The 72,089-nt window shown below is 40.0% G+C and overlaps 1 long non-coding RNA gene and 1 pseudogene across 2 annotated transcripts; one reads left to right on the top strand and one right to left on the bottom strand.

Moving 5' to 3' along the window:
* Positions 1 to 37,827: 37,827 nt before the first annotated feature.
* On the bottom strand, positions 37,828 to 58,749 carry LOC120749622 (uncharacterized). 2 transcript variants are annotated; one of them, XR_005699700.2, is made up of 3 exons: positions 58,619 to 58,749; positions 38,493 to 38,601; positions 37,828 to 38,121 (listed from the first exon to the last, which is right to left on the bottom strand). It is a non-coding gene; the product is annotated as an uncharacterized LOC120749622 (long non-coding RNA). The 2 variants fall into 2 exon arrangements; XR_005699699.2 differs by having other exon boundaries at positions 38,493 to 38,614; positions 58,619 to 58,746.
* Positions 45,718 to 55,312, top strand: LOC120749621 (choline/ethanolaminephosphotransferase 1-like; annotated as a pseudogene).
* Positions 58,750 to 72,089: the final 13,340 nt, after the last annotated feature.

Genomic DNA, 72,089 nt, shown 5'->3' with positions numbered 1-72,089 from the left:
CATGATAAATAGATTTTTAGAAATGGAATTCCAGTATCTCTTGACACAGATTCCCAAAGTACAGAGAAAGGTATACAAATAGTGCTTGATGAAAGTGTACATAAGGCAAGTTTTATCTGAATACGCCAGTAGAAGTTCTCTCCTCTCTTTGCAAAGGTCTTTAAACTCAGAGAACAAATTTTTGCTGCTCACTTGTTGTAACTGTTTTATCACACTTATATTCAGAAGCAGGCATATTTAATAACAGGGGTTTTTGTTGCCACAGAAACATACGATGTTCTAGAAGCTGTAAAAAATATAAGTAGATAAAGCAGATAAGCCAAGCCTCAAAATATTCTCAATTTATGCAAATCAGCAGTAAAATTGCTTTTTAAAACTAAATGCATGTTCTGAAACCATGCAAAAGTGAGGAAATACTATTTTACAGGTTGAAAAATTAGGAAATAACATATATAGTTCTAAACTAGTCAAATATGTGCCATAAAGAGCATTATATAATATTTACTGAAGGAGAACTAGGTCACTAAATTATCAAGCAAGCACAGGAATGGTTGCCTTGAAACAGACATCATGTAAAATAGCAGGCTGTCAGTAGAAAATCTATGAAAGCATTTAGGGACATGGAAATAAAATGGGCAATGCTGATTTATAATTGCAAAATTAAGTTATTCAATTATTGATGCAACAATGGTCACTGTCAGATTGTTTTTCCCCAATCTGTCTGTCTCTTAACAGAAGGATCAGGGAGGTTGACCTCTCCATCTTTTTGACTCTCCATGTAGTAGGAAGATATTAGTAACGAATAACTACATCATTTTGCACAAATCATTCAAATAAGGAATCAAATATTTCTGTTTGTTCTCTGTAGAAAACCATACATACAGGAAAATTTTGCTGAGGAATTTACTTACAGCACCTTTCCTTACTGAGACATAAATTAATGCTACACTTTTAAACCTTTTAATATATTTCTGTTTTCTAAGATCAAATAATTTGTTAGGTATTATAGGTTTATATATTGTTTATGGTATTGGTTCCATAAAATATTATTTAACATCAATACAATTATACTTCTGCAGGCTTCAATTTGAAGCACCAAGTTTATGCTAAGTGTCGGTAAAAAAAATAACTTGATCAGAAACCAAGTGTTTGTTGTTTTTCTCATTTTTTAACACTGTGGTGTCCACATTTCAGATATTCAATGGAAAAAAGGGAGCAGCAGAGGCAAAATGTTCCCATTTATTTAAAATAGATATCTACCTCACTCTCTGTAACTCCTCATTTTTGTCAATATTTAAAACTTACAATCTTCATATGTTATTTAAATTAACATTAAGTAGATAATTCTGTCTTTTTCAGGTGAACATATCTTTGCACCAATAAGACTCAGGTCACTGTTCTGGACATTTTCTCATAAAGCTTTTGAAATGAAGACTTTAAAAATGAAACACTGGTTTCAATGACTTATGTTCAGAATAGAAATGATCAATGACCCAATCAGGGTAGAAAGGATGCAGCAGAAGAACCAATACCTATGACATTCACAGCCTTGCTCTATCAATATTTGAACTACCTGTAAAAGTCCAGTCCTGGTAGGTAGAAATGGCAAGTTATTTCAATCTGAAAGCTATTTGATGAATGACATGGAGCTAATAGAAAATCTCAGTAGAGCCCAGTAGTTCTGTTACAAGAAACTAGTAACATGTAGCTAGACTCATCATCACAATTGGAATTTCTATGTCTATTCCAAGACAGACACCTAAGAATGAAATATATGGATGATGGAGGCTTTTAGCTCAGTGAATAGCTTTTCATTTAAAAGTCGTATGTCACTGTGATTAACATGGTTTCTTCCCTGATCAATCTGGTATGAAATTATTGATGATACATTAGCTACAAAAAAGATTTTTACATGAACAGAAAGAAAAATCATTAAGATAGCATGGAAAGTCACTAGGCATTTCTATCCATGATGTAATGTCCCAGGGAGATGCAAACCCTCTAACTTTAAGAGTAATTTCTGAACATGAATATCTCACATATAAGTTATATCGTGCTCCTTCCTTATGAAGGATTTTAAGAAGAACATATGGAACTGAACCTAACACCAATTATTGACTGTAACAGTACAGAGTGCACATCTCTTTTGTCACATAAAAATATTTATGCCATGTGATTTTATTGCACAGTAAATCATTGCCTGATTTCCATAAAATTAAAATATTCAAGGAGAAAAGCATTCACACTTTACCCTACCTATATAGGGAAAGGATTACAGTAATGACAACCAACATGGCCAACATCCTGTTATTTACCTGGACTAAAGACTAGAATTTACAGGCATTTGATATTTAGTACATTAAAAAAAATATGAGGATATACATATAATTGTATTAAACAGTCCATATTCCAGTATGTGAGAAACTATGTTACTACTATGACCTGTGGTAGTATATACTACCTGACGCTCAGATTTTCTTAAGGCTGTAAATTTCTACAGTAGCTGCAGTAAAACTGGCTGTTTATGAGCTGATATGTTTCATGTCACCATAGAAAACAGTGAGACTGACACTTATAGGCTGGGTTACAAAGATTATAGCTGTGTACAGAGGAGAATAGAGTTCTTATTGTGTGATATGTAACCAGATGAAATATTGTTGGAAATACCAAATAAAGTCACAGAGTAATGGAACTGCAGAATTGATAAGGTTGGAAAAGATCATTGAGCCCAGCCAATTAACCTAGCACTGCTGTGTTCACCAGTAATACATATCCCCAAGGGCCACATCCACATATCTTTTTAATGCTTCCAAGGATGGCGATTCCACCACTTCCCTGTGCAGCCTATTCCAGCACCTGACTATCCTTTCAGTGAAGAAATTTTTCCTAATAGTCAGTCTAAACCTCCCCTGGTGCAGCATGAAGGCATCTCCTCTTGTCTTGTCACTTATTCCTGGGGAAAAGAACCTGACCTCCACCTAAACTATAACCTCCTTTCAGGTAGTTGTAGAAAGCAAGAAGGTTCCCCCTGAGCCTCCTTTTCTTTGGCATAAACACCCCCAGCTCCCTCAGCCATTCCTCATCAGACGTGTGCTCCAGCTCTGTTCCTTTTTCTGGACCCAATCCAGCCCCTCAATATCTTTCTTGTAGAGAGGGGCCCAGAACTGATCCCAGGATTGGTGGTGTGGCCTCACTGATGCCCAGTGCAAGGGGACGATCACTGCCCTGGTCCTGCTGCCACACTATTGTTGATAGGTGCCATTGGTCTTCTTCTCCTCTTGGGCACACCTGAGCTCATGCTTAGCTGCTATGATCAGAATCCTCGTGTCCTTTTCCGGCTTTCCAGCCTCTCTGTTCCCAGTCTGTAGCACTGCCTGGGGTTGTTCTGACCCAAAACAGGACCTGGCACCTGGTCTCATTGAACCTCATACAATTGGCCTCAACCCATCATTTCAGTCTGTCCTGATCCCTCTTCAGAGCCTTCCTACACGCCAGCAGATCAGCACTCCCACCCAACTTGATGTCGTCTGCAAATTTACTGAAGGTGAATAAAAATGTTGAATTTGTCAAATCTGCAAGACATCCTTGTGGATCTTCAAATTCAGAAACCATTTAGCACAAGGTTGACACTTCCAAGGAGTGAGTGGTATGCAGAACAGCTTTGTATTAGTTTTCTGTTCAGATTCTCAATCCAATTCAGAAACTTAAAAAAAGAAACAAGAAACCAAACCCAAACCACTAAAACAGACTTGAGAAGAAGAACACAGTTGAAGAACTATCATGAGATCTGCAATAATAGATATGAATTCTGATTTTTTTAGTAGTTTAAAAAGGAAGGGAAATAAAAGTGGACCAAGAACACATGGCATTGAGAAAGAAATAAAGGAAAATGTGAATAACAATAATATATAGCTGTTATCAGTTAAGTAGTTAGTATTTTGTCATGTAATACAGTTTGGATGGTGAGTTTTGTTAAAAAATGTACATATGTCTGTAAGACACATTCATGTTTGTTTGTATGATGTTAGATGGATTTGAGTGTACAACACAGCCCTAGTAATACCAACATGCACAGCTAAACTGAGATTATAAAGTGAGGTAACACAGAGGAAAAGCTTTTAAATTGAAGAGTACTGAAGATATATGGACATCTAATATATTGCACTCTAATTGTCAGAAGTGGCAAGTAAACAGCCTATTATGTATATTGAAAACCTTTGGAGATATGTTCTTTATTATTTTAGATTTCAGAATCAGACATGATTCGCATATGATCTTAATAAACCATGTAGTTGTAGTGTTAATTCTGGACCTAAAAAAGGAAACCACACAGGAAAGTCTCCATTTTGTCCTTGTAAATCTCAGCCATAATGAACATCTCAATCTGGAAGTACCCCAACTAGGGGCCCTAGTGAGAAAATTAAGAAAAGACAACTAAGGAAAATATTACATGTGTTTTATTGTTATTAGCCACCTTTTTCTGAAAGCTGAAGAAGCTAGAAAATATTATAGATGAGCTTGTAAACATCAGCGTAGCAAATTTTGCAATCTTCTTTTTTTTTTTTTTTTTTTTTTTTTTTTGCAATTAATTGTGTTTTCTGATTATACTAGTAATTGTGTCCACACTTTACCAAAGTGTCTAGAAACTTTCTATGGCAAGTGTTGTTTCTTGAAAACAAAAACAAAGCAAAACAAACAAACACCTACCAATCCCCCCCAACAACAACAACAAAAACAACCAGAGGAAAAAACAATGAAACAACAGCAACAACAAAGGAAACAAGAAACAAGAAACAAGAAACAAGAAACAAGAAACAAGAAACAAGAAACAAGAGACATCACAATGCATATAATTCTGAAACAAAACATCACAGCACATACAATTCTGAAGAACCAGTCCTAGCAGAGCTTCCATATGACATTTTGGCACAAAAGTGATTATTATACTACTACTAAAATTTTATTATTTTGGAATATATCAAATGGAATCTTTTCCTGAAGAGACAGAATATTATCAGCTATTTTGTCCTGCTTCTTCACCTACCATTAAATCTACATATAAGTGGAAAAAAATTTTAAAACTCCCAAAGAAAACTCCCCAAAAACCAAACCAAGAATTAAAAGTTCTGAACATGCAAGTCAATCTATAATCTACCTGGTAGAACAGTAATTAGTGTAAGAGTCTAATCTATACATCACTTGAAGCTGGAAGTTGAGACAGAGTTGAAGATGTGGGAAAATCACAAATAGCACAGTTTATAATCAGTTAAAATCAAATATGGAAGAGACATAGAAGTGTGGAATGTGAAAAGAACAAGCATGAGTAAACATGAAAAGGCACTTCTAAATGCAGTTGGAGAACATACTTTTGGGTAGCCAAAAGGGCAAGTTAGGTGAGAGAAATGCAAAAATGAAATCAAATGCCAATTAGAAGGAAACGATGTATCAAAACAGATTAAACTTCAGAAGACAAAATTACACTCCTCTCCAATAATTTTTCCATCATTACAAACTGGAAATACAATACATAAGAAGGCAAATTCACCTTCAAAGAATTCCAGAATCCGGGTCTTCTTTTGCCTATTAAACCACAACAAGAAATTGATTCTGATGATTAACCTTCAAATATTCAAAAATATGGGATGCTACAACAAGTGCAATTACAATGTATATAAAGAGGAGTGCAAAAAAATGCAGAATGCTCATGAATTCTAGGTACTGAAATACCTAAAGCACTGTGTATGCTAACATAGATACATATGCAAACACTGACTTTTTAGACAGTAAGTTCACTAGGAATTCTTTTTTCTATAAAGCTGAGGCTGTCAGGGATAACAAATTATTAAATTACTTCCAGAGCATATAGTGTCTTGGTGTTGTTTCTATCAGTCACTGAAGGGGACTGAGTTAAACTATCTTTTAAAATTTCTCTCTATGCAGTGAAACCAAATCACACTTCATTTTCCAAATTTTGTCAGTGATTTTTTATATATGCTATAATAATTTCAGATTTCATTTTATAATTATTATAGAAAAATGGGGTTTTTTTCCCTTCATCAGGACTATGTGCTTTAAAGTATGATTTCTGGAAAGAGTGGTAGTTTTTTCCTAGTTCTAACTGCAAAGTTATTGTTGTTGCATTAGGTTCTGCAGTGCAACTCATTAAAAAATGCAGTTCTAAGTCTGTTAAGTTGTAAACAAAGTTGAATTTGAAGGACAAGGATATATGAATATGCATGGGCTTTAGTGCTGCCATCACATATGGTCAACAATTTTCATTGGGAAAAAAGAAATTTATAAAGAGAAAAACTATGCCCAAAAAGATTAGTTAAAATTTTTTCATTAACAATGGGTTAATCTATTGCAATAATTCATAATTAGACACTTTCACCTTATTTATATCTTTTATGAAGCATGTAACATATTTTCTTCCAATTTAATAAAAATAATTAAATATTATTTTATTTTGTTACAATTTCTATAATATAATTTGAATTTTCAAATTGTAGACCTTTAATAAATACCTTGAAAAAAAAATCTCTTGTTGTGATTATCTATTATTTATTCCACTCTTCATACCAGAGGATACTGTCCCTGGACCTGTTGGTGAAGGCTGTAGTAATTTGAAAACTGAAATTACTCTTGCAGTTCAGAAATTAAAGACTAAGACCAACTATTTTTATAGGAGGAATTTATACATAGAGAAAAACAAGAGCCTTGTTGAGATAAAGGAACTCTAAGCAAAAAAAAAAAAAAAAAAAAAGGCCTTGCATATATGTACACAGTTGGGGGTTACGTTTGTTCCTTTTTTTTCCTTTTTTTCCTATAGAATTTTTTCCCCATAAGTTGCTAAGAGACTAAGTACTGGTGCTTAGAGGATGCTTGACCAACACAAAAGATGGTGGACAAAAGTCAGGAGGGGGAAGATCACCTGAGTTTTGGGGAGGGAAAAGGACAGGGCTGGGGAAGCTGCTGCTGCTGCTTGTTGCAGGAGGAGTCCACTGTCAACAGAAAGTCCAGTCCTGGGAAATCTACCATCATCTGCTCGTGTGCCAAGGAATTCTGAGCTCCTTCACCTGTCCTGCTGGAGCTGGACCAGCCATGCCCAGCCATCGCGGCTTCTCCAGTGTGATAAATGACCTAAAGTTAATTCGTGTTGCGATGTGTAATTAATCCATGATAAAATGTAATAATATGCCATGTAAAATTGATCTGCATTTGGTCCAAGTTGAGATCAGTAAACCAAAAAGCATGTTTAGGGTTAACCAGAATTAAAAACAGCACGGAGGGACACGAGGGTCGAGGACAGAAGGAATCCCTGCCGGGAACTGCTTCGGGACAATCTTACAGAAAGGCACAAAGAACGGTAAATGGGAGATGGGCGCACTAACGACCGAATGATTAGATCAGATTGATATCTTATCTGTTCCGGCCTGATTTAACATATCCAAAACCTTCTCCGGACATGGCAATCACGGCATTGTTCCACCTTGAGAATCCATTCAACGGACCCTGGACCTGAACATGAATACATATTGAAGCTACCACGGAGCGGGGAGTCCTACGATCTCGGTCCTCTCTCAGCGAAAGACTGTATAAAACCCAGTGGTATTGGACTCAATTTGTGAACAGAGGAGGTGACAGGCTGACAGAGTCTGTTACCGCGTTCACCCAGTGCCGAAACCCCAGGATTCGATCCTGTCCCTTTTAATTGTGGCTACCGGAGACTGTGTTTAAGTCTCAAAATAAAATTCTAAATTTTGATTTACTGAATTTGGCTTGGCCATTTATTACATCCAGCACTGCTCTTTTTGCTATGCTGTAGCCCCACAGCCCCCTGCCTGCCGGGACATCCTCCCTGCCTGCTAGGACATCCTGCCATTCCAGCCACCAGCCCAGGAGTTTCTGCCGTTTGAGCTTGGTGTTCTCACTTGGTGCTCTCGACTGCCCCAGGCTTTGTGAAACAAAGCCCCTCAAGGTTCCTGGTTCTGTTTATTGCTAATGCTATAGTTGTGGTTTGTTTGCCTTGTTATACTTACTAGTAAAGAACTGTTATTCCTTTCTCCATACTTCTGCCTGAAAAGCCCCTTTAATTTTCTAAATTATAATGACTTGGAGGGAGGAAATTGGAATTCCCCATTCCTAGAGAGGCCCTGCACCTCCCTAGCAGATACCTGTCTTTCAAACTAAGACATAGACCCACAAAAATTTCTTTGTCCCAAAATAAATATTTTAGTCTGTAGAATTCTTCTAAAATACCTAAGAGAGTCATTTTAAACCCAGATAAATTAGGAAATAGCAATCTACATGACATTTTCATTTGAAGTTAAACTAATGATATACTTAGTAACTCACTATTTGCAATTATTTTGAAAGAAAAAACAATTCACTATCAGTTTTTATTCCTCTTTTTTTTTTTTTTTTTTTTTTGTGGTAGATTTTGTATGTTTCTTTTAAATTTTATTTAAATATACAGTTCCCTGAGTAACCAACAGACTTTTGTATTTTGTTTATAACAGTAATTCCACAATTTTTCTTCTACTTCCTTTCTTCTGCTTAATTTTGTAAAGAAATATATCAAGTACCATGATTTTGTGCCTAGAAAATATTTTAAAAAAAGTTAAACTGGTAATATTTTTTGTATATACTCAGTGCCTGAGTACACATAGGATTAATCTGAATTAATCATGATTTTAAAATATCCACCTAATGTGTCTTGTCTCCCTCATGGAGCCCTCCAGCTCCGTTCTCACCCTGGCTAGCTAGAGAGACAAACCACAGTTAGAAGGAATTTTCCTCAGGGTCCCAAAACCCAGGAGTGGCCAGGAACCTTTCCCTTAGCAGAAAGTCCCCCATCAATGGCAAAGGAAGGTCGACACTTGACTCGAGGGTGAAACCAGGTCTTTATTCAGTCTTTCTTCTGTGGTCCTGCCCCAACCTGGGTCAGGAGCCCCTTCTCACTCCCCGAGCCAAGAGAACTGGCCACATGTGGCTTCAGCTTATATCCAGGGAAGGGGCTAAAGGCAGGGACAAGCCACCACCCAATCAGGGATAGGGCAGAGTGGAATAGGGTTGGATTACATTCCGGGAAGGGAACAATGTGGGAGATGGGCCGGGACAAACTTTGAGATGTTACATTTTCCAGGGGAACAGTGGGGTATGGAACAAACTATTATAAAACCCAATATAAAAATGAAATCGAATAATACACTGCAACAATCTAAAGAACTAAAAATATTTTTAGTCTGTTGTAGTGGTTTTACGTTCACTAAATTTTGGTCTTAGTACTTACTCTTTCTGTGGGAGAGAGACTAGGAGAAAAACGAAGCAGGCTTAACCTTAAAATTAATAAATAGGTTTATTACTATGCACTAAAAGAATAGAAAAAAAGAAAGTTGGAAAAAACCTAAAACAGAATGAAACTTCAAAAACATTCTTCCCTCCCCTTACAAACTATTTACTTTCTTACAAAACAACATACAGAGACAAAACTTGTAATTTTCAGTCAGTTTTACTATCTGATAATAGTCTTCCATTAATTCTTCAGGGGAAGAGTATCTTTTAGAGTCATGGATCATACTGACAACTTAGAACAGTTCTCTTGTGGGTTTTAAACTGTTACAAAAACAACTGCCTGGAGAAACCTGCCTTTGTGACCATCCCAGGAGCAGTTTCTCAAGCTGCTAATGGGTCATGGGCCTTAGACTTTTGCATATTTGGGTGTCACCTTTTAAAGATGAATACCTCTGAAGCAAATGATTTTTCATTTTAAGGTACAGAGATATCTTCTCACTTCTTCACTGGGGCAGGGGGCTTCTCATCTTTATCTCTGTTCAAGCATCTTATAGGATATTACTTAGTTCATTACAAACATCTTTGCTCAAATCTACACACAAATTAAAACAATCATCTCCCCAAATGCATATCTTTCTCATGATTTACAGGAATGACCTAAATATAGGGTTCATTTCCATGGCTCAAGTTAGAATAGAACAACTAGCTCTTCAACCCTTTGTCTCAACAATTTGTTCAGTCTTGCTCTACTGACTTCATGCTGTTGTAGTTTATGTTCACTCTGTCCTTTCTTACTCTCTCAGAGAAGGGCTAAGCTCTGGAAGCTTCATGTTGCTAAGAAAGAGTTAAATCTGCTCAGACTCTTTGTCTCCCTCTCTCTGTAGCTTTTGGTATTAGATGCTCAAGACCGCGTTGGTGTGGGAGGAAGAACTCACAGAAACATCAGAGATGGGAGCACTCAGGCAGTCCGGAATCACAAAAAAATAGGCAGGATCATAAATGCCTTCTCAGCCCACCCCTCAGTGTAAATCGGGGTGGCCTCGTCCTAAATGGTGCCCATAGATCTTATCAGGGGCCCGACAGAGATCTCTCTCTGCTCTAGAAAAGTCTGAAGAAAGTAGCTGTTGCAAAACAGCAACCTCTCCTTCCCATCCCCCCTCACTGTCACCCTGGTTTTTCTGAGTTTTTTTAAGCCTTTTGATTGTTCATAAAATGGAGTCAGACTTTTTAGCTACTGTACAATATTAGGAGCAGTTTTCACTTTTTCTCACACATGTAACATAAACAAATCCTTTGTTTTTCATTCTCTGTCCTTTGTTTGCATATTTCTAACCTGAAAACAATTGTAACAGACGGTTGGTCTGGCCATTCGGCTAAGGGGTGAAAACTCCAGAAGCCAATCTTCAGCCAGAGCCACAAATGTATAAAAAGTAAGAAAGAAACAGGCAGAGGGCTCTCCGCCTTGTTGTCCGCCTTGAGCTGGCTCGGAGGAACTCTCCGCCCTGCAAAAATCTCTTGACTCCATGTGATTGCTTTGCGTATCCCAGTCACACTTCACCTGGGAGCAGCAGGCCTAACTCAATGTTACCCGTCTCCCTCTGGCCAAAGGCAAGAAGAAAAAGGACCCACCTCCAGGAAATTAAGGGGTTTTATATGGTACTTCCCAAAGTCGTAGCTACCAATTTTCTGTGGTCAGAACAGATGCCAATATTCCAACTAACTCTCTGATAGGTTGCTGTCTTTTCTAAAGCAATTCCCAGGTTCTGACCTGGAGAATTATTCTACATTCTTCTATAACTAAAAAACCAAACTCTACTAACCCATGGCATCTGTAAAGCCACGCATGAGAAAATTAAGAAAAGCAGATTCACAGGTTTTATCTAGCTTGATGCCTTTCTTACATCCCTTCATCTACAGTGAGGAATCAAACATTCAAATCACTGTTTTCCACATAATTCCCCATTATGATGTAGACATAATCATGCAACTACATAAAGACACAGACAGATGGGCAGCCAAAGCAAAACTTGTCATTTTCTAAGTTTCAAGTGCTTCATTTTGTGATTCCCATTATAAACACTGAATTAATTCTTTGTATGCTACGTCTTTCATTATGTCCGTAAGGAAAATATAAGCACAAGACCTTTCACAACAACAAGAAGACCTGTTGAGAGCTTATCAGAGCAGTGGCTTGCAGAAAAGGGACATGACATGATTAAACTAGTAAGAATTTAGGCCTCAAGGATATGCTATCCTTGAAGGAAGGCTTATGTGAAGAACAGGATGTAAGCCGGATGTGAAATTAGTCAAATATGGGGAAACTAAAGATATGATGTACTGACTTTAGCTGTTTCGCAAATGTTAAGGTCGTCTCTAAGTAATGCTTGCGTTAATTAGTTATGTCCAATGATGAGCTTGGCTTTTGCAATATGTATGAGCTAATTATGAAAAGTATAAAAATGTAAAGCAACCTTAATAAAGTGAGATCTGCTGACCATGACAGCATGAGGCATTTCTCCCGCGGCTCCGGTAACCCGACCCCGACATCTGGCACCCGAACAGGCTTCTCCCCCTCCCTCCTCAGAGCTGCGTTGGGCTCGGGTCCTCTGCGACGGTGACTTTTTCACCCGGGGTGAGCACATAGGTGTGCCCTGCTGACACGCGCTGCCGACGCCTGGAGGGTTGCGACGGTACCGGTAAGCATGGACAGGCAAGCAGCGTATGATCTCTTCGCTTCCCTTTTAAAAAGGCGGGGTGTGAAGGGTTTTGATTTAGATAAGGATCTTCCTTCTCTCCTGGGGCATGCTGCCTCTTATGGGTTCTTTGCTAACCCTCATGCTGTGCATGAATTAGCGGAATGGCGTAAATATGGGGACAAGTTGTGGGAATTAGTTTTAGATGATGATAAACCTGCCAAGAAAATGAGCAAGTTTTGGAAGATTGTACAGAATAAACTGCTTAAATGTGAGGCTGAGAAGCAGGCGGTTGTAGCTGCTAAGGAAGCACAGGGGAAAAATAAGATTTATTATGGTCACCCTTCTGATCCTAATCCCCCGGGGGTGGCTTTTGTTGACTTGCCCCCACCGCAGCCGCCGCCGACGGCCCCGCCACTGCCCTCTAATGCCGATCCCCTGTCTCCCACGCCTCCTGACCCCCCCGCCACGGAGCCGTTCCCCGGAGCCCTTTCGGACCTCGCGGAGGCTATGGCACAGGGCAGGAGAGAGACATGGGCGCTCTGGCGCAACAGGGGTGGCAAAGGGAAGACCCTGAGCTTGCGGCGGCTGCCCAAGAACAGATTGATACTTGCGCTTTTCCTGTTATTTTTCAACCCAATCCGCAAGGGGGCCAAAGAGCTGAGCTTGTAAATCTTGACTGGAAGCTGCTTTCTCAGCTTAGAGCTACTGTAGCCAGCTACGGAGTCACGAGTGAGCCTGCTAAACAAATGTTAGAGTTTTTGTTTAATGCCAACCTCCTTTTGCCATCGGACATTAGAGGGATCTCTAAACTTATTTATACGCCACATCAGCGGCTACTATTTGAGGCTCGCTGGCGAGAAGAGGCAGCCATGAGTGCTGCCTTGCCGCGACCTCAGGGTGATCCCTTAACAGGACTTACAATGGATGAACTTATGGGGCAAGGACCATTTCATCGAATCGAGGCACAGGTAGCTTTAGGACAGGAGAAGTTAAGAGAGGCTATGGCAGTAGCAAGAAGAGCGATGGGCAAAATAAGAGCTCCAGGCGGTACCCCCATATATATGGGAATCAAACAAGGTAGAGATGAACCCCTAGGATCTTTTGTTGATAAAATAATTGAAGCATTAAGCAAGGCAGGCATTGCTGATCATATGCAGGATGCTTTAGTTAAGCAATGTATTTTACAAAATGGGAATGCTAATACCCGTTCCCTTATAGCTGCAGCCCCAGGTCATTGGAATGTGCAGGATTTGTTAGACAAAGCTGAATCCATGCCTTCAGGCACTCAAGTTTTTATGGTAGAAGCTTTACAGAAAATAGGGGAGGGACTGCAGCAACAAGCGCAGGCTTTTAGGGAGCAAACCGCCTCAGCACATACTCAGGTTTTAGCTGCCCTCGCACCCCTCCAAGCGGCGACGGCGCGTCAGCGCTCTAATACAGGAGGAAGAATGAAATGTTTTCGCTGCGGAAAATTGGGGCATATCCGTCGTGAGTGCAACACTACCGGTATCTGGTGCGAGAAATGCCGCTCTAACACCCATAACAGCATCGCCTGTGCCCGGTCCGGATCGGGAAACTGCAAAACCAGCGCGAAGTTGGGCCGCGCCAAGACACAAGTAGCTCCAGCTGCTCTGCCGACAACCAGCTCGTGCCAGCAACCTCCGGCAGCCTCGGATTGGACCTAGCAGCAGCAGTAACTGTTACCTTGTTTAACAACAGCCCGCATGTCGTTTCTACCGGAGTTTTTGGCCCCATTATTGTTAATGGACAGCCTACAGGAGGACTTATTTTAGGTCGCTCATCGGGATCGGTGCTAGGCCTGTTTATTGAACCAGGAGTTGTAGACGCTGACTCCGAAGGAGAAATTTTTGTTATTGCCAGTACTCCTCATCCACCAATAAAAATTCTAAAGGGTCAGAGGATTGCTCAATTTGTACCTCTGCCACAATTGACTGCGAACATTTTGCCACGATCCAAGGAGCCACGCGGTACCGGATGCCTTGGCTCCTCAGGAGCCATTACTCTTCCCGTCATAGACTTATCTACAAGACCTAAGAGAACCTGCCATTTACATTATGAAGGACAAACAGCCACCTTGCATAAGGCGCTGCTCGATACTGGGGCGGATACTTGTATTGTTGATTTGACTAAATACCCAAAGATGTGGCCTCTCCTTTCATCTAATACTACAGTTTCAGGCATTAGAGGCATTAGATTGGCACAACGCTCCCCTCTCCTCACTGTGGAAGTTGACGATAAACTGGCCAAAGCAGTGTTTTCGTTAACACCATTGCCAGCGGAGGTTGATTGCATTTTGGGACGAGATGTTTTGACACAGCTTGGGTACGTGCTTACTGATCGCCCTTTATCATGACGGCCATTGCTTGGACATTCCCTCTACCGCTGACCTGGACAACTGATGATCCTGTGGTAGTTAAGCAATGGCCGCTAAAAAGGGAAAATCTTGAACAGGCACACCGTTTAGTAGCAGAGCAATTACAACTTGGACACCTTAAACCATCTACCAGCCCATGGAACACACCTGTTTTTATCATCAAGAAGAAATCAGGAAGTTACCGTCTTTTGCAGGACTTAAGAGCAGTTAACCAACAAATGGAACCCATGGGAGCTTTACAACCAGGACTTCCTAATCCAGCTATGTTACCGCAAGATTGGCCTATTTTAGTCATTGTTTTGAAGGACTGTTTTTTCACAATTCCCCTACACCCTACGGATACTAAGAGGTTTGCATTTACTCTCCCCTCTTTGAATAGAGGTGAGCCTGACAAACGCTTTGAATGGACAGTTTTGCCGCAAGGCATGCGTAATTCACCTACATTGTGTCAACTATATGTTGATACAGCCTTACAGCCTGTCAGGAGAGCCTTACCTGACACAATCATTTATCATTACATGGACGATATTTTGTTTGCTCAGAGTAACCCATTTGATGTATCCCAAGTACAATTTATTGTTGCTACATTGACTGACTATGGTTTAACTGTGGCCAGAGAAAAAATTCAACTACAAGCCCCATGGAAATATTTGGGATGGACCATCACGCAAAAACAAGTGCGCCCACAAAAACTTACCATTCAGACTGAACCGACTACCCTACATGAAGCGCAGCAATTGTTAGGGGATTTACAGTGGCTCAAGCCCGTAGTAGGCATCCCAAATACACTTTTAGAGGAACTGCGTCCCCTGCTAAAAGGTACTAACCCATCTACTCCTATTACACTGACACCTCAACAGAAAACTGCACTTCAAAACATTTTATGGTGTGTTGCCAACGGTTTCGTTACACGCTATAACCCCTCCAGCCCCATTTCTTTAACAATCTGGAATAGCAAAAATCATTTGCTAGGGGCGATCACGCAGGAAAAGAAAACGGTGGAGAGCGCAGAAAAGGGGAAAGACTTAGGAATAATAGAATGGTTAAGCCCTCCTTTGCAGCAAAGAAAAACAATAACACAAAAAAATTGAAAAATTAGCTGGCTTAATTGTCAAAGGCCGTCTTCGAGCAATCGAACTTAGTGGGAAAGAGCCCGACGCAATACAACTACCAATGGAAAAAGCATCTTTGGACTGGTTCTTGCTCAACTCTAATAACCTTGCTGAAGCATTATTGCAATCACCCAGTTTGATTACTACAGGCCCCCTCAAACCAAAATTGTTGCATTGGTTCGGAGAATGGCAGCTGATAACTAAGCTGTTAAGAGAAGATCACCCCATTCTTGGAGCAACTACAGTGTTTACTGATGCCGGGAAGCGTTCCCGCCGAGCAGCGGCGACATGGAATGAAAATGGACAATGGCACGATCACATTATCCTGGCAACACCACAAGATAACCTTCAAACATTGGAACTCCTAGCTGTCCTATGGGTGTTCCAAACCTTTTGGGGACCCGTTAATGTTGTTTCTGATTCTCTTTATGTGGTTGGAGTTGCTTCCAGGATTGAAGACGCTAGCCTAAAGGAAGTAAATAATCCTCGATTGGGTGAACTGTTCGTACAGCTCCAACGAACTTTACAAATGAGAGAATGTCCGTATGCTATTATGCATGTCAGAAGCCACAAATGGACAGAAGGTTTAGGAGAAGGGAACGCTCGAGCTGACCGATTAGTGGCTATTAGTCAGCAAACTGTTTTGCCCCGCACCTTACAAGCCAAAGAGAGCCATAATATTTTTCATCAGAATGCAAAAGGGCTAGCACGAGAATTCAATATTTCAGTTAATGAAGCAAGGGCGATTATTAGAACATGTTCTGTGTGCAGCCATCATAACGGAGGGGTGGGATTAGGATTAGGGGTAAATCCGAAAGGATTGTCTCCAAATGAACTATGGCAAATGGATGTCACGCATGTTCCTGCTTTTGGGAGGCTTAAGTATGTGCATGTCACCATTGATACATTTAGTCACTATTTGTGGGCTACAGCACAAACAGGGGAACAAGCCAAACATGTTGAAAAGCACCTTAACAGCTGTATTGCAGTAATGGGTGTACCTCAGAACATTAAAACAGATAATGGGTCGGCATACTGTAGCCAGCGCATACAACAATACATGCAGTTTTGGAATATTAAGCACACACGGGGAATCCCGCATGTATCCACAGGACAGGCCGTAGTAGAGAGGGCTAATGGGACTTTGAAACGCTATTTGCTCAAATTCTCAGACATTACAGAGCCAAAAGAGAAGTTATTGAGATGCTTATTTGTGTTAAACCATTTGTGTCTTTTTGGAGATAGGACAGTCCCTCCTGTTATTACCCACTTCCAGACAGCGTCCCCTCCCACACCGCCTATTTTTGTCCAGTATAGGGACCCAAAAACAGGAATATGGCAGGGCCCCGCACAAGTGCTTTACTGGGGCCGAGGATATGTTTGTGTTTCGTCCCCAACAGGTCCCGCCTGGATTCCTGCTAGATGGACGCGAGCCGCAGTAAATGAACAGCCCCGAAGGGAGGAGGCTTCATCGCTTAAGAAAGACGCTCCAACCACTGCTGATACAGGCTGACAGCCTGCCGGGACTGACTGGGACTCAGTTCGTGATTAACTCTGAAGAGGACGTGCGGCTTGGACTTCTTCCAGCTTTAAATGCTTGTTTGCGCTATTTGCCACGGTGCTGTTTGAACTGTAATCAAATTAATCATAGTGCTTGGCTTAAGCTTTTATGTGGCAATTGTAGAAAAATTTATTGGATTTCACAGGGAGCTTTGGGAAGAGGACTGTGGTGTTTGACTTGTTCATTTGAGTGGCAGAGAGATTCCCCTCAAAAAGCGTTAATAGAACTGACAGGGCAACCCTTCCCGACTGCGGTTCAGAGAGTAGAAAATAGGGAGGATTTAGAACTCAGGTGGATCCTGTGGGAAGTGCAACACACTTTGAAGCGTGTGGTAAGTGACAATAAGTCAGTTATTTTAGACACTAAGTGTGGAAAGGATGTCAGGATTCCAACAAGGTGGCAAGTATCCCCTGGTCAATGGGATTATTTGTGTCGCCGGTTTGCTGATTATAATGCCCGGCGGCGTCAATACAATTACAAGCATCAATCCTAGACAGAATATGTGGATTACATGGGCTAATGCAATAGGGCAGGAATCCTTTTGTTTGTCCATGGCTACCCCTTCAGATCCATTTCGAACGTGTCTTATTGGAGTTCCTTTGGAAGATTTATCTGTGTTTCAGACACGGACGAGAGAATGGAACGCAACGCAATGGAACATATCTGCCTTAGGATCATTTGCAGCCAATTATAGCTCAGCAGGTTTACAGGCCCAATACATATTAAGAAATTTGAATGTTACCGGAGACGAACCACAAGAGCTGGATCTTTTAGGCTCTGCACCCTCTAATTATTGTGTTACCTTTACTGCTAGCGGGAGGTCGTGTGGAAACTATACCTTTCTTTATTCAAAAATAGCTGCTTATATGGATGATAGTCTATATTGCAACAATGAGACAAGGGTAGTCACTCATAATAACACAGCTTTTTGCATACCTCCAGGAGTCTTTTTAATTTGTGGAGATAGAGCATGGCCCAGAATTCCAAAAAATCCTGTAAGGGGCAGATGCTATTTTGGTAAGCTTACCCTGTTTGCACCTACAATCCATCAGGCAATAAGGGCAAATGGAACCTGGAATATGCGTCCCTTAAGACAGCGTAGGAGCACTCATCAATTAGATAGTAGTTGCAATGATAACGTGAACCTATGGGACAAGCCTTCTAATATTTTGGCATCAATTCTTGCTCCAGGAGTAGCCGCTGCACAAGCCCTTGCACAATTAGCGAAGGCGGCTTGTTGGGCAGGAAAGCAGTTAAATCGCACCACTGATATTCTTACACAACTTGCTGTAGATGTGGATTCAGTACGACATGCAGTGCTCCAAAACAGGGCTGCCATAGATTTTTTGCTTTTGGCTCAGGGTCATGGGTGCGAAGATTTCGAAGGTATGTGTTGCATGAATATATCGGATCACTCTGAGTCTATTCATAAAAAATTACAGGATTTAAGAGATAATATGAAGAAGACAACTGTCACATCAAATCCCTTAGACAAGTGGTTGAATTCCTTAGGAATATCAGGATGGCTTGAAGGATTGATTAAAATGTTTGCCGGCCCTGTGCTTTTGTTATTGTTAGTGTTGCTTTTAGGACCATGCATTTTTCAATGTATACAACGCATGATGATGTCAATGGTAGAGAATGTAAAAATGTCGATGTTTGCCATAAAAGAAAACGGGGGAAGTGTTGAGAGCTTATCAGAGCAGTGGCTTGCAGAAAAGGGACATGACATGATTAAACTAGTAAGAATTTAGGCCTCAAGGATATGCTATCCTTGAAGGAAGGCTTATGTGAAGAACAGGATGTAAGCCGGATGTGAAATTAGTCAAATATGGGGAAACTAAAGATATGATGTACTGACTTTAGCTGTTTCGCAAATGTTAAGGTCGTCTCTAAGTAATGCTTGCGTTAATTAGTTATGTCCAATGATGAGCTTGGCTTTTGCAATATGTATGAGCTAATTATGAAAAGTATAAAAATGTAAAGCAACCTTAATAAAGTGAGATCTGCTGACCATGACAGCATGAGGCATTTCTCCCGCGGCTCCGGTAACCCGACCCCGACAAAGACCCATTTCACGACTGGGTCACAAAGATCCATCCTTTACATACAAGAATGCCTTACAGAATCAGCGACAGATAATCCCATAGCAAGCAATTGCTTAGATCAGGAGATACTACCCTAAGATATATAGGATGATCACAAGAATGTAGTTCTGTTTGGGCGATAAAGTAGAGGAAAGGGTGTTTTTCTTGACCTCATAGAGAAAAATAAATAAATAAATAAATAAATAAATAAATAAATAAATAAATAAATAAATACTTATGGAAGACATTTATTGCTAAAATGGAAACCAGGAATAGAAGTCCTAGCCGAGTCTTTCTCAGTTCTACTAAATCAAATTATATAGCTCTTTCAAGGCAGCATTTCTTTCTTGTGGTGCAGAATACACACTGAAATGCAAAACTGCTCATGCAATCTATTTAATTTTCAGCAAAAATCATTGAGACTAAGAATGGAAAAAAAAAAATTTGGCAACTTCAATGCCTTTTTTGCTGGAGAGAAACTAGAAAGTATTTTTTGAAAGCACTGAATTCAGGTTAGCTGATTTTTAATTCTGTGGCACAAAAAAATTATAATTTCATGTCCAAGATGCATTTCTGATATCTATGCACTAATAAAAAACAAGGTGGTAACATTTCTTTAACAGCACAATTCAAATCATTCTGAAGAAGTGAATTAGTAAAATTATCCCTGTACTGCGTAGATGAATGTTTGTAGTAAATATGAAATATTTGAAAGTAATTACTAATTCTTTCTACATTATTTTGCCTCCACAATTGATTAAACACAGATTTATTTCAGATATAAAATACTAATTCACATCAGTATGTTATGTAAACCTATTATGTTGGTTTGAAATTTCTTTGCCAGTTATCTACAAATGTCTAACAACTACAGATTAAAGTTATGCAGGTATAATAATTTGCTATCATATTCATGCAGAAGATAATTATTAGTGACAGCCATTACTGAAGTTAAAATTCAGTTAAAACAGTTAATCTTATTTATGAATTTGAATATATTTATTTTCCATGTTTATCACATATAAAAGTGAGGAGCGATTTGGAATTTGCTAACAGAAAAAATGCTTAGGAGTATTAATATTTAAAATTGCAAGAGGATTATAGCATTACGGAGACAATAGATGCTTTCTAAACACCTCATTATATTTTTATCAATTAAACCAAATATGGGAGCATAGTGGCTTATGTTTTGTTGGGGTTTTTTTATATACTGCTCAGTTACTTTATGAGACTTTTCCAAGTTCTTCATCTTGAGCATCATGTCTATTACCTGAATATATTTTTCTGTATTTCATCAGAAACATCTACATATTCTACCACCACTCTAAGAGCACACGAGAAGCATATTTTTTCCAAATACAGGAAAACAGTATATAGCATTCCCAGTTTAACTCCATCCAATTTCAGTGGAACTGTTCTTTTAAAATATGAAAGACAACCTTGCTGACTCTCTGATGTCAAGCAGCCCTTTTTTCATTTTGCAGTGTGTCACAAAGACAATTGATTTGCTCAGTATTTGTCTGTGACTGATTTTAATGTTGATTTTTATGGGTCAATGTTGTTTCCAAGCAGCCCTCAGATTCTTGGATTACTGAATTTTGGATCACTGGACTTTGGGCTCCAATATTTAGGTCATGCTAGATAATTTATATCTAGAGGTGGTGCAAAATTAACAAGAATAATCTGGCATGTTTTCTTTGACAGCTCTATAATTTAGGTATTTCAATAAATATTGTGAGAAGAATTGACACATTTCTACACAACATGGAAACTGAAATCAAAATTAACACTGATAAAGGGGTTTTTTCTCATTAAAAAGATTGATTTTTTTTTTTTTTTAATTGTGAAAATAAGGACTTTTCTAAGACTGATATAATGGCTATTATGAATGCATATTCATGGTGCCTAGGAAAAGTGAAGAAAGAGTTTATAATTCAATCTACTTTCAGAAAGTAATATAACACTGCTATTTTAAGTTTTGATTGTCCCAGGGTACCTAAGAATTCATTGCAATCAAATAGATAGTTCAATCCCCATATGTAAAGTGGATTCAGTCCTGTGTGTGAAACATGACAAATACATAGCAGATTTTTTTATATTTTCTTCCAAGTATGACCTTATAGTATTTAGTATATATGACTATTTTTAACCTAAATTTTAAAAATGTTTTTTTGAGAAATGTTCTATGTGAATGTTATCAATACACTTAAAATTATCACTTAGTCCTATTTAGTGCTGACCACCAAATAACCTCAGACATAAGTCATTGTGGAGCTCAGATCTCCACTTATTTCTCATTAGAAATTGTTTTTCTCACAGTGTAAAACCAGAACATACACAGTGGCAAATATTGCATAGAACATTTTCCTTGTATTTAGCAGCCTGCTGCATGTTTTGAACATAAAAACCTGTGCTTTTAGAGAGATTTTGTCAAAATTTCTTTCTGTGAGTATTTTGGCATTTTTTTCATTTCACTTACAAATAATTATGTCTGGGAAAAAATCAAGTCAGTAGTTTAAAAGAGCACCTTAAATCTATATTGATATAGATTAATATAATATAATATAATATAATATAATATAATATATATTAGTAAGTAAAAGTTATTTAATATATATTAATAAATAATAAATAACATATAATATATAACATATAATATATAATATATAATATATAATATATAATATATAATATATAATATATAATATATAATATATAATATATAATATATAATATATAATATATAATATATAATATATAATATTATCTATCAATAAAAGAAAACTAGAGTCAAATGTGTTACAAAAATTATTATTTCAATGGACATTTTTACTTAAGAACTCTATTACATGCATTTTATTGCTATGTATGTTTATCAAGGTTATTTGAAAATGACTAGTTATCATAGCAAGTGAACATTCAATAACTGTCCTAATTTTACATTTAGGAGTATTAGTAATCAAGCATGGAATTTGAGCAAGCTAAGAAGTGTATCAGGGAATGTCTCAGGCTCCAATTTCCAAACACAAAGTTCTGGATGCTCAGCAAACCTTTGACAAAATTCAAAATACGAGGCAAAGGTAGCATTGCATTGCCTTGTCTTTTGATGTTGGTGCTATCACAAGCTGTTTGGAATCTTATTTCAGGAAGTATGTTGTTTTCTGCAACTAAAACATTGAATCAAGAACCCAAATCTTGAAAGGAAAGAACATTGACAAATTGAAGAAGGTTGTATCCAAAGAAAACATGCATGTGTTTAACATTTTAGGGGACTAAAACCAATACTGCAACATTTAATACAGAGGAAACCACAGTTGGTTATAACATCAGGGGTTGTGATACACTTGAATACATATCAGTATCTCTCTTTAGAGAAAATAACAATTAAAAATATTAGATAATGCCTCTTCTGCTGCCTGTATCTTCTCCCTCTGTATTTATTGCCAGAGGGCCACTTTTCAAGGAAAGTTTGTAATGGAGGTATTTCATTACCTGGAATTTATATAGGAAAAGATTTTCATCAGAAGAGCAGACAGTTGCTTATGAACGACAGAATTTTGCCTTTTCATAACACAATGGTATTTCTTGTAAAACCTAGCTTGGTTTCCATTATCTTCATCTATATACTTTTAAACATCTCATTTTCTCTCTTACATTCTCTTTTCTTGTGCAAGTCATCAAGGTTTTGGGATGAACTCCTAAATGAGTTATTGTTTGATTTTACATTTGAACAGTTTGGTACAATTTTCCTGTCCCAAAGAACATTCAAGGAGCCACCTTTTAAGCTCAACCCAGAACAACAAAGAAATAAAGGAATTAGATCAATATTTTAATAAGTAATATAATGCTGTGCTAAACCAGAAAAAATCTTAAAAGCAATGAACAGAAGTCACAAGAAGTTTAAGTTCACAAAGATTAATGAATTTGTTTATGTGTTTCCTGTCTTTATGAGGAGCACTGAACGAGTGGCTGCATTGTACAGCTAATATCATAACTGGCTCTCCTCAGGGTGTGGAATTGCTGGAGCAAGTCCAGAGGACGCTACCAAATTGATAAGAGGACTGGAGCACCTCCCCTAGGGAGACAGGCTGAGCGAGTTAGGGCTGTTCTGCCTGGACAAAAGAAAAGAGGTCTAGTGGAAAGTTCAGAGCAACCTTCCAGTATCTGAAGGGGCCTACAGTGAAGTTGACTTTTCATCAGGGGCTGCAATGATAGGATGAGGGGAAATGGCTTTATACTGAAAGATGGGAAATTTAGATTACAGTTACAGAAGAAAAAATTCTTCCCTGTGAAAGTAGTGAGGCACTGGCACAGAGAAGAGGTGGAATCTCCATCCCTGGATGCATTCAAAGCCAAGCTAGATGGGGCTCTGAGCAACCTGTTCTAGTGGGTGTCCCTAGCAGGAACTGGATGATCTTTAAGATCCCTTCCAATGCAAACCATTTTGTGATTCTATGAAGTGAAAGGAAAAAAAAATATCCTGAAGTTACTGATTTCTGAGTCAAAATATTTAGTGATGAAATTATTCATCCTCAATTATATACCCAACTGAATTTTACGTATACCCAAATTTGTTGTTTGAGAAAATCTAACTACTTTGATAACCGATTGCAGTAGTTAGAAATTTCATTAGACAACCAATTGATAAAACAGAATTCTAATTTACATTTCTCAAAAGATTCTTCTAAGAGAATATAATGCATATTTGGTTTTTTAACCCAAAGAAAATTATGTATTTCTCAAAAGTTCTTATGCATTTTTGATAGAAAAAAAACCCTCTTTATTGCTTAGTATTTATACTCTGACTCTCTCTTTAAAGAGACACATTAAAAGTAATGTAAGTCTGATGGGTACACACTGGTTACCTCAGTCATGTATGAACAGAAGAATCTTGATGAAATAGAAGCTCACTAATATTTATTCCTGTACACTTTTAAATAAGCATCTGATATAATCCTTAATGAGGAAAATAATTAAATAAATAAATAAGTCCTGGTTTAAAAGACAGGTCTGCTGAGGAATGTGGGAACCTTCCTGTGAAAGAAAATAAGAGCCGCTTACCACCAAATTATTCTAACTTTGAAATTACAGTGGTTTCAGGCATAGATATAGGAAAAGGAATAACAGTTCTTTACTAGTGTATATATGTATGACAAGAAAAACAAACAACAACAATGGCAGCCACAAGAAATAAAACCAGAAACCTAACAAACCGCCCTCTACTCTGTTGTGTACTTTTGCCTTCGATGTAGTTACGGTCGCAGCCGGCAGGGGCGCTGGTGGCTCCCAGCAGGGCAGGGCAGGTGCCATGATACCCCCACGTCTGCAGGGGGTGCTGTGGCATGTGCTCAGTCATCCCTCCATGGGGTAATGGCAACTCAGGGAGAGAGAGAGAGAGCAAGAAAAGGGCACCCTTTGCAAACTCACAGGCAGCAGCCAGTTTCAGGGTGACTCTGGGTGGCAAAATGGACTATAACAGGAACCTCAGAGCAGCAGGCTAGAAGAGCAGAGGTGAGTGCACCCAGGGTGCCAAAACAAAATATAGCAAAGACTTCAAAGCTGTGACAGGAGCTGTGGGGCTCTGAGAGGACGCACAATGTCAAGTCAAAGTGTAGGAAAAAGCCCAAAACAGCAGCAGGAAACAACAGAGCTGGGCAGTGGCAGACAGGCTTTCTCAAGCAGCCAGGAGACGCTCCCTCCAGAGAGGTGGAGGGGGTCAGGGTCCCCTTCCCAGTGAAACTGGATGTTGAAAATGTCCCAGTTCAACAGCTGCTCTTGTAAGCAAAGGCTTGCCCATGGAAAGAAACAGTGAAGAACAAAAACTATGTTGTGGCAGTGAATTCCCCAGGCAGTAGCAGTCCATTACCAAGCCCACAACTGCCTCCACTCGGATCCTGAGAGTCAAACAGGGAGTGGGGGCTGAGCCCAATCCCTGGCCCCATGCCAAAATCTCATAGTATCTCTGCACTTTCCAAGGGAAAGTCCCCCACAAAGAGACAGTAGCAAACTGCACCCTTCCACCTCCTCCCCCTCCAGCCACATCTTTTGTCTCTTGAGTACCCATCATTCCATCATTTGGCAAAAAAAATGGGAGGAAAAGGGGAAAAAAAAAAATAAAAATCCTAAGCTCCAAGAGGCAAGAAATAAGCAAACAGTGTAAATTATTTCATATTAGTAAAAAAAACCCCACTGCAATTTATCTGACTGGTAAATTATTATAGGTAAAGGTAAACCACAGAGGAGTCTTACATATTATGGAGTAAATACACTGATTTGATGCACAGCCAAATTGAGAAGACCACATGTCTTGGTGAACAGAACTGAACTCCACCACATTTTAAATTTTGAACTTAAATAAACAGTGTATTTTATTTCATACAGTAATATCATCTAGGTAGGACTCTCCTGCTAAATTTAGGATCATCTGCAATATTAATGGTGTTGAAAAAATAAGTAAAACACATTCTCCAAGACTGTAATATGTGTGATTTTCCTTCTGAGTGCATAGTGGCCATCCATTATATGAAACGGCAACAATAAACATGGGAATAGTCAATGACACAGCGACCTTAGATGAGCATATACTTTGTCATTAACTAGATATATTCTTGGAAAAATACAGCTACATGAAAACATTACTTATTTATAGCAGAAAGTAACTACAAGTCAATAGCCTGTAGAGAAGGAACAAGACACAAGATGAAAAGTAAAACCAGAAATTTTGAGGTAATCTTTGAAGTGAGCACATAAATCCATCAAAAGGAAAAAATGTAGTACAGGTCAGAGACATCAGATGCAAAGATTAAAATGCATTAAAAAATAAAGACAGCAAAATTTCCAACTTTCTTTCCAGTCAGGTGTTTTCAGAAAGTTCTTTCCAAACAAAACATTTTAGATGCCTGAATTAAACAATCACATGATGTACATAGCAAATTAGAAACAAAAATTTTTCAATCACTTGTGATAGGTCGTGTGAGTCAAGCCAGGATGTCAAATGTATACCTCTAGTTATATATTCAGAAACATCAAGAAGAAACCTGAATGTCAGGTGTACTTGTCCATGAAATATGGACATGGCAATAGAAATTAGCAAATGTACTTTAATAAAAACCTCATCAAATACTATGCCAAGCACTTAGCAGTACAAAACTGTTGAACAATTATGCTCATGTCACTAACATCGCATTAAAAGTAACAGATTTATTTGCAAGCAAAATGTGGAACATAGTTTGAGTGTCTCTTTTTAAAAAATTACTGTAGAAATTATTAACTTTCCAAAGAAATAATGTCTGTTGATTGCATGATGACACATGGAAAAGTTATAATTCAAATGTGTATTGGGCTTACTTGGCAAGATTTTGGTAGTGGGAAGGAGCTACAAGCGTGGTCTCTGTGAGAAAGTATCAGAAGCTTCTCCCATGCCCAGCAGAGGCAATGCCAGCAGGCTCCAGGGCAGACCCACCACTGGCCAAAGCTAAGCCCTGAGATAGTGAATAATAAAAGGGAAGAAAAGCTATTATATAGGAGGAACTTCAGCCAGAGGGCAGAGGAGTGATAATAGCCCTGCAGACACCCAGGGCAGTGCAGAAGGAGGGGCAGGAGGTGCTCCAGAAGCTGGAGCTGAGGTTCTCCTGCAACCTATTGTGTAGCCCATGGAGAGGGTAAGATTCCCCTGTTGCCCATGGAGTACCACAGGGGAGCAGAGATCCAACTGCAGCCCATGGAGGACCACACACAATAACAGCAAGATGCCAGTAGAAGGCTGTGACTCCACAGGAAGTTCATGCTGGATCAGCCTCCTGGCAGAACCTGGAACAGATTGTTCCAGGACTGACAGCATGAGAAGGACCCACAGTGGAGAAGTTTGTGAAGAACTGCAGCCTTTGAGAAGTACTCACATTAGGGAGGTCTATGGAGGACTGTCTCTCATGGCAGGGACACCATGATGGAGCAGGGGATGAGTGTGAGAAAGAAGCAGCAGAGACAAGGTGTGATGAACCAACTGCAATCCCCATTTTCTGTCCCCTTGCACCACTGGCCAGGAGGCAGAGAAAAATAGGTGTGAAGCTGAGACTAAGAAGAAAGGAGAAATACAGGGGAAGTGTTTTAAGATTTAGCTTTTATTTTTCATTATGTTATTCTGATTTCATTGGTAATTATTTAAACTAATTTCCCAAAGTCAAGCCTGGTTTTGCCCATGATTGTAATTGGTGATGTTCTTAACTCCCAAGCCTGCCATTATAATTTCTCTCCTCTGTCCACTTGGGACAGGGAGGGATAAAGTGGCTTTGCAGGCCACTTGGTATCCAGCCAGCATTAATCCACCAAAATGTATAAAAATTAAATTTAATAACTGTTCATAGAAAGAGAATTAAACAAAGTTTCCAAATTATATTAAAAACATTGAAAATATCACTGACCTGTGTACCTGTTGGGAATAGTTTATGTGGATTTTCATGGACTTACAAATTAATAATCTCCAACACTGAAGTTTGTTTTTATTCCATTCAGGAACAAATCATTTTTGGCAGTGAACAAATAATTTATGGTGATATATGATCTAGTTGTATAATACATAGTAAACATATAGTAATTGGATGAGTGTAAAACTAAGTTTGGATTAATGTAAAATTAATATTTTTCCCTCCAGTTTTTTTTTCTCTAAGTCTTTTGGACAAGAAGTTGGATAGTTCAGATTGCTGAACTGTTCAGGATCTGAATGACATTTATTTACAACTTCTTTCATCACCAATGATAATATATACTTCCACCCAATATCGTCCCAGTGACAACTGGATAAAAGTAAAGATCCATTAGTATCTTTAGGTCCAATCAGCTAAGCATAGCAAAGATGGTAATCTTATTCCCAAGAACTATGACTTCAGCTTTGACAGTTCACAGTGCAACTACTGTACTCATGAAGTCACTCTGTTCATGCATGTGTGTAATTATTTAATCCTGATGTACTTAGGCAGAATGTAGCTATAAAGCTTTATATTCTTTTATGTTGCACTAGGATAACATTTATACTTGTGGGAATTCCAGGCACAAGAAATTCTCAAAATCTTGTATGTACAGGCCCAAACACAGAAATGAATACAGGGTTCAACATGAGACCTTGGAAAAGACTTCCAGATCTGGAGACCATAAGCAAAATTATGGGTTTGTAGTTTAGATAGAAACATATTAAGCTAGGTAGTGGAAAGTTTTAAAGTTTTAAAGTTTGTATATAGAAGTAGTTACAGAAATAGTAAAAGAGTTTGAAGGTGTAGCAAGTAGTTTTGTGTGTTATTATATGATTGGTTCAAAAGGTCCTCATTGAGGCAAAGACGCATGACAAAATTTGATCAGGGATCGTTGTGAAAGTAGAAACATTCTTTGTGGCAGTAGTTTATTGGCTAATTAACCTTTAAGAGACCTTGGAGCCCGTGGTCTTGTGACCACTGACCATGGACTTCTGGCTTATGCGGTGGAGATGTTCTCACTCTTCATGAGACTGTAGAAGATAATAATAATTTTAAGCAGGCCATTGCACCGTTCAACTTTCCCGGTTGCTGGCACATGATAAGGAATATGGTACACCCACTCAATGCCATGTTCTTTAGCCCAAGTGTTTATAAGGCTATTCGTGAAATGAGTCCCATTGTCTGACTCAATCCTCTCAGGGGTACCATGTCTCCACAGGACTTGCTTTTCAAGGCCCAGGATGGTGTTCCAAGCAGTAGCATGGGGCACAGGGTACGTCTCCAACCTACCCTGATTGGAAGCGGTGGCTTCCATCATGGTCAGCACATAGCGCTTGCCTTGGCAGGTTTGGGGAAGGGTGATGTAGTCAATCTGCCAGGCTTCCCCATACTTATACTTGGACCATCGCCTGCTATACTACAGGGGCTTCACCCGTTTGGCCTGCTTGATTGCAGCACATGTCTCACAGTCATGGATAACCTGAGAAATACTGTCCATGGTTAGATCCACCCCTCGGTCTCATGCCGACTTATAGGTGGCATCTCTGCCCTGACCTGACCTGGGCCTATCGAGCTAGGAACAACTTTCCCTTGTGTTGCCAATCTAAGTCTATCTTTGACGCCTCTATCTTTGCAGCTTGATCTACCTGCTCGTTGTTATGGTGCTCCTCATTAGCCCGACTCTTGGGGACATGAGCATCTACCTGGCAAACTTTTACAGGTGGCTTCTCTACCCGACTGGCAATGTCCTTTCATTCATCTGCAGCCCAGATTGGTTTTCCCCTACACTGCCAATTGGCCTTTTTCCACCTTTCCAGCCAACCCCACAGAGCATTGGCTACCATCCACGAATCAGTGTAGAGGTAGAGCTTTGGCTACTACTCTCTTTCAGCAATGTCCAGGGCCAGTTGAACAGCTTTGAGTTCAGCAAGTTGACTCGATCCACCTTCTCCTTCAGTGGCTTGTTCAACCTGTCACGTGGGGCTCTATGTGGCTGCTTTCCACTTCTGGTTCATCCCTACAATACGACAGGAACCGTCAGTGAAAAGAGTGTAACATGTTTCATCTGCTGGCAGTTGGTTGTACGGTGGAGCTTCTTCAGCACGTGTCACTTGTTCCTGCTCCTCTTCATCCATGAGACCAAGGTTTTCACCTTCTGGCCAGTTTGTAATTACTTCCAAAATCCCAGGGCAATTTGGGTTTCCAGTGTGGGCATGCTGAGTGTTGAGCGCAATTCATTTGCTCCATGTGGCATCGGTGGCATGATGGGTGGAGGGAACCTTTCCTTTAAACATCCACCCCAGCACTGGTAGTCGGGGTGCCAGGAGGAGTTGTGCTTCTGTGCCAATCACCTCTGAGGCAGCTTGAACTCCTTCATAGGCAGCCAAGATTTCCTTCTCTGTTGGAGTGTAGTTGGCTTTGGACCCTCTGTAGCTTCGGCTCCAGAATCCCAGTGGTCGGCCCTGAGTCTCCCCAGGCACCTTCTGCCAAAGACTCCAGGACAGGCCATTGTTCCTGGCTGCTGAGTAGAGCACAATCTTCACCTCTAGTCCCATCCTGACTGGGCCAAGGGCTACCGCATGAGTGATCTCCTGCTTGATCTGGGCAAAGGCTTGTTGCTGTTCAGGGCCCCAGTGGAAATCGTTCCTCTTGCGGGTAACCAGGTAGAGAGGGCTCACAATCTGGCTGTATTCATGAATGTGCATTCTCCAGAAACCTATGGTGCCTAGGAAAGCTTGTGTTTCCTTCTTGCTGGTTGGTGGAGATATTGTGGTGATCTTATTGATTACTTCAGTGGGCATCTGACGCCGTCCATCTTGCCACATATCCCAAGATAACCCTGCTGAATATGGCCCTGGTGTGGTCTCCTTTCACAAGCAGAGAAGACTGAATTCTAGGCTACATTACACAGCTGGCCTGGTGTGGTCTCCTTTCACAAGCAGAGCAGACTAAATTCTGGGCTACATTATACAGCTAGCACTTCTAGGGCAAAATATTATTGCCCCCTTCAGGATACTGCTGAATCTGCTTTTAGAATACTGCTTTGAAACACTAGCAGTTCAAAATGAATGTTGAGAAACTATCAGGAAGCCTTCAGACAGCTATTGGGACTGCCAGAGTGATTCAGCACGTGTCCTACTAGAGAGAGGATGGAGACAAACTCTTCTCAAAATGCAAGAAGGGGCCACAAACTGTGATTGTAGAGGTTCAGACTGGAAATTAGGGAAAGCATTTTACAAAGAAGGTAGTGTGATCCTGGAAGAAACTACCCTGTTGTAGTATTGCTTATAGTCCTGCTTCAGACAGGAGGGTGGACTGGATGATCTCCAGAAACTTCTTCCAAACAAGATTTCTATGATTCAAAAGGTCTATTGACTTGCACTTTTGTTCGCTGTTGCAAAGTCATTGTCTGACTTCTATGACTCATAATTTGTCCGCTATGTGAATGTTCTTCTCTCTGAAATGCCTTGTCCACAAAAATATTCAAGAAAATGCCCAATACTGAAAGAAATGCTCAGCATTCACGTAGCAATGAAAGCTAATCTAAAATATCTGCTTTATAAATATAGTTCTTTGAATGATTCAAACACAAAACCTTACGAAGCAAAAAAGTAATTAAGGAAAATGAGAAAGGAAAAATATTGCCCACAGAGACCTTTTCCATTGCAAAATAACTAACTATAATTTGGATATATGCTTTGAGAAATACTTTCTCTTATATAGCTAAATTATGGCACTGTAAATTGTAAATAGGTAATGGAATTCTTATTAACTCACTCTTTTTGTATTTTCCTGAACGCATTTGAGAAGACTATAATTTTAGCAATACAACTATTATAAAAAAAGGAAAATGCAGTATAAATTAATAAGGTTCCAAAATAAACAACAGCATACTTTAGGAGTATGTACTGACAATTATTTAATAATTGTTGTTGCTTGCTTAATATATACTATATAACTGACTGAATTTTTACTTGTTAAGCAATAATTTAAGTCTGAATTTATAACTTATTTCAAGTGAGCTTATGGTTGAAAAATTACATTACTCAATCAGTTGTTATCTCAACAAGTTCTCATTAGTACACATACAGAGTGTGGAATTGAAAAATAACTGTTTTCTAATGTAATGCAACATTTACCAAATTTATATATATAAATATACATTATAAATTTGAAAATTTAGCCACAGACTATCATTTCCTCATTTATTCTGAATTTCAGGATGCCCTCAGAAAGTGAAATAAAGCAATATTAAAAATGGCTACTGAGCTTAAGTTTCCCTATAATCCGTTTATATATTTTCTCACGTATTACAATATTCCTTTTACCTAATGGATCCAGTTAGGGATGAGTTACCAACCTTAGAGAGTCGACAATATTTCAGCAGAATTCAGGCAGCTGTCTTTACAGATACATGTCTTAATTAATATCTAAAAAAAATTTTGTAAAATTGAAATAAGGCTCCTTAAACCTATACGCATTTTCCTTACATGACCAGAGATCAAAGGTCTAGCGGCTTGGTTCATCTGCTCACAGAATCCCTGGACAGAGTAGTTGCACAGGTGATACAACACATACTAATGGACTCATTTTCTACTAAAAATTGGTTCCTGTGTAGGAGTCCCAGCAAAGAGGGAAGCACACATTTAGAGAAGAAAAGTGCCCATGATAACTCTGCCAAAAGCATTTTACAGCTTCCATCCTGCATAGGGTCTTCATGTTAAGTTGTGAAGGTAATCCTGTCCCCAGGCATGGGAAGCAGAGTGGTTTTGAAGAAAAAGGCAGATCCCTGAGGGCACTGCATCCCTCCTGCCCTGTTCCTGAGTGCAGAAAACCATCCTAACACCTGCACTTTGCCTTCCCCCTCATGGAAGCCAGGTTTGGGGGTCATAGGCTGAACAAGGTGGTTGTTGTGGATCCCTTACCAACTTCTTGGTGATACTGAGTGAAATTTTTGTGGTTTTACTGGTACAGCTTTAACAAATCATACTGGAATTGTGTCAGAACTATCCAACTGCCAACAGGGCAATCAAATCACCCATCTTTATGTTTCTACCAACACTAGTTTGGTACAACCAAAACTTGGGGTTTATTTAGTATAGCTCACTACACCTACTTGTGTCTGTTGGTGTGCGACTTATCCAAGATGGTTCATATGTAGGTGAAGCAGCTCAGTCCCTTGAAAACTCATATGAGACTTCAAGTGGAAGATTGTAGGTCTGAGCCTCCAACAGGATCATTTTTACTAGCACTTCAGCTCTAAAAAGCATGTGACATTCCAGTTCACTCTTAGAACAACTTTAGGTCTTTCACTAGGAAATATGTTACAACTCCCACATTAAGGTACCCAGCAGGTCCTACGATTTAAGGGCATTATGGAGAAAGGAACACCTTGGCCTTAAAGCCCCCTCTAGTGGACATAAAGCTGACAAAGTTAGATAAAATGGGACACTTAGGAAATGCAGGAGAGCTCTTTCAGTAATCATGAGCTTTGTGCACATACTCAAGGGCACCTGAATCACTGTGTTTCCATACATTACTACCCTTCAGCCTAAGATTTGAGACTTGGTTATACATTGTTTTGGTTTTTTTTTCTTACAAAAGTGTAATGAACACAAACAAGAAAGTTACAATTTAAAGCAAATTGTGTGAAACTGAATGAAAGAATTATGGATAATTTAAAACACCTTTTCATTCTTCATTATGCCACATTGAGACCTACAGCATTTTTTCATGGTGTAAAACAGAAAACTGAGATATGGCATTGACAACAGTACATAGAGATAAACACTTTTAGAAAAAAGACAGAAATCCTACCAGTCAGAACTAAAGTAAATCATATGTTACACAATGCTTATGAGCAGTGGAACTACATGAACCACTAATTTAGTGACTGATTTGACACCAAAAAGCAGTATTTTTGTAGGTCTGGTTTCTAATAAATTTAATTTTAATTTTACATTTGAATTTCAAATACTGAAGTTATTTGAAATTGAAAGCCTATACATTCTTGTTTTGGATCATTTTTGTCATATTTTTTGTCAGACAATACCAGCAAGATTTGAATTTAAATATGCTTTGGTTTTATTAAAAATATTTTATGCACATGATTATTGAATAATTGTTTAAATTTATTTATATAAAAATGTCACTTAAACCACAAACTTTAATGTTAAACTCAATATTATTCAAAGTTAGTTCTTAGAATTGACAGAAATAAGTATTTTCATGGAAAATTCTGCAAATATTTGCATGAATATTTAAAAATATATATGTGTATCCACTTTTTAATTCTTCCTTTGAGTTTAGTTTTGGGGGAAGACCAGAGTTGATGTTGAGAGAAAAGAAAGCACTCTGAGAATATATTACCCTTGATGCCTCAGTAAGGTAAACTTTTGTACAAATGTTAAGATATGTTCAGCTGCTATGCCCTCAAATTTTTGTAAAGAAGTCTTTTAGAAAAATAAGCTAAGCTCCAATATTATTTTAGCATCCAGAATAGATTCAGACATAAAGAGCCATGCAGTGTCAAGGCAATAAAAAGCAACAAAAGAAAAATAAATTCTTGAAGCCTGGCATTTGCAGCAAAACACAGACAATACTTTATTCAAAAACAGAAAGCAGCGATGGATAAAAAGTTGTTTTACCACATAGAAAATTCAAGCTGATTTTCTCTGTGATCTGAAAAAGAAACCCCAGACTCCAGCTGGATGCAAATCATGTTAGACCACAGTTACATTTTCTAGAATTGTATTGCAGCTATTTTTTTTAAAATTTATGTTATGAGGCTTATGCTAGGTTAATTATTGTTTACAGTTGTCCCTGTGTCATGCAGTTTTAAAATATTCTAGAAAGTTCAAGAGTTGGTCTTTACTGGTTATTTAAAATATATCACTATCAACACAACTTTGTGCTTTTATGTGGATTGTATTTTGTCTTTTTTTTCTTGTTTTCTTCTACTTTTATCTATTTACATACCCTTTTCCATTTTCCACACAAATTTAAGTTACTATTTTATGAGAAACAAGACACGAGAAAGAAAATTCTACTCTTTATGACAATTTCTCTACTAAATACCTCAGACACTGACAATATCACTCATTATAATAATATTTGTGACTTTCATAAATTCTTTCATTCTTTTAAGGCAAAGCACAAACAAGAAATAAGAACCTGAGAAAGATACTATATTCTTCTAGTTGTTAAAGAGATCAAGTTTCCCTATTTGATATTTTGTCTCTACTCCATTGAATTCACTCCTTGTGTATAATAGTTACATGTTCCAGTTCATGTTACAATACAAGTCTATTTTGTTACAGAAAATAAAGTTCTGGTCCACAAATGACACTCTCAGGTTTCCAGAACTAAAGGAATTTTTTACATTAAAGGGTATTTTGTTGGTTATTTTTGTTTTGTTTTTTCTTTTTTAAAATGGATTTCAATGCAATGAACACAATGGAAATAAATGTAAGTCTCTGAATGTGGGAACAATTTAAGAATCATAGAATGGTTTGGGTTGGAAGGGGACCTTAAAGATCACCTAGTTTCCCACTCCCCTGCCATGGGCAGAGACACTTGCCACTAGACCAATTGCTCAGAACTCCATCTGGAGATGGGAATGTTCAAGGCCAGGTTGGAAAGAGCTCTGAGCAAGAGCTCTTGTTAAATCTTGTAGTGAGCAAAAGAGGAGTTAGCAATCCATAGGAATCCAAAGAACATGATTCAACAAAGAGAAGAAAATTCAGTTGATTAGGATCATAGATAATTTTTTCTTTTCAATAATTAGTCCATCATCCTACTTAATTTCTCTGCTTGTCCAGAAAATATTGATATTTGATGGATAAATTGTGTGTGTGATATCTGTGCTAACCTATGCTGAGTTGCTGGTGAAAAAGAACTCACACTGTTTACAGGGATAGTAGTTCTAATAAATGTTGAGATAGTAGAACAGCTTTAAACGAGTATTTAGACTCAGAATCCAGTGTAAATTGGGGTACGGCTTGAACATATAATATCTACTCTTGGTTCTAGTTGGTATGTCATTGAAAAAATGTAGGATCCTATAATCTATATTTTTTCCCTATTTTTTAATCTATTTTTCCTTTTTTTTTTTTTTTTTTTTTAAATTAAACCCCTCAAATTTGTTAAGAAAATGGAGAGTCACATGGTCTTTCTTTAATAGTTTATCAGCATGATGTTGTGATGGCTGACCCTGAAGGGAAGGGGAGCAACAAGCTGTGCAGATACTCATGGTCAAAAAAAGAGCAAGAAAATTCAGGGAGTCAACAAAAAATGTATAAAATTATATTAGTAAATTATATACAGTGGAAACTGGTATGTTAGTCCCTTATGGTATAAAGGCTTGGTAGCGTATTTTGAATTAGAGGTAGGGTGAAAAGAAGGAGAACGATTGAAGAGAGGGAGGAGAGAGAAGAAGGAAAAAAGGAAGAAAAGAGGGAGGGAGGGAGGGAGGATGCTCACCAGTCCTGGCTCCAGCATTGTTCCATATGATGGGGCGTCCAGAGTCCTGAGCTGCATACATGCCTGGACTTCATATCCACTTTTTATGGACCCTGTCCTGGAGCCAGATTTCTCTTTTTCTATGCAAATCAGTTCTCCTGCACAGTCCACCCTTCCAGACCTTTCTGGAAATGGGTAGAAGGACTTCAGGAGCTTTTTGTGTAAAATTAATTTAAATAGGCATTTGCAAATAAAAAGGATATATTTAACTGAATCATTAGCACATTGACAATATTCACAAATATTATAAAAATTCAAGCCTCTGAATTCTAATGGCTAATTAAATGTTCAAAGAATCTACTGATTTATTTCAAAACAGAATCTTGCCTTTTTGGATACGGAGTGAAATAAAGATTAATATTTAATATTGCAGCAGTACTTTTAATATTACTACTGTTGTCTTTGTTCTCCCAGCAGCTAAAATACTCCAGAAGGCCAATAAGAAATGCTCTATAGAGATATGGCGTTAAAACTAATGTAACATTTTTTTTCTGCAAAATTTACAATAATGGGTTTTTTCTCATCTTAAGGATAACAATTGACTTGTTCTATATTAAAAAATCACCAAACCTGTTATCAAAGGAATGAATAAAACAGTTTATTCTGTCTACTAATTACCTGAGACTTGCAGGAAGTTTGTAAGTCTCTTTAAAATAATAATAGTCCCACTGAAGGAATCTGAAATACAAATTGAACAATATCAACAACTTAAAGATTAATTTTCAAGAATTTGATTTTCATTCTCCACAATTTGATCAACTCTTTTATCTTACATCAGAGATTGTTCATATCATCTAGCAGTACTAATACTAATACTTCTTTGTGAAGGTATTCAGATAAATAATTACTTTAAATAACCAATTTTGGGATGTTTCTATATAGAAGCATGACTGTGTTTTGCCTGTCCTCAACTTCCACTGTTCATATAAGCCATGTTTCCCAAGGAAGAAAGAAGATAGAAGTTTTTGTTTGTGTCTCATCATGCCACTTAATGTTTTTTCCATGAGCCCTAGGAGACAGATTCCCTCTGCTTCTGCAAATTAGCAACCCAGGCAGGAGGTCACAATAAGACAACATGACAAGTAAGGCAATTTCTCCCCAGGTGTCCTGGTTTAGTGCAAATTTGGGAAAAAAAACCTGAATGGGGTCCCTCTGGGGAGCAAACCCAAACAGCCCCTTCCCCCAACCAGTCCAGGAAAGAACTTCCTTGGAGAAAAGTGGAAAAAATTATTTTACTTAACAAAGTGCTCAAAGTACAAAGAATGAATAATATGAAACTAAAACCTCTCATTCTGAAGTGAGATGACAAATTGAGAAAGTTTTTGCCATAGGTGTAGCTTGGCTCTCTCTCAGTCTTTTATCAGTCCCAGTCCCTCCAGCGCTGCTGGAAAATTCTGAGGTCCAGGCCCCAGTGGACCGCAGGTACAAGCCCCCAGTGCTCCCCTGGGTGTTTTCAGTCCAGAGCAGGTTTAAACAGTAAAAAAAAAAAAAAAAAAAAAAAAAACAACACAACAAAAAACACAGTCAAAACAGTCTGGGGAACTTCTCTGCCCAAGCTAGCTAAAACTAAATAAAAGCAAAAAGATCTCTGCAGTCCTGCAGTCTCTCCAAGCCTCAGCTGAACACCCAGTCTGGAGAAGAATGTGTAGGAGTCAGGCAGTTTTCTCAAAACAAACTCCTCACTTCTTCTTGCTCCCCCTTTGCTCCCAGACCAGTCTTAAAGGCACAGAACTCAATATACAGCACAAACAGAACAGACAACTGGGGATACAAGCATCATAAAGTCACCCTAGGACACCAGGACACTATTAATATTAATTTACTGAAGCTCACAAGGCAGATGGTTACAGACTTTGGCACAGAGGAGAAAAACATCTCCATTTCAGGGGTGATCTTCCTTTTAAGTTGGAAGATGATCCATCCTTCCAATGTGGGAGCAGGAACATATGCTGCTTTAAATCCTGCTATCTTTGGATCCATACTGGCGCTGTCTGCAAACACAAGTCATAAACAGAAAATTTAAATCAATGGCAGCATTTTGACATCTCCTTCCCAATGAGAAGGCACAGGGGACACTGAATAATGAGCTGTAATGCAGAGTAGCTCAAAAAGGGGAAGGTCAAAGTCCTGCACCTGGGAAGGAACAATGACATGCATGATTATATGATGGGACCACTCAGCTGCAAATGAGCTTGGCAGAAAAGGACCTGGGCAGGGGTCTGGTGAACATCAGATTGGACACAAGCCATAATGTTCCCTTGCCATAAACAAGGAATATGGTATCCTAGGATAAACCAGGAGTAGTGTTACTAGCAGGTGGAGAGAGGTGAGTCTTCTCTACTCAGCTCTTGTGAGGCCATACCTGGTGTGCAGTATCCAATTCTGGGCTTCTCGTTGCAAGAGAGGCATGGACATTCTGCAGAGAATCCAGCAAAGGGCCACAGAAATTATAAGAAACTGGAGCATCTTTCCTGTGAAGAAAGGCTGAGAGAGTTGGCGGTCCTTAGCCTTAGCAGAGAATTAGCCCCTAAAAGGTGGGTGCCAAAAAGATGCAACCAGGCATTTTCATTTTCCAGCTTAAACTTTAAAGCATGCACTTGTTACCAACTTTCCTTCAGCTATTTTATGAGTGAAAGGATGCACATCAACTTTTCCAGGAGCAAAAAAAGCAGTACAAGACATTTTTGGAAGTTCTCTGTATTCTAAATAGTGCTAATTGAAGAGCAATCCTCTGATGAGGATAGTCATTGTTGCAGACTGCCTTTCGTATACATTTTCCTTTCAGTTTCCTGTAATCCCTGCACCCCTCTTCACAGTTTCTGGAGTTGCTCAACCCTCAGATTTATGAAACTACAGTAAAGTCACTAGTTCAAGCGTCTCAAGCTCAGCTCTGTGTCTATATTGATTGCAGCCAAATGCAAATCAGATAAAGAGATATAGAATATCAGATCTAGAGATATAGAAGTAAATGAATTCTGCTTTTACACAAGTAAAATCAGATAATTTGCCTAGCAACAATACGAGCAGGTTATCATAGAACTAAATTCCATGTTCTCTAAATCTTTCAAACTTCTCTTTCTGGGAAGAGAAAAAATCTAGTTACTCTAGCTCTTTATCATATCTAGGCTCAGGCTTCAAAGAGACAAATGACTGGAAGTGATTTTTCCTTCTAAAGCCCTTCTACAATCATAGAGTACCAAAAGATAATAAAATTTTGATTTTCACATCTGTAAAAAAACTTGACACTTTAGAGACAGAAATTTCAAAGGCTCAGTTTACATAGGATATTTTCTCAATATTCTGTGTATGAAATACTGGTGAAATAAGACATTTTTCTTACATATCAAATCATATTTTAGCATCCAAACATAGATGGAAACATATTTGCAAAAAATCTGTTTCAGAAAAAGTAATTTATAAGCATAAATATATATGTTTATGTAAATTTATTTATAAAACTGTAAATATATATTTCTATGAAAATTCTGTTCACTCTTTCTGTGCAAAGCAACTTCACATTGAGACATAATCTCATACTAAGAATTTTTTTGCAAAGGTACACATATAATGGGAAAAAAAATTACTTCAGACAGATTTCTGATCTACAGAAAGTGAGACATCAGATTTTATTTTCTTTTCCTTAAACCTAACTGAATGCAACCCTCTCCCTCTTTTAGGAAACATAGGATAAATATTAAATCCCTTCACTGTTACAGGGATCAAGGGCTGTTTGAAGCATGGGGCACTAGGACTATTGTATTGACATTGTAGGCTGAAGGACATCTGCTCTGTTCATTTAGTGCTACCTTTCTATAAGACAACTATTTCAGGATTAAGGACATGAATTCATAGACCACAGAATGGTCGGGGATGGAAGGGACCTTAAAGACTATCTAGCTCCAACCCCCTGCCATGGGTAGGGACACCATCTACTAGACCAGGTTGCTCAGAGCCCCATGCAAGGCCCTCTGGCCTTGAGCACTTTTAGGGATGGGATATCCACAGCTTCTCTGGAAGACCTGTTCTAACACCTCACCACCCTCACAGTATAGAACTTTTTCCTGTTATCAAATCTAGGCCTACCCTCTTTCAGTTTGAGGCCACTCCCCCTCGTCTGATCAATATATTCTCTTTCAAGATGGTTAAACTCATCTGCCTTTTCTCTTACAATGGCTTTCAGCTCTGGGGGAAATGGGAAAACCCCCAGAGAAAGAGGAAGAATAGGCCTGCTGTCACAGCAACTACTCAGTACAAGATTATTTTTACTACCTTTGTGTACCAGTAGTATAATTCAGCTGTATATGTACTAGATAAAGATTAAGATCTGTGATTAATGTAAATAAGCATTGACATTAAAGGAACTAAAATTATCAATGCAGATAAAAAGATTCAAATATAAAAAATAATGAAACCCCTCCCACAACCACAATTTTTTTCTTGGGCATTATTTAGTTATTTTAAAGAATACATTAAAAAATGGATTTTCATTTCTTGTTCTGAGAACTATGGAAAAAAATATGAGTAATTTTATAATTTCATTTCATATATGGATTTGACTTTTAAATGTAACTGTGATTATGGCTGTATTTTTCTTACAATGCAGATCAATATTAATATCCTAGATATACAGAGCACATACTGAGAGGATAATTTGCCCCATAAATGTGCAAATCCTATTACAAAATTTGTCTAAACACTGGAGTTGGTATTTTTGATAACTCATCATAATTTTATCAGTGCATATGCTTGAACTATGAGAATGCTAATGACTCACACACATCAGGCACTTCATACCTATAATGGAGTCCAATTACTTTAGACTATTCAAACATATTGTAAATTTCAAAGACATCTGACTACTGTCTTAATCTGTTTTAAAAAGAAGGCTTTAAAATGCTAAATAGTAAACCTTACCTCATTTCACATGTTCCTAATTGGACCATAATAATTCTTCTGTATTTTTTTGCATAAATTAACTCTTTATAAATAAATTTATTATTAAAAAAAAAAAAAAAAAAAAAAAAAAAAAAAAGAGCTCTAGGACACCCTGTTGATTATTTTGATAATGAATTGCACTTTTTCAACTTTGCTCTGAGGATTAAAAAAGAACTTTCTCTACCAAGATAATTTTCTTCAGATTCAGGATATGTTTTAGCACTGCACCATTGGATTTATTCATATGTTTCATGTTATCTGTCTATCATGTTTTCCACAAAAGATAACAAGACTGATTCCTCTTTTGGGACTATCAGATGAGTCAAGAATTGGCAGAGACTTTAAAAGGCTTATCCAGTCCATGGATTTAAATTAGCAGCTGCAATCCAATTTTGCAAACTAATGACCAGTTGTGTTTAGGAGTAAAACTTAATAGGGATTTTTGTGAAAAGGTAAGGACAAAGAAAACACAAAAGTTCCAATTCTACTAACATTCTTAACATCTTGATGAAAGTTGTGCTAAAGATGAACTATCAAAGATGACATTAGCTCTGAATTTCAAAAAAATCATTTTAGTGAATGTTGGGAGTTAGGTTTGGTTTTGATTTTTTTTTTTTTTTTCCCCTACAGAATTTTTCCCTCATAAGTTGCTAAGAGACGAAATACTGATGCTGAGAGGGTGCTTGACCCACACAAAAGAAGTGGTCGAGTCAGGGGGAAGATCACATAAGTTTGGGGGAGGGAAAAGGACAGTGCTGGGAGATCTGAGTGTTCTCTTCCTGCTCTTGGCATCAGAGAGGACAGTCAGGCTGCTGCTTGCTGTGGGAGGAGTCCACTGTCAACAGAAAGTCCGGTCCTGGGAATTCTACCATCATCCATCATCTGCTCGTGTGCCCAGAAATTTGGAGCCCCCTCCATCTGCCCTGCTGGAGATGGGCCAGCCCTGTCCAGCCGTCACGGCTTCTTCAGCACTGCTCACTTTGCCGGGACACCCCCCTGCCTGCTGGGACATTCCCCCCGCCTGCTGGGGACACCCCACCATTCCAGCCACCAGCCTTGGAGTTTTCCACTGTTCCAGCTTGGTGGTCTCAGGGTCCTAAGAGATCAGACTGCCCCGGGCTTTGTGAAAAAAAAACCCTCAAGATTCCTGGTTCTGTTTATTATTAGTGCTGTAGTTGTTGTTGTTTTCTTGTCTTGTTATACTTACAAGTAAAGAACTGTTATTCTTTCCCCATAGCTCTTCCTGAAAAGCCTCTTAGTCCTCTAAATTATATTAACTTCGAGGGAAGGGATTCTGTAGCGGCTCTCTCTCTCTCCCTCCTCAGAGCCCGTGTTCCATTTCGGCTAGTTTGAGAAACTTCCTTTCAGGGTAAAAGCTACCCAGAGGCAAACTTTGGTTCTTTAGAGATGACAGGCATCTGTCAATGGCAAAAGGAAAGAATCTGCTCTTTGTCCGGGGGGGATCAGGACTTTATTTGGGTCTTGCCTGTCCAGCTCCATCCCTGTTCCCCGGTCCCCATCCCGGTGCAAAAGAGCCCCCCCCATCCCTCCTCTCGGGGCTTTTAGCCAGGGGGAAGGGCCTAGAGGCAGGGACAAGCCACTACCCAATCAGGGAAAAGGTGGGAGTAGAACAGAGTTGGGTTACATTCCAGTATGGGAGGATGGGCGGGGTGGAGCAGGGACAAACCTCGTGATACACTTTCCAAGGGAACAGAGAAACATTACAAAACCCAATATAAAAATGAAATACAATATAAACCAAATTAACACACTGCAACAGCATTAGAATTCCCCACTCCTAGAGAGGCCCTGCCCCTCCCTAGCAGATACCTATCATTCAAACCAAGACAGTGAAAAAATTCATAATCAGTGTGTGGAGTAATTTCTGACATTGCCACTTAATATAAATGCAAAATACCAATGGCATTCATTTCTACAAGTGACATCTGATATTACTGCAATTAATTTGGAACTGAATATCACAGCTGGCACTGTCAATAATACAGAAGTACTGGAACACAGGGCAGAAGGTAGTCGTGGTGATGGTCAAACACATGACAATACAGTACTGCATAGAAGCAATTGATCACAGTCCTTGGACTGAAGTGTACAGATGTTTACAGTTCAGCTGCAGTTTCTTCACTACAATTTACTGCACATCATTTTACACATGATGTTAAGACAGCCTTGACTCTCCTTTAAGTATTCTCCAGTTAACAGCTCATTACTAAGCCAGATGGATCTGCATTGGCTGTTAACTCCCATCTGCTGGGAAGGCTCTTTTCACTTCAAGTCTGTTACACTTCAAGTCTGTTACATTAAATATATCTGTGTATCCTGCATCTATCAGACAATTCTCTGTATCCCTGTTTTGTGGATATGCTACAAGCATGTATCCTTTAGGGATAATACACATTCATGTGACGGAACAAATATGGATGGACCTGTTGGAGTCCAGGGCATTCCTTTGGTTGCCCTGGAGGGTCAGGGACCTGGGCAGGGGGGTCTGGGACCCCAGCCCAGAGCCCAGAGCTCAGAGAGACACTGGATTTGATTTCAGTCCATGGGAGAGGCTTCTTGCACTGCAGGAAGTATTGCAGGCCACAAGAGTGTAAAAAATAGTAGTTTAGTATATCACAAGGTGAAAAAACAGTGAGTTTGGGATTTTTGGCATTGAAGTGAATGGGGCAAGATGGAGAATTTAGGGCGTTGTCCCTTTCTTCTTCCTTCTTGTTCCCTCACTCCATTTCTGCAGTGATGTTGGCACAAAGTAGTTAGTGAGGATTGGGTCAGAGTAAAGATGACCTTTTTAGTAATAGTGATAGACATTGGTAATAATAGTAAATAAAGAATACGTAGCAATTAGTATAAAAGATAAGGACAGCCCAGAGGACAGGGGAGTCACCAGATGTCCGAGCCGCGGCAAACACCCTTTTGGACACTGAGAAAATTGTAAGATAAGAACTAATAAATGAAGCCATGTAACCTTGAAGACTCCGTCTTTTCCTGCGTTTGGCACAGAGCTTTGCAGAGGGCCAGAACTCTAAAACCACCTGAATGCCGGCGAATTTAAGCTCCTAAAAAGGAGCCCCCGACATGGACCCACAGACATCACTATTAATGCTTAATTTGCTCTTTTATAAATATGGTTGAAGTAGAAATAAATACATTTTTGTAATTTTGACTTCACAAATTTTTGGGAATAATTTGAGGATTAGACCAAATATTTAAATATTTATTACCAAGTATTAAATTAAACCAGACACATTTCAGTTAAAGCATAGAGCCTGACCAATGATTTTGTCAGTGAGCAAACTTTGTTATACTGTAGAGAGCAAAGGCACTGCAAAAGGGACAATAACTTCTGAAAACCCGTGAGTGAAGGATGCATGACTTTTATGCATTCATAATAGCTGATAAGACAAGGATTAGTGGGTATGAACCGAAGAGGGTTCAATATTAGGAAGAAATTTTTTATCCTTTTTTTAGGGCGGGTGAGACAGGAAGAGGTTGCCCAGAGAGGTTTTGAATGCCCCAGCCCTGGCACTGTTCAAGGCCAGGCAGGATAAGGCCTTGAACAACCTGATCTAGTAGGAGGTGTCCCTGCCCATGTCAGAGGGTTTGGGAGTAAATAATCTTTAAGGTTCATTCCAACCCCTTAATATTTTATGCTTCATTGATTTACGTTTCATGTGATTCCTGCATGCATCCTTTAATAATCAGAGTATTGGGACTCTCTCTATGGCATAAGTGAAAAGGTTTAGTTTGTTTGGTTTCTTTGTTTGCTGGCAGTGTTTTGTTTTTGAAGAACAGTTTGTTAGATAGTCATTGCCGTGTAGAAATGTGAAGAAGTTGCTTAATGGGAGGCATTAGAGTAAATGTATCACAGAGGGGAATGTGTGTTCTCTCTATACTTCTGGCATTCCTATCAGATTGTGTTCAGTATCTCCAAAAAGAAGCATTAAAAATGCCAGGGAAATGGAATTTCACTATTTATGAGGAAAGTGTCTAAAAAGTTATTTCAGCTAAGAGATAGAAGAAATTGGTTTCTGCAAACGTTACAAGGCTGTTGATACTCAAATGTAAACCAATAATTAATTAATTTAAAAATTTATCTTTATATAATAAGCAATTAAAGAGTGCAAAGAAAAACTGAAACAAAAAGCCAAACCCTGCAACAAACAAACAAAACTAACACTTACTATCAAAGTTGGAAAATATCCTATGGACTGTATCTTTTTCCTTCTTTCAGTGAGATTGGCACTATCACTACTGCCTGTGAAACATCCACGAGAGATTCATCTTGTGGCTGACTTTCAATCTCTAGATCGCTTTGACAAGAGGCATGGGTGTTACCCTGGTTTTTCTGAGTTTCTTTATTAGCCTTTTGATTTTCATAAACGGAGTCAGATCTTTTAGTTACTGTAGAATATTAGAGCAGTTTTTCTACCTTTCCCACAGAAGTAATATAAGCAAATCCTTTGTTTTCATTCTTTGTCCTTTGTTTGCATATTTCTAACCTGAAAACAATTGTAACTGACAATTCGTCTGGCCACTGAGGCTGAGGGGTGGAAACCCCCAAAGCCAATCTTCTGCTAGACCCACAAATGTATAAAAGTCAAAGAATAAACAAAGGGGTCTCTTCTCTCTCCGCCCTTTCAGCTGGGAGCTGGATCAGAGGAACCTCTGCAGAAATCTCTTGTCTGCGTGTGATTTCTTTGTGTGTCTCGGTGACAGCATGGGAGCACTCCTGAAACCTCAGGTGAGTCTGCTGCCAGGATCAAGGTCTGCTGAAGTAGAAGGAAAAAATAATTGACCATTGGAATCTATACACAGCAACTCAGGACAATGAACACCTCTGCCAAGAAAGACCATGGCAGCCAGCCGAGGGCTGAAGCCCTGCCTGCACATGCTTGCAAGGGATTAACCTCTTTCTAGTCCCGAGTTTTACTGCCAGCCCTGAGAACGAGGTTCAATTAGTCTCATGTTCAGTTTGAAAGGTTAATTATAATTTGATTAGACTGTTTAGGGACTAAATGGCTGACTGATGAATGAGGACATATTTCTAAAATAGTTAAGGAAAAATACTCAGAGAAATAGTTCCTTAGTTTACACGTATATTAGATTAAAATTCTAGTCTGGGAAAGATGAAATTCCAGCATCTTTAGATCTGCTTTGTTATTTATGGCAGTACAGAAGGATTGTATCTGGCCTTCCCATTGTCCATGTCGAATACAAGCATAGAAATCTTTAGAGGAGATATAAGATGTCATCATTTCTGTATTAGATGTGAGTACTAATTCTCTGAAATGTGATTTTAACAGCTATTTGCCATCCATGGAACTGACAGTACAATTAAAGTATTCCAAATAAATTTGATATTTTTAGATATCAACTTAGCATCTGCATCATTTACTGTCTTGCTTTTGAGAATAATTTAAATTTTTTTTTGTTTTTTTAGTATTTAAATTATTTCACTTACTTTCTCTGGCTTATATTTTCAGTAGTCCTATCAAAGGCAGCTGAGACCAGTGGAGTGCCTACTCTGACTTCAGCATTTTTATACATATAGAAAAGTGTTTGTTTACACTATGCAAAAAAACAAATGGGAGCAGGGAAATGTTTGTCAGTGCAGTCCTCTGTATCTACTTTCCTTCATAGTGTCCAGAAGTTAACAGCAGCACTGATATGTAAAACATTTTCTCTAGGGATGTCAGGGGATCATGTGCTTTAAATAGACATGGTACAAATTTAATAAGCATTGCAGAGGTAGAAAGGGCTTACCTCCAATCTGTGGTGTTGAAGCTTAAAAAATAATTAACGAGATTCAAATCTATATTACCCAAAAATCTTAACTATGCTGGTGTCATACACCCTTTGATTATGTTACTTAGTAGCTTCTAATTTTTAGTTATGATTACCTGTTTCAAACTTGACATTAATTGCCTTTTTTAGGTATATTTTCTAATTTTAAAAAATTATATATATAACTTATAGGACTTCTACTAAAACATTTCAATTTATAAAGGAAATGCATACATGAATTTTTGGCATAAAAATTAAAGACATGCACACTTTCCTCTGATTCATATTTAAGGGAAAACATGTTACCACATGTTACAACATGATATTGCAAATACATCAACAGGTCTTTTTTCACTTTCCAAAGACATTTAAAAATCCAGTTCTTAGTTTTTAACTTGGCTAGTAAATAATTCAGGATAAAGGTTATTCAAGTGCAAATTTATATTTTAAGGCATCCTTTGAAAAAATGTGTCAAGTTTTAATTCTTTTATTTATTTTATATATTAAGACTTATATTGCCTTCTTTTCTTCCCTCCCCATCCTGAAAGATTGTTTTCAATAAACATTGTTTTCATGAAACTATTATTTAAATGGAAAAGCAATAACTGTCACATTTTTATCACTGAAAACATTTTTGCTGCTAGCTTTGTTATTCTTACCTCTAAATTCTTTAAATAACCTCACTTTACAAAATACTGGTCAAAATATGATACTAGATCAACAGTAAAGGCCAAACAGATGAAAGCATTAATACTCATGTCGTTAAATGCATTTCAAACAATAAATCAAATTATATGAATTTGTTAAAGCTTTTTCCCCACCCAGACATTTTTCTGTATCAAATAATTGTATCTGATGATAATGTTACAGTTCCTCTGGTCAATCCTTAGAAGAAAAGGAATACAAGATCAGTGATTTATCTCTTCAGGTCTGGACACTGACTGTTTATAGCTCTGGCTCTCCAGTTTTTCTTAGCACACTGGGTAGAGCAGATACATTAATTGCTTTGAGTAGCTTGCATTATTAATATTATAGAATATAAAAATTAAATATAAATATAAACAAGACTACTTGTTTGCTGTGACTTGGGTTGTTTTTCATAATTTATCTCTGGGTAAAGTAGTTGAGAGTGGTTTGTGTGTATTTTAACAGGAGTATTCACAGCACTTATTCTTTTTCTCGCTCTAAACTTGTTAGTTTTTTTCTTCATATTACTACCTTTTACAATGGCAAGCTCACCTCTCATCTCATTATGTAAAACAGCTTTGTATAAATTTGTGATTCTTGATTCTGATTTCTCATTACTGATGCATTTACAAAAGCACTTATCCATCTGCCTTCTCTGACTATTAAGAGATTCTCACTTGTCAGAACTTTTAGAGGGAACACCTACAAAGTTTCTTTCCTCTGCCTGGCCACCTATTCTCATAAATTGTAGAGGAAATCAATTATCTCCAAGATCCCTATATCCTGCAGACATATCTGAAAGAAACTGATGAAAATGCTAGGAGGGGGATAAGCAAGAAAGTGGCAGGAGACACAGCCGGTATGACCACATGCACTTAATTTCCTAAAGAAATTAAGAGGAGCAGCAGTGAGTGAATAAAAAACACTTAATACCTCAATCAAGTGTTTGAGTTATAGGACTTTAACTGAAGCTAAATTTAAAATTAATTAAGTAATAATTCTTATGTGTTCAGCTTTCTAATTTTTAATGTAACTACCATAAGATCAAGAGAAATTATCTCTTTTTAATTTTTATTTTCCAGCAGTCTAGCCAGAGAATACACTTTGAATATCTCTTTTCCATCTGCAAATACAGAATTCTTTCCAAACTTCTCTGTTCATTTACAAAGACAAGAAACTAAATCTGACACCAGAAACAGAAAATTAACTAGATGATTGTACTTTGGAAACATGGCTGAAAAATTTATTACCATGTGATAAATTAAATGACCGTTTGCTTTTCTCAGAAAGACATATGAATTTAGTATAAATGTAAAGTCCTGGCATATGAATTTACTAAAATTTTAGCCTCCGTTATATTGGTCAGTAACCAAAGGAACTATTGATAGCTGTAAACCATTCAACAAAGCTTCTAGCACCTACTAACTGGAACAGTAATTTTTTCTTTCCTGCTTTTGAAGCCACATTATACTGCTCAAAGTCACACTTCAAAAAAGTAATTTACCCTAAAATGGTTCAGAAAGATGGGTACAACCATTTTTAATGAACTAACCTCTCTATTTTAACTCTTCAATATGGCTGCAGAGTTGCTGATACTTCTATTTTATCGCCTGGAATACAGAATATTACATGTTGGAAATATTCTTCTTATACAAACTTATATAAGGACTTGGATGTCATTTTCCAGGACACTCTCCATGCGTAAAATTCTCTATTTAATCTGATTAAGTTTCAGCTACTTTGTTTCTCCTTCCAGGAAAAAGTGTTTGATGGCAATGCTGTTTAAAAAGCAATAAGCACAGAATGCAGTTAATTTTGACTTAGCAGTCAGGAAATACTATTTTCAATTAAAAAGAAGTTCAAAATAGTTTATGAGCATACTATGTTTCCCCAAGTTATTTTATAATTTTTAAATCTAAGAGTCTTAAAATACAAGTTATCTTATTTTTGATAGAGATTATTTTATCTTTCTAGAAGTCCTGTTGCTCAATGCTCTCACAGAGCTTAACCAAGTAGAAATTTGTGTTCTGTCTCAGACTGCTTTGCCCAATCCTTCAAATGAGTGCCATTGAGAAAATGCTTTAGTGACAAATTCATTTAATCTTAATTACAGGTTCTTAACAGGACTGAGACTGAGTTCATCAGCTGGGACGGCATGGCTGGAAGCTTTCATTCCTACTGTGGACAAGCTTAAGCTGCAGCAGAATGTCCCTTACACTGAACTGCTGCAGCCCCACCCTTCCTCTTCGACTCATCACATTGTCTTGTCCCTCCTACCTCCTACTGTCAGATGGTTTTTCTATCATCCACATGCAACTACCAAATGTCTTTCAGTAAAGTTCTGATATAAAAAACAGTTAGATTTGGAGTAAGGTTTTACATTTCTAGAACAATTTTAATGGTGGATGGAAAATGTTAGGAATACTACAGTACTGGTAAGATAGCAGTTCTTATTTCTGTATCTTTGCTTTCTTCTTTACTAAGAAAAAGAAAGAGAAATCAGCTCAACAAGATTTATAATCTTGTTTAGGAAGACATTATGCTAATCTTCTTGTTTAATCCTTTCCATTCTTGCTTTATCTTGATTTTATCTAAGCTCCACTGATAAAATTTAAGGTGAAACTAAGCTCCATAAAACCCAATAGCATAGTGTGCTTCTATAAATGGAATAATTATAATGTTATCCTTTTGTTACAGCTGCAAGGACAAATTCATGACATGCAAAACTGAAAAATTACCTTTTCAACATTAGCTTGCCAGAATTTGCATGCTGTAAGGCCAGAGGCGTGGGTGTTCTTTTCCCCCATTTTGACAGTGTGTTTGGACTGTCAAGTAAAGCAAAAAACACCAAAGCTATTTTATTGAGTTCCACATATCAAAATATCTTCTAGTACCTGAGTGTCAGGGACTGAAATGGTTCATGCCTTGTTATGAGGGAGTTTTGCCCATTATAACAAAAACTGTATAAACAAGCTACAACCACAGAAGCCCACCCCACTTTGAAGATGTCTGACTGGAATCTTGGACATGAGTTAAGCCATGTAGATAAAATAAAGGGGACAATATCAGTGACCGAGAGATGGAGACGTTATGAGTTCTGATCAGAAGCCAAATATATTGAGCATATAAGGTGTTTATAAAGGCGTTCTTTTTTGTGTGGCATGCATATAGGGTTCTATTTTTGGTAACAATTTCTCATTGGTTATACATTCTTTATGACATCAGCTACTTGGTAATTACTACAAAGTTTCACATGTTTCTTGGTCACTTCTACCCCAGGTAGCCTTTATCTGTGTCTGTCTCCCACGATTTCTGCTCAATCAGGCCTAAGATACCAGGCTCCTTTATCAGTTCCATTATATGCTCTCTTTCAATCCCCAAAGGACAATATGGTACAGTCATCTCAGGCTGAGGGAGAAGAATGCATCCACAGCAAAGTCAAACCCAGCAGCTGCACCGAGAATCACCTCTGGCTGGATTTGAGGGGGGGGAAACCATAGCCCACAGATGCCAGGTTTACACAGACTCCAACTGAGGAGGGAGGAGGTTTTGGATGTCGTATAACCTCTGGTCAGATGCAGTGGATGCTCATCCTCCTTTACACAAACCAGCCCAACTGTGGTAACCCCAATCCCAGAAAGACCACATCTGTAGAAGGATTTTTGGCAATAGACACAGAGAGGCCTTACAGTGCTGGGAAAGTTCTTTTATTTTAGCACTGTCAAGGACGATGAGCCTGAGAACCAGGGTTTTTTCCCTCAGATAAGTTGAAAACAAGTAACTGCAAAGGAATGCTTATGCAGATAACAGTAGCAAATAGTATAGCCGCTTGGGGCTCCTGGACACCAGGAGGTAGCCAATAGCAAGTAGCAAGATGCCGCGTGAACCGCTTATGCACAAGAATGATATATGTATAAAAGAACCCTGTGCACCCTCAATAAACAAGCATTCACCATTACTTCTGTGAAGAGAATGATTGACTTCAGCTGCTCCCGGCGTTTTCTCACTTTAATCGGCGCCCGAACATTGGACCTTGAAGTGAGGACCCAGGGGAGAAAATTAGCAGTGGGATGCTGAGCGAATAGATGCTGGATCGCCGACAGATGCAGCTGCATTGAGGTGAGACCCTCCGAAAAATAGCGGACAGATGGTGATCTGCCAAGACATGCATAAGCACTGAGGTAGAAGCTTGCCATCCTTGCAAATATATTGCGAGGCTGAGCTGCTAAGGGGAGCAGAGGGGCAGTTTCTTGAAAAAAGGAGGAAGGTGTTGAGTACTCCCTTCCCTGCCCCACATAAGACGGCAAGCATGGAGTGCTAATTTGCTGCTGCATTGAAGTTCCTTATGAGTATTCTTTCTAAGAGAGGAAATACAGTAGCAGAAAAAGTAATGCAAAAACTAGTTAACTGGGCGCGGGGACAAAGACATTTAACAACTCCGCCGGCACTGTTTTGGGTGGATGCATGGCGAGCACTGGGAGATCGGATGTGGGAACTAACTGTTACTAATAAGGATAAAGACTGTGATATATGTCCTAAAGTTAATTCGTGTTAAAAGATGTAAGATGTAATTAAACCCCCAGTTTTGTTTCTAATCCAGTATACCAAGAGTAAAAGCTGCACAGAGAGGGGTGCAAAGAATTTCTTTTGCCAGAAATGACACAGGAGGGACACAAGAAACTATGCTAGGAATTACAAGAAAAGGACACGAGGATACCTCTGCCGGGAATCGTTAAAGGGAGAACAAAGACAACGGAAAAGGGAGATGGAAGCCCGGAGAACCCGATGATTACATCAGATCGCTATCTCATCCGTCTCCTCCTGAAATTAACATCTCCACACAGCACCTAGACACAACAATTAAAAACATTGTCTTCACGGGCAACTCCATTCAGAACACCAGAACTAGAACATGAATATCTAATGAGGCTGCCTCGGAAGAGGGAACCTTGGAGTCCCAAGTTTCTCTCAGCGATCCAGTGTATAAAAAGAGACTGCTCCAAGCCAGAAATGTGAACTTGGGGGGGGTAGCATACTAACTGAGTGTGTTACCATGTTCACCCAGCACCGATCCCGGGCTCGACACTGTCCTTTTAATTGTGGCTATCCGAGACTGTCATTTTGTCTCTCAATAAAATTCTAAAATTTTGATTTATCGAATTTGGTCAATCGTATTTATTACAAAGACATAAAGGATTTTTGCTCCACATGGCATATCGTAACTAACACTCTGAGAGACATGCAAGCCGAAGCAAAGATCGCTGCGGCTGCTGTTCAGGATATTACCTCAGGAAGTGAAGCACCACCGCTGCCACCACCACTGCTGCCGCACCCCCCATTAACCCGAAAAAAATAGTTTTGGAGCTTTTCTTGGGAACAAAGTCCCCCCTCCGATCAAAGGCTTGTCGGCAACCCAGTGTAATACAGTGGCTGAGATGCTTCAAAAAGCCTCTGGAACCGCTCCTGCTCTACTGCCACTGGCGCCACTCGACCTCGCAGCCTCCACAACGCCTGTGCCTAGTGCCACCCCTTTAATCGGATGTACATGAAGAGATACAAGGCGACCAGGAAATGGAAACAGGCCGTCTGTGCTGTAGAACCCCTTCCCCTGACAATGATCCGCTGCCGGATGAATTAGAGGAGGACCCCGATGATGGAGCACTGCTTCCCCCAGCAGAACCCCCAGTGGAACCCATGATTGGTTTAAAAGAACTGACTGAGTAAATTCAGGTGGTGATGAAGCATCTGAATGAGAAAGCACATGCAGCAGCAGAGCTGCTGCTAAAAAGAGCTCAACAACTATCTACAATAAATGTTAAAAATCAGGAGGAGCCAACATCGTTTAGCTCCCAGTTAACTCCAATGCAGCAATTGCTAGAACAAACTGCAGAAATCAGTCCCCTTGCAACACCTTTGCCTGCTCCACCTGTGACTCAGTGGTCCAGAATTATATGTGATGCTATACTAGAAGGACAGTGGGAACCCGCAGGACACATAGCATGTCCTGTAGCATGTCCTGTCGTAGACAGGAGGTGGCAATCCTGTGTATGATCAGCACAAATGGAAAATTTTGCAGCAGGCAAAAAAAAAAAAAAAATACAGTAAGAGAGCGCGGCTCAAAATCTGAAACTACTCGAGCAATGTTAGATTGGATTCATACTGCAGTTATCAGTTCTCCAGCCTGGATTGCCCCCAGTTTGATCACCATCACCAGACTGTTAATAAATATACTTACAACTCTGTTATTAGTATTTTACTGTCCAACAGTAAAAAACAGTAAAAAACAGTAAAAAACAGGGCAGGTGCTTTCCTGGACATTCATTGCTTGTGCCTGTGGCTTTTTCATCTACCAGTTCTTGGATGCTATAGATGGAAAACAAGCAAGAAGGACAAATAGCAGCACTCCATTAGGAGAGCTTTTTAACCATTGCTGTGATTCATTGTCCACAGTTTTTGTGGTTTTGGGAACTTGTATTGCTGTGCAGCCTGGCACCAACCCTGACTGGAAATTCTGTTGTTTTGGTGCGACATTCATATTTTACTGCACGCACTGGCAGATGTACGTCTCAGGAACGCTGTGCTTCAGCATGATTGATGTGACTGAAGAACAAACCTTCATAATAATCATGCATTTACTAGCAGTGATTGGAGGACCACCTTTTTAGAAATCTCTAATTCCAAGACTGAATATTCAGGTGAAAATACTCCCAGCTCTTTGTACTGTGGCAGGAACCATATTCTCCTGTACCAACTGGAGTTGGCAAAAATGGATCCACTTTAGCAGGAACAAGTGTTCTCAAACCTTTTCTCCGTATTGGCTCCGTGATTGTCTTAGCTGCAATGATCTACAAGAAATCTGGTGTGCAGCTCTTTGAGAGGCACCCCTGCCTCTGCATCCTGACTTTTGGCTTTGTGTTTGCCAAGATCACAAATAAACTGGTAGTTGCCCACATGACAAAAAGAGAGATGTATTTATATGACACAGCATTCATAGGTCCAGCATTGCTGTTCCTTGACCAAGTACTTTAACAGCTTTATTGATAAGTATATTGCCCTCTGGATTGCCCTGATCCTGTCCCTGTTTGACCTGCTCCGATACTGTGTCAGCATGTGCAACCAGAATTGCTGCCCACCTGCACATCCACGTGTTCCGCATCAAGGGCTGCCCCATGCACTTGAACCACCACTAGGGATGGGAGCTGCCACAGAGGAATGGAGAAGAAATTAGGTTTCTATAGGAATGGATGGAGACTTGTAAGAGACAAATGCTAAAAGCAGATAAAACCAAAGTAATTTATAATAATCAGTGTTGTATAACTTCTCTTCTTTGTTATCAGTAAAACTCCTTAACTAGTCTCCTGCCTAAGAAAGTGAATTCCGAGTTCACCCTGGTCAACTCTCCATGTAGTCAACTCTGTTGGTTCCAAGCCTGGGAAAGCATGCAGGAAACAAATGCTCTGTCTTTGTAATTACCTTGATTACAAATTTCTCTCTATATGGTGAATGGATCCCCACCAACTGGAATTTCTAATGTAGTATAATTACAGCTGCAATCTGACTTGCTTTTAATTTTAATACTTTATCATCTCTTAGCAAAATACTTGTTTAGTGTCCACTTGGAATTTATTTACTAAAGACTTGAGCTGGTAAAAACCCAAAGATATCTTACTAAGTTGTGTGGCTGCAGCAGCTGCCAAGTAAGAGCCAAGCTAAGGTGGTTTTTGCTCGTGAATTGCTGACAAAGCAGGTTTTATACTGAACAGGGTCCTGTGAACTAAAGGGTGCCTGGCATGTAAAATAGTGTGATATCTTTGTCAATTAATTTTATTCTTTAAATAAGCATTATCTAAGAAGAAAAGAAAAAAAAAAAAAAAAAAAAAAAGGGATATGGCAAGTCCGCATGGTAAGATGTTCTCGCATGTTGCATGCCTTTTGCTCATGGTGTCAACAAGTGTTGCAAGATCGCCTTAATTAGCTCACAAATTTTCTAAGAGAACTAATATATGGGTGACATTTGCCAAGATGACTGGACAGGATTCTGTTTGCCTTAGCCTGGCCAATCCCCAAGACCCATTCAGAACTTGTTTGATAGGAACAACCCTTTGGAGCCCTCACAAATTTAAAGGTTAAGCGAAAAATGAGACAATGCTCAATTTTACTGTGGCAAATGTCACAGTGTGTACATCAGGTTTCACAGCCACCCAGGCTGATGGAGGCTGGCAGTGTAAAATTATAGAGCAACTTAATGATACACTTATTTCACCACCCGAAGAATTAGACTTCCTTGGATGTATGAATGCCAGCTCTACAAATAGAAGTGAGGGAGGTTGGGTGTCCTTTGAGCCCCCCACAGAGCAGAGTCTAAATATACATAGCCAGAAATGGGCTACCATAAATTCAGCTTGGCTATCTAGTAGCAATGTACACCAACAACTTTATTCCAAATGTAATCTGACTGGCAAACCAGCATGACACCTCCCACCAGGAATATTTTTAATATGTGGGGACCACGCTTGGAATGGAGTCCCAGCCAGCCCACATGGGGGCCCATGTTATTTAGGGAAACTTACCCTGTTTCACCCTAACATAACCGCATTGATGACTTTAGCAAAAGTCACTCAGAGAAAACGTGCCATACATAAGTTGGACTGTACGGACATAAAAGATCCTAAAGTCTGGTCCCAACCTAGGACAGTGTTAACATTCATGTTTATACCAGGAGCAACAGCCACTAGAGCAATGACCACATTGAAGCAGATGGCATGCTGGACCAAATCAGAATTGAATGTGACTAGCCAAATTTTAGGTGAGCTATCAGCGGATGTAACCAGTGTTAGTCATGCTGTTTTGCAAAACTGTGCTGTGATTGACTTTTGCTTTTGGTGCATAACCATGAGTGTGAAGAGTTTGAAGGAATGTGTTGCATGAACCTGTCTGACCATTCGGATCAATTCACAAAAAAAATTGCAATTAATGAAGAACAAATTACATGATTTAAAAGAAAGTGATAATGTATTTAGAGATTAGTTAAGTAGCCCTGAGATTACAGGATAGCTGAAGTTTGTTGTTAAACAAGTGTTATATTATTACTTATATTAGTAGGATTATTAGTACTAAATTGTGTAATGTCTTGTATTAAGAATATGTAAGACAATATCTAATGCTTAGCTTGTGCAAAAGAAAAAGGGGGAATTGTAGAAGGATTTTTGGCGATAGACACAGAGAGGCCTTACAGTGCTGGGAAAGTTCTGTTATTTTAGCACTGTCAAGGACAATGAGCCTAAGAACCAGCTTTTTTCCCTCAGATAAATTGAAAACAAGTAACTGCAAAGGAATGCTTATGCAGATAACAGTAGCAAATGGTATAGCCGCTTGGGGCTCATGGACACCAGGAGGTAGCCAATAGCAAGTAGCAAAATGCCGCGTGAACAGCTTATGCACAAGAATGATATATGTATAAAAGAACCCAGTGTACCCTCAATAAATGAGCATTCACCATTACTTCTGTGAAGAGAATGTTTGACTCCAGCTGCTCCCCACGTTTTCTCACTTTACATATCCATGGAACATTCACATGAGAGGCAGCTGAGTGGGTGTTATAATCCATCAAACACCCCTAAAGTGCTCCCCAGACTCATTTCTGAGGCTTTGCACCACAGCATTGCGTGTGATGCAAAGTGATGCAACAGATCCAGAGTCTGCTGCAAGACACTGTGTCAAACTGTCCCCTTGCCCCGGGGCGGGAGATACCTGGCTATTCTTGCCTGGCATGAGCATATATTAATCCATTGGATTCTATGCTTTTTTGGGGAACCTCATCACCAAGAAGACCAGCTGGAGAGGGTCATCAGGATGTTAGTGGGATCCATGGAGTGGTGATATTTTCTTTATTCTGTCTCTTTCAAATCTTTCTGTCCACCCACCTATTTTCTATTTCTTTCTCTTCCTTCTTCTTGTCTGTCTGTGTGTGTCTCTCTCTCTCTTTCTCATATTTATTACCAAATAAAACCCATATTGTTGACTTTGGCATATGGTCTTGTTTGAACCTTAATTCAGGCAAATGTATTTCAAATAACTTGAAAAACTGAACTGTAACACTGAGTTAGCTTATTCATCATCCCGTTGGAGTTCTTGACCTTTTTGCAGAGACAGCATTACAGGCAAATCCTTAGTCTCAACTTCTGGGAAGCGTATCATCAGCTCATATCATCAGCTCAGTATCTGTTTTTATAATAGCTTTATTTTTTTCTTCTTTTTTTCCTGAGAACAGTAACAGTTATATCCTTCTATATTTAATCCACTATTATATCTCATTGACTGCCTCTGGGAACCTCCAATGCATCTCTTTATATGCACACTGTAATTTGGTAATTTACTTCAATTAAAACATTCAATAAAATATTCATGAAGGTGGCCTGTTGTTGAGATAGACCATTCATTTAATCAAAGATAGGGCTGCAGCACTCACAGGTATAATCACCTGTGATTATACCATATTAGGGAAGCTAATTAACATTTTGACAAATAGATTTTCCATTACCTCTCCCCATGAATCCTGACAAATGCTTCTGGTCACACTATCAATTCTCACACCTACTGGGTAACAACCACAAGTAAATTAAATGTATTTTTAATAGAACACTCTAAGTGATCCTATCTCAATGACTAGACACTGCCATGAATATTATTTAGTACTGCCCTTTAATGGAACCTAATACTGAGGAACACTTACATTACAAAAAGTCAAGCCCTATTAATTATCCAAACCACCTATTCTAACCGTAAACTGTAGGAAAAAAAATCCTACCGTTTACCAGATTTTTTTCTACCACCTGATCATTATTGTTATTAGTAAAGTAAACTACATACAAATTATTTGGTACAAATATAAATTACATACATGGCAAATTTCTTATCTGAGATCAGGTTTTGAGTCAGCAAACTTTTCCTCCTCTTTTCATGTTTATGAATATGCAACCCCTGAAGCAGCACACAGGAAATTAGGGTAACATCTGTAGAGGTGTGGATCAGGACCTTGGATTGAAGAGTGCAGAATCTTACCTGTAGCCTTCCCCACGAGATCTGACGGCCGCCGATGGCAAAATAAGAGAGTCTATTCCCGGCTCCTTTGGGATTTTACAGCTTTATTCACTTGTCCTGCTTTGTTTGCTGAGCTGTCCCGATTGCTCGCCGGTCCCGAGTGTCCCCGGCCCCTCCCCCGCCGTGGCTTTTTCCCCCCGGAGCCAGGGCCCATGGGCGAGACCCAGAGACATCACACAATCAGTGTTAAGAAGGAGGGGGGGAAACCGGATCCAGCCCGAGGGGGATGGGCACCAGTCGGACAGAGACAGATATGAAGAACACAATCAATGCATTACAACACTTACCAGTGCACTTTGGCTGCACATTCCTAGGAATCATAAAACAATCCATTTAAACAATTAGAGAGAATGTCACCAACATCCAATAGAGTGGATAATCTTAAAAAAATATCTGTAAGCCTGAACTGTTTATAGTATCTGGCTTTCTTTGTCAAGGATAGGAGTATATAATTTCTGGAAAAGAGTTTTTTAAAATTTTAATGAGATATTTTCCTTATTGTTGCATATGCTTTCTGTGCCAAATCACTACTCTCATCAAACACTTACACAGACTCTGGATATTTCTCCAGGGAATTTTCTACAGGAAACTCTCTTGAATTAAATAGAAATATAAAAATTAACTTTAGATTTCTTCCCATAAATTTGTCTTAAATGAAAACAGAAGTAAGAGCAAATATACAAGAACAGTCTTCCTTAATCTTAAAATTCTGAGAATGGTGTAGTTTGTCAATACTCAGTATCACTGTTCATTAGAAATTATGCTAAAAATATACAGTTTCTTTGATTTAAACTGCCTACTGCAGTATTATTACTCCTAGTGCATTCTTTATCTAGATTATCAAAATGTCTCTTTCTATGCTGCATTTCATTTCCCCAGTTACAGTATCTTGACAGTCTTTCCAGTGGAGATTTATTTCTTGTCTATTCTCATGAGATAACATGGGAATGCCAGTGGGATTCATTCAAGAAGTCTTTACTTTTCAGAAACAGAAAGAATAAATATGTATGTTATATACATGGGAAAAAGACCTTTTCCCATGTTAAATTACATGGACCATCAGCTATTGAACTGTCAATAATACTTCATAAAAACAGTATAATTTTTTTCATTTTGTTCTTATTTTATTAAAGAATATTAAGGGTATTTTTATTTAAAAAAACCAACATGGAAAGTTCAGCACCTCTACTTTCATTTCCATAATGAAATTCTCAAGCATGTGGCAGAAACACAATTGGATACCCGACAGGTCCTCTACAGCTCTCTTTTTCATGTTCCTGTGTGAGAAGGAGAAAAATAATGCAGGTCTGAAAGAAACAGCCTCAGAAGTTAGAAAAAGGCTTCATGGTTGACAAAGGAACAAAACCCCTGAACTCCAGAAATAAGTAAAGAAGAAAGATCATGCTGGGATGCAACAAACAGGGCTCTAGAGAGAGGAGATAAGAGAAGAATAGGCAAATCTGAAGGGAAAAAAAAAAAAAAAAAGTAGGATCAGCTGGATACTTAAAGTACTGGAATAATCTAATAGAATCTATCTAAAGAAAAAAATCTCAGGAAGACAGGAGCAAAACCAAAAATTGACCCAGTTAATTGTTCTTCACAAAGCTCATAAAGGTTTTAACCATCTATCAAAAGTTTGGAGTTTGGGAGGTGTGGCATAGCAATGTTTTCCAGTATCCTGCATTTTAAAACAAAGCTATAGTCAAGTCCCAAAGAAAGAAAAAGTCTTAAACCATTACAAAATAAAACCCAAGTAAATAATTTTCATCAAGAAATGCAGTCCAATAGTCCTTGACAGCATCTTCTCCAAAGGGAATGTAAAGACGATTTGTGCTCAGACAGTGTTTTTGAAATCAAGGTGGGTGATAATTTACTCACACAAGGGTATGAAACACCAGGTACACATATACCAGGCACAAAAAACACCCTTCAGATGGCTGTGATGAAAGAATAATTTTTACATCATTGCTCTGTGGCTTTCAAAACTACCCACTCAAGAAAAAAATATTGAATCATAAAATTATAAAATATCCTGAGTGGAACAGGATCTACAAGGATTCCCCAGTCCAACTCCTGGGCCTGCACAAAATGGACCCAATGATCCCACCATATGCCAGCATTGTCCAAACACTTTTTGAACTCTGTTAGCCTTGGTGCTTGGACCCCTGCCTGGGAAGGCTTTTCAAGTGCCAAACCACCTTCTCGGTGAAGAAGCTTTTCCTAATATCCAACTCTGACACTGTGCTGGCTTGAAAGCAAAACCAGCAAGAGACTCCAAGTCAGAAAAAACAATTTAATAGGAGGGAAAAAAAAAAAAAAAAAAAAAAAAAAAAAAAAGAAAGAAAAAAGAAAGAAAAAAAAAAGAAAGGAAAAAAAAAAAAAGGAAAAAAAATGCAATACTACAGAAGATCATTTACAGAGTCAGAATACAACCTGATATCCTTGTGGTGGTAGTAGCAGTCCAGATGAAGTGATCTTCCAGAAGCAGTGATCCCATCGAAAGGTCTGGTCCTTTGGGAATCCAGTGGTAAGGCTGTCTGTGCTGTCCCAAATCCCAGATTATATCCAAGTGGGAATGCTTGGCTCCTCCCCCTGGGCAGAGCATCTCACAATTGGATGATATCTTTCTATGAGTCTTGCTATGGGTCCTTGATTGCCCATTAAACAGAGATAGCTCTCAGAGGGAGTTACCTATGAGTTATGCAGCAAGGCATTGATGGCCCATTAACAGAAGATAGTCCGGAGGGAAGGGGCAAGGGAAACACTGCCCAACCTAGTTTCAACGGCTCATGTAGATGGTGATAGAATATATACTTTAGGCACATCTTACATTGTAACCTAGGACAGACACCATTAAGTTTCATATGTTGTCAAAGTTCCCTTGAACAGCATTACTGATATAAATCTCTATCCAGTCCTAGTATTGCCAGCAGGATCAAAATATCCCAAATAGAGAAGTATCAGCTTATACTAATGTTATAAATAGGCAGGAGTCGATGTATCTCCTTTTAATGCCTTTATTAGTGATTTCAGCAGAGGGACGGCTCGGGGTAGGGATGCCCTTGCCCACGCTGCACCAGCCGGACACCGCCGAGGAGGAGGGTCTCGTCGGATCTGCGCCGCTGTCGTCGCAGAGCCGGAAGCCACGCCTCACGGGAGTCCCTAGGCTCGCTGATGGCTCGAATGTCTAGGGGGGGGTGACTCTTAGCAGGGACTTCAGAGGTTATGGAGACTCCTCTCGGTGTTTGTAGATGATACTGGCAGCTACCTTGGCTCTTTCCCCACTCAGCGCCTGCTCTGGGCCTGTCACCGCCTCTTGATCGGGCTCGCTGTTCGGAGCGGTTCTTGGTTCTAGACTCACTTCCGGCTATACTCGATTTGCATAGAGGCGGGTGACAGGCCCAGAGCAGGCGAGGAGTGGGCGAGGCCCCCAAGTTGATGGGCAGGCTGGTATGTGGGCGGTGTCTCGGAGAGCAAGCAGGGCTTACAGACTAAGGTAGGGGTGCAGGGAAAGTACGGGACGGGATGAATGTAACATTCGAACCACAGAATCAGTGCATTTACGATTGGGTTTTAGGGTACAACAGTACATTAAACAGATAACTAACAGATAACATTGATACATAGAACAGAGGATACCCACAACTAACTACTAACTGCTAATAACTAATGGCCTGGACCCTTTGTTAAAATCTTTATCTTTCTCAATCCCCCCTCTTTTTCTTTGATCGAGTTTAACTCGCATCAATTCTTTTGAGTTCTTGGTATTGATTGTAAATTTCTTCTGCTGTACTTAGTTCCTTTATTTCTGATGTTAAACTCAACATATGTGGGAGCTTTTGTGTATTACCTTGGGATACTTGGAGGCTTGCTTGCACTGCTGATGTAATAATTCGGATTAGGCAGGGTAGTAAGCATGGGATGAGTATGAGGCTTACTAATGCACTCAGAGCTATAAAACTTACTTTCTTCTACCACGCCCCCTTGGATGACTAAAATCTGTCCCACCAGTCAATGTTTAGTAATGGGGTCCACTCCTGGTTTCCCACGTAGGCGACTCTCCTGATTTCTTTCGAGATGTTTCTAATGACCTCACTCTTATCGTCAATCTCAAGGCAGCACTCAGAGGTATTAAACTTCCCGCATATGCCACCCTCATCGGCTAACAGGTAATCCACCGCTAGTCTTATTTGATATACCACTGTCCTAGTTTGGGATAACTGCTGGCTGATATGGTCTAATGCTAGGGCAGTGTTATTTGATATTACTTCTAAGACTGCCTGCAGCCTAATAATTCGGTTTTAACATATAAACGGAGTTCGATACCCCCACGACCCGTCTTGCGCCCAGGTTGCTGGTCCATATGTTTGTATAATTTTTTCAGGAGTCCAAACTTCTCCTTTCCAATCCTGGGAGCTGCCCATATTGATTACGGTTCGTTTTTGCCTCTTTAGGTTGTCATATATGGTACTCCCAGGGTGTTTCCAGATTGGCGTGGCAACAGAAAGAAAGCTGGTTTTATAATTCCTATAGTGCAGCTCCCTGCCCAATCCCTGGGAAGATGTGTATACGCTTTGTCCCCACAAATCCAAAAGAGATGTTCGGGGGCGTTCCAGAACGTATTTTGGGTAATAAATGGAGATTCCCAGTATTTCGAGATTTCTTCAATTCCCCGAAAGGGGTTAATTCCCCGGTCAGTGCATTGGTACAAGTCATACACCTCATTATAGATACATCCTGTTTCCGTTTTCCTAGTTGCCCAGTAGGTGTACGGTTCTCTGGGAATCCACTTTTGGATGAAGTCCCTGATAATGAGGGTTCTTTTACAGGCCATTCTCCCCACTGGGGTCTTGTATCGTTTGCCTGTTCTTTTAATGCATTCTTCTCCGACTACTTTAGTTTTCAAATCCCATTGCTCTATTTCTCTTTCCCCTATGTATGGTGGTTCTGGCTTCATCATTTTCCATTTTAGTATGTCTAATGGTGATAAACTGATCCCTTCCCAAGGCCATACGTCTGCTACTTGAGTACTCCCACATATCCAGCAGTTAGTTAAGTTCAATTCGTGGCTAATCCTCTCAATTAGATCAATGAATAAATTTTCGTTGGGGAGTTCACTTAATTCATCTTTTCTGATGGTTAAGGGTTTTTCTTTCACTAGGTCTGAGGCCCCTTCCTGATTGTCTATCTTTTCTAAGCAGAACCATTCTCTCATAGGGCATTCTCCAGTCAGACGCTGCCTATAATTGGCTATATTCTTAGCAACCCAATATTTCTTACCTTCCTCTTGGCAGGAGGTAAGTTGTCCGGCCTCAAAACAAGTGGGGTTTACATTTGTATGAACCCTTATCAACTGCTGTAAATCCTCCCCATCATAGATGGGTGAATAGCACTTTGTGCAAGCGGCCCCTTCTGTATGTTCATTCATCGCTAGGACTAGTGTCAGTCCTATCAGCTTCCCCAAGAGTCCAGTATGAACCATGATTGTTTTGGTCTCACCTGGGCTTGCCTCTTGGGACTTAGGGGCTCTCCGCGTTTAGTCCTTAGGGTTCTGTAGTTATCTTCCCTTCCACTCGGAGGTTAATTTGGTTATTTCGCCCTTCTAAAGATTGCTCTAGGAGAGAAATTTGAATATATGTTCTAATTTACTTATCTATTTGCTTAACTGCTTTTAACATTAACTGAACTTTTATTACACAATGTCAACAATTTTCAAACCTAATACAACAGCAAGTGATTTATAATAACTTTTCTTTCACTTGAATTAATTTCTTAATCACAGTTCTTTAACAGTCTCTGGGGCTCAACTGAGTTGCTCCAGTCTTCTACTGAGTTTTTGTTTTCCTTTTAAAACGTCAGTTTTAGCGGGTCCAGTTGCGGGGTTACCGTCCAATCGGAGGAGTCAGCTGGTTGGCTTAGGTCTGGGGGTTCACTTGGGGTGACACAGGTCCTTTTATTCTAGTGATGTGGGTCCAGCCTCTTTCTTTAGTGCGTACCGCGGTATGAGTGGTTAGGAGTACCTGGAAAGGACCTTCAAATTTTGGGGTCAATGGGGTAGTGCTCCAAGATTTAATTAAAACCCAATCCCCAGGATTTATTTGATGTATGTTAGCGTCGAGAGGGGAAGTTTGAGGAATATACCCTTTTATTCTGAGGTTTTCTAGTGTTTTACTGATGGTCTGCAGATACTTTCGGGCGGCTGTATCACCTTCTATATATTCCCCGGTGCTGTATGTTGTTAAAAGAAAGGGGAGCCCGAACATCATCTCATAGGGGGAAGCCCCTATATCCGATCTTGGCCTAGTTCTGATTCTCAGGAGAGCTAGGGGTAAACACTTTAACCAATTTAACTGTGTTTCTTCGATTAATTTTGTTAATACGTTTTTAAGGGTCTGGTTCATTCTTTCCACCCTCCCTGAGCTCTGGGGGTGCCAGGGGGTGTGCAATCTCCAATTTATGCCTAATTCTTTAACAAGTTGGCGCAGAATTTTAGCAGTAAAATGAGTTCCCCTGTCCGAATCAATGTTATTTACTAACCCATACCGAGGGATTATGTGCTCTAGGAGTATTTTTACCACTACTTCCGCTGTTTCCTTTTTGGTCGGAACGCCTCTATCCAATGAGTAAGGTGGTCGACCATTACCTATAGATGTTTGTACCCTTGGATTTGAGGCATCTCAGTGAAGTCAATCTGAATACTCTGGAATGGTCTCAGAGCTAGTTCCCTCCCTCCAGGTATGGCTTTCCTCGCTATCCGTTGGTTGACTTTTTGGCAGATCGTACACCCTTGCGTTATGGCTTTTGCTATGCTGTATATTCCTATGCAAAAGTTTTCTTTTAAGAAATGATCACATAATCCCTGGGTTCCCCAGTGGGTTAGTTCGTGAATTTCGGTTAAAATCCTTCTGGCTAGGGGTTTTATTCAAAAACTTCCTGCCATCCGGAGTTAACCATTCCCCATGCTCTCCCTTCCTCATTCCTAGGTCCTTGATCGCTTTTTAATTCTGTTCTATCATACTTCGGTTTCTCTTCCCCTCCCTCTTCCTCTGATGTTTCATTTAAGGCTAATATTCTAATTGATCCTTTGGGGTCTTGAGCTGCTCTTTTTGCTTCTTTGTCTGCTAGTTGGTTCCCTTTCCCTTCAAATGTGGTTTCTTTTTGATGTCCTTTTACATGTACCACAGCAATCTCAATGGGTTTTAACAAGGACGTTAAAACTGATCTTATCACTTCCTTATGCACTAGGTCTTTCCCTTTTGAATTGAGATATCCCCGTTCCTCCCAGATCTTTCCGAAGGTATGGACTATCCCAAAAGCGTACTTCGAATCGGTGTAAATAGTTCCCCGGTCTCCTCCTAATAGGTCTAGTCCTCTTTTTACAGCATAAATTTCGCAGAGTTGGGCGGACCAACTCGAGGGTAACTTTCCCGTTTCTCGAACTTGGATATCTTCTATGGTGGATCCCTCTACTACCGCATACCCTGAAACCCTTTTCCCCTCTAGAACTCGTGATGATCCATCAGTGAATAATCTTTTTCCATAAGGTAAGGGAGTACTTTCCAAATCTTCCCTTACCTTCGTCTGGAGACTCATAAGTTCCAGACAATCATGCTCTAAGTCTAGGGGTGGTTCCCCAGAGAGGAACTGTGCAGGGTTCAGGTTTTTGGAAACTGTTAACTTCAAGTTCTCCGAGTTTATTAAAGTGATCTCATATTTCAGGATCCGGGAATCGGTTACCCACCCCGGGGCTTTTTGGCTCAAAACTGTTTTGATATCATGAGGTGTATGAATTTGAATTTTTCCATTTAATGTGAGCTTTTGGGACTCCTCAACCAACACTGCGGTGGCGGCTACAGCTTGCAGACAGGCTGGCCACCCTCGGGCTACAGGATCTAGTATTTTGGAAAGGAAAGCAATTGGCTTTTTGCACCCTCCCCACTCCTGAGCTAACACACCATAGGCCACTCCTCCTTCGGTGTTCACAAATAGATCGAATTCTTTCTTCAGATCGGGCAGGCTCAGGACAGGTGCGGTGGACAACTTGTTTTTTAGTTTTTCCAATTGTTTTTCATCCTCTTGTGTCCACTCTATGGGCTCTGGACTTACCAATTTATCATAAAGGAATCTCACATTTTGGGTGTACTCATCAATCCAATGTCTGCAATACCCGAAAAGGCCTAATAATTTTCTTATGTCTCTTTTGGTTTTTGGAGCAGGTATTGCTATTATTCCAGCAATCCTTTCAGGGCTTAATTTCTTGTATCCTTTGCCAATCAAATGCCCCAAATAGGTCACTTCTGGTTTCACGAATTGTAATTTCCTTTTTGATACTTTCAGCCCTTTTTCCCCCAGAAAATTCAGGAGTTTAATGCTGGTGGTTCTCACTTCAAGTTGGTTTTCTCCTGAAATCAGTAAATCATCTACATACTGGAGGATTTGCACCTGTCCTTCTGGGGTGAATTGCTCTAGCAGCCTTTCCAAAGCTTGCCCAAATAAATTTGGTGACTCAGTGAACCCTTGGGGTAGGCGTGTCCATCTTAGCTGCTGTCTCCTCTTTGTTTCAGGATGGTCCCATTCGAACGCAAACCAGTCTCTGCTCTCCTCTGCTAGTGGACATGCCCAAAATGCATCTTTCAAATCTATGGTGGTGAACCAGGCATGCTCTTGGGGAATCTGGCTCAGGAGATTGTATGGATTAGGGACTACAGGGTGTTTGGTGATAGTCCTCTTATTAATCTCCCGTAAATCCTGAACCAATCGATATTTCCCTTCCGCTTTCTTCACAGCTAAGATGGGTGTGTTATGTGGGGACATGCATGGTTCCAGGATGCCTTCTTTTAACAGTTGTTCAATAATGGGGATCAACCCTTTCTTTCCTTCCAAAGACACTGGATACTGTTTTATCCTGATGGGAGGAGTTCCTGGTTGCATTTTAACTTCTATAGGTGGTATATTCAGGAGGCCGCTCTTCCCTCCTTCTGCCCATACCTCTGGGTTTATTTCCTCTAAGTCTTCGGCGGTTAATTTCATAATCTTTACTTTCATTTGGCCGCCTTCGGGGATAACTCCTATTCCTAATAATACTTGCAAATCGCGTCCCAATAGGTTGCTCTCTAGGTCTGGTAAATAAATAAAATCCGCCCTTATTTGTTTGGAATTCCCCTTGACCTCTATTCCTTCTATAATTGAGGCTGTGAATGGTTTCCCCTCCGCCCCTACGACCTCACATGTTCTAGTTCCGACCTTAACTCCCACTGGAAGCTTCCTAATACTGGATCGGTCTGCTCCAGTGTCTACTAAAAATTCATATTCCTCGTGTTGGGGACCCACTTCAAAATTTACTATGGGCTCACCTCGGTGGTACATCGGGTCCCCTAGTGCATAGAGCCCATGACACCCCTAATCCTCGTTGTTTTCGCCCTTTAATAGCTTCTCTAAGGCATCCTGTTCTTTTGTGATGGCTTCATCAAAGGATAATTTCTGACACTCTCTTCTTATATGTCCAACCTCCCCACAATAGAAGCATTTTCTGTCCTCTCCTGGCCTCCCAGGAGTCTTCCAAGGTGGTAAGGCCCTTCCTCCCCCTGACTTGGTACTTCTCCGATTGGGAGGGTTTTGATCTTGTATCGCTTCTCTTGCTACAGCCACCATTATCTTTGCTTTCGTCTTGGTTTTCTCCTCCTCCCTTCTTAGATAGACCTTTAAAGCCTCTCTTAACAACTCATTTACATCTTTTTCTTGCCAGTCTTCTATTTTTTCTAATTTCCTCCTAATATCGGGCCAGGACTTGGTGACGAACTGTGTCTTTAACAACACCTGACCCTCGGGACTATCGGGGTCTATACTTGAATAAAGTTGAAAATTCCTCTTTAACCTGTTTAACCAGGTTGCGGGAGTCTCGTCTTTCCCCTGCATATTATCAAATGCTAATCTGGTATTATTGCTTCGGGGTACTGATTCCTTTATACCTTTAACTATTAGACTCCGATAGTCGTCCATACTTCTCCGGTCTTCCTCCCTGTTCGGATCCCACCTCGGATCTACGACTGGTAATTTGTAATCCCCTGGCGGACCCGTTCTGTTTTCTTTCTCCCAAGTTTTCATCCCGGCGGTCCTAATCATTCTAATCTCTTCTGGGCTAAATAAAATCTTCAGAATCGAATTCATCTCTCCCCACGTGTAAGTATTGGGGCCCAGAAATTGATCAACTTGATTTGATATTCCTACAGGGTCCTCTACTAGGTTTCCCAGTTCTTTCTTGAAATTCCTCACCTCTGAAGCTGTTAGTGGAGCATTTACAAAACCGACCCCTCCTGCAACTCCACCCATCGGGACTTCCCTTAAGGGAAAAGTTTAGTTCTGGACCGGGTGTTATAGTTATGTCCCTCTGGGACTTCAGTTGCCCCTATGAGGTTGGTACTGTGAGAGGGGTCCGTATTCGGGGTGTTAAGGTCTAGCTCCCAGCTACGAGGTGGAACAGGAAGTTTAGATGGCGATGGAGAATGTATGGAGTTTGGAGAGACTGGCTGCGAGACTGAAGGAGGAGTAGGAGAAGCTACAAAGCTATAAAAGGGGTTTTTACTAAAGCTATGAGATGTTACTGTTAGGGGTGTATTCCCAGAAAAATTCACAGCACCTACTAGAGGGGCATTCATAGAAAAATTAGTCCCCATCGGGGACGTATCTACCGAAAAATTAGGGGAAGGGGAATTAGGTACAGGGGAGGAAACTGGTGAGGAAGGGGTCTGAGGACTGACTTGGGGTAGATCAGGGTAAATAGGAGGAGGGGGTAAGTGCTCAAGGGGGTCCCATACAGGACCCTTCTCTTCTTTCTTATCTTTATTTTTCCCTTCCTTTTCCTGCATCTTGCAAATTTTTACTGTCTCGGTACCTGATCTTACATGCATCCAGCAAGCAGCATACCTTAGCTGCTCTGTGTCTACTTCCTCTTGGGCTCTCAAATATTGGTTTAACTGTGAGCTCATCCAAGAGTCGGTGGTACCGTACCATGGCCATTCCCCGAGTAGATTAAGGGTTGGCCATACTTCCACGCAATAGTGAATCATTTTCACTTTGTTTAAATTCTTAGTTTTCTCATTGTTCTCCCACTGGTCTAACATTCTCCCTAGTGGGCTATCAAAAGGGATGTTAGCTACCTTCCCTTTTCTCGCTTTTCTCTCCTTCCTGATCTTACTTCCACACACACCCATTCTTACTTAGTCAAATGAAAATACTCTACTGTACGACAGGACAACGCAAACTAGAAAAGCGACCTTTCTTGAACTAAAATCTTATAAGGTGCCCCTACTCAAACGGAAATTTTAAAAACGGGCAACTAAAATCTAAAATTTCATTCACTCTGGATAGCTTACTGGCACGCCCTTAGGTCCTGGCCACTATCCCTCTTTCACTCTCTCAGACAGCCTGTTGGCCCGCCCTCAGGGCCCAGCCACTGTCCCTCTCTTACTCACGACGCCACACTAAACTAATCCCCGCAGACGGCCGATAGACCGGGGCCCAAGGTGTCAGGCACCGCCTGCAGCCAGGATTAGTGCGTCGCGGTGCGACACTCACTCGGTCCCTAGCTTTGAACTACTCGCACCTCAGTAATTCCCTAACCACACACACTCCCACCCGGGACAGCGTCCTGTCCACCCGCCGGTGGGCTGCCCCCGGATAGCATAGACGCCTCCGCCCAACGGTCCCAACGTGTCCGGTAGCGTACCCTAGTGGTACCCCCGCCCAACACTCCCGTCCGGTTTGCACGTCTACCCCCGCCAGGGCAGGTCCCTTACACCCGGTAGCATAACTCCCCTTTGAGCTACCCCCGCCCAGTGTAAGGCTCGCACTCTTGGTCCCACCGTACTACGCCGGATTAGCGGCGCACCCCCTCGTTGCCGGCCCGTAGGTCCGCCCTTAGGACCCCAGCCGCCGCGCTACGGGCTTCCTACCGCCCTTGCTCGCTGGGTAGCCTGCCGACCCACCCTCAGGGCCTCAGCCACTACCCCGGGTAGCCTGTTGACCCGCCCTCAGGGCCCAGCCACTACCCTTGTGGGGGGGGATCCCTAGTGGGGCCTCCTACCAGTTGCCTATCAACCTCACACGGGCCACTCACACCCTAGGTTTCCTCCGCCCGTTCGGAGGGGGGCCCACTATGCCCCTGGAGGCGCCTCACTCGCTCAGGCTCCACTCGCTTCCCCCTGTTCCCGGCCGGCCCCCCCTCGCGGGAGTCCCGGAACCGCGGTACTAAGGGGTCCACACTCGCTTCGGAGGTCCGAGCTGCCGGCCCCCCGTCTCATTCACACCACACTCGCTCGCCTCCACTCCCGCCACCGGCTATACTTACCAGCCGGCGCTCCTCGGCGCTGTCTTCCTCGATGCTGCGTCCCTCGTTGCTGGGGTCCGATGTTCGCCAGCTGTCCCAGGAGTTCGAAGATGGGCGGCGCCTTCCCTTCTTCGTCCTCTTCTGGGCGTGGCGATCCCGGACGAGCCCCCAAAATTGTTATAAATAGGCAGGAGTCGATGTTATCTCCTTTTAATGCCTTTATTAGTGATTTCAGCAGAGGGACGGCTCGGGGTAGGGATGCCCTTGCCCACGCTGCACCAGCCGGACACCGCCGAGGAGGAGGTCTCGTCGGATCTGCGCCGCTGTCGTCGCAGAGCCGGAAGCCACGCCTCACGGGAGTCCCTAGGCTCGCTGATGGCTCGAATGTCTAGGGGGGGTGACTCTTAGCAGGGACTTCAGAGGTTATGGAGACTCCTCTCGGTGTTTGTAGATGATACTGGCAGCTACCTTGGCTCTTTCCCCACTCAGCGCTGCATTCCGTCTCTCCGGGTCTTGATCGGGCTCGCTGTTCGGAGCGGTTCTTGGTTCTAGACTCACTTCCGGCTATACTCGATTTGCATAGAGGCGGTGACAGGCCCAGAGCAGGCGAGGAGTGGGCGAGGCCCCCAAGTTGATGGGCAGGCTGGTATGTGGGCGGTGTCTCGGAGAGCAGCAGGGCTTACAGACTAAGGTAGGGGTGCAGGGAAAGTACGGGACGGGATGAATGTAACATTCGAACCACAGAATCAGTGCATTTACGATTGGGTTTTAGGGTACAACAGTACATTAAACAGATAACTAACAGATAACATTGATACATAGAACAGAGGATACCCACAACTAACTACTAACTGCTAATAACTAATGGCCTGGACCCTTTGTTAAAATCTTTATCTTTCTCACTAATAACTTAAGCAATTCTCACTCCATGTAATTGGAAGAGCTTATAAAGACCAATAGAGAGAAAGTATCATCATTAAAATAAATTGGCAACAGATTATCTGTCTAGGACCACAAGGTTTGTCTAAAGACAAAACATTAAAAGCCTGATTTTCAAGAGCCTAGTTGCCATAATTAATCACCATTGTCCCTGCAGGGAAAAGCAAA

This window comes from Hirundo rustica, chromosome 2 (genome assembly GCF_015227805.2).
Source record: "Hirundo rustica isolate bHirRus1 chromosome 2, bHirRus1.pri.v3, whole genome shotgun sequence".
In the NCBI taxonomy this organism is placed as follows: Eukaryota; Metazoa; Chordata; class Aves; order Passeriformes; family Hirundinidae; genus Hirundo; species Hirundo rustica.
This window is presented reverse-complemented; position numbering and strand designations above follow the sequence as displayed.